The 62,682-nt window shown below is 44.5% G+C and overlaps 1 protein-coding gene across 1 annotated transcript; it reads right to left on the reverse strand.

The window, feature by feature from the left end:
• Positions 1 to 1,508: 1,508 nt before the first annotated feature.
• Positions 1,509 to 48,917, reverse strand: DCAF1 (DDB1 and CUL4 associated factor 1). The gene is made up of 24 exons (XM_050312865.1): positions 48,838 to 48,917; positions 44,448 to 44,565; positions 39,843 to 39,919; positions 39,535 to 39,608; positions 38,458 to 38,571; positions 36,550 to 36,687; positions 35,198 to 35,701; positions 33,938 to 34,039; positions 32,618 to 32,776; positions 32,086 to 32,265; positions 31,066 to 31,275; positions 29,717 to 29,886; positions 28,419 to 28,543; positions 26,045 to 27,305; positions 24,915 to 25,113; positions 24,195 to 24,277; positions 23,226 to 23,310; positions 21,841 to 22,074; positions 21,214 to 21,307; positions 20,652 to 20,756; positions 19,850 to 19,923; positions 18,749 to 18,853; positions 6,298 to 6,553; positions 1,509 to 2,497 (listed from the first exon to the last, which is right to left on the reverse strand). Exons 2-24 carry the CDS (start codon positions 44,555 to 44,557, stop codon positions 2,439 to 2,441), a joined length of 4,518 nt encoding a protein of 1,505 aa, XP_050168822.1. The 5' UTR covers positions 44,558 to 44,565; positions 48,838 to 48,917; the 3' UTR covers positions 1,509 to 2,438.
• Positions 48,918 to 62,682: the final 13,765 nt, after the last annotated feature.

A 62,682-nucleotide genomic window follows, 5' to 3' on the forward strand; every position in this document is an offset into this window, starting at 1 on the left:
GCTGTGAATTTAACTTCAGGGAGGCTGGGTCTGCCCAGAACAGGCAGCAGGGGCTGTGCTTCAGCAGGTTTCAGGGGGTGACCTGCAGGCTCTGCCTCCTCCACCCAAACAGTCCCTTTGGCTCTGTCCAGTGAAGCCAAGGCAGGTGTGGGAGGTGAGGGATGGCACATATACTTACAGCAGCCCGGGTTCAAGTCAAATGTACACACAGGAGCTCCATCCTTCGCGTTCTGTTTCTGTCTCGCAAAACTAGAGGCAAGTTTCTCAGAGCCAGCCAGGCCCAAACCAGCAGCAGATGCAGCCCATTACAGCTGGGGTACAATGCCAGAACAAGACACAGGCATCTGGCACAGCAGCTCCCTGGTAGTAGTAGCTGAGTACATGCTTTACTTTCTTTTTCCTCCTCCTGAGCAGCACATTTTCTATGGTGAAGTCAGATAAGATGGTTCCTGATAAGGCAGAGGCTGCTTCCACAGCTGTTGGGTGGCATATCCGATTTTCAATCCCCTCATTTAATCAGAATGCTGCTCCAACTGCCGGCCTTAAACGCTGTAGTAATTGCAACTCGTTGGTCTTTATCGACTCTGTAGGATACAATTATCCATTATAAGTTGCAGCAGAACCTTTCTTTTTAATTATTAACAAGCAGCCCTGGGTAAGTGCATTAAGTAGATGCAATGCCGGAGGGAAGAAAAACTATCCCTTCTCTCGGTTAAAAAGGAAATCCTTCCTCTTCCTGCAGGACCTTAAGCTTAGCTGAAATGCGCAGGTCACGGTGGAACACTGGCTGTAGTGTCGAGTGAGAAGCCTCCAGTTCCCTGTTCTGCTAAAACCCTATTCTGAAAGTGGCCAAAACAGAGAAAGGGTTACATGGTGAGTGGATGTTATCTGAACACCTGGGAATAAACAGCACAGGTAGTGGCCTTGTCCAGGCAAGCAGGGAGCACACTCACCTGCCAGCTCTGACCCACAGGACTGAGCCCTGCAGTGGGTGCTGCACTGTGAAACCAAACACTCCACTGCCAGCTCTGAGGACAGGGCCCTGCTAGTGCACCAACAGGAGCCCCTGATTTGCGTTCTGCCCAGACAGCCCCGGGGCAGCCTGGCAATGCCAGAGCCCAGGAGCAGGGCTGGTGCTGCTCCCAGCTCCCGACACACACCAGGGAGGGGGTGAATTCCCTGGCTGAGTCACACAGTGGACTCTCCACATCACCTTCCCACAGCACCACAGCCTGGCACCAAGCAGCACCTCCCAGCTCCCGCCTGGATGCCCACACTGAGAATTCCAGGCTGTCAGGCAACCCAAGTGATCAGACTGGAACCCACAGGGACCATGCAATGTCCATCCTAACAGAGCCTGCACCCCTTGTTTACTCTGCCCTTCCTTCCAGGCCACCAGCTACACCTGGCTGCTCTGCAGCCAAGCTCCACAGGCACAGGGAGCACCACTCTGCATGGCTGGCAGGGGAATGCATGGCTACAGTGCACAGCCATAAACAGACACGGGATTTGTATTTAATTTTTTAATAAATACACTTTACATTAAAGAAAAAGGCCTTCAATTTGCAGTTTCCACACAGAGGGCAAGAAGGGAAAAAAAACCAACAAAAAAACAAAAAAAGAAAGATTAAAAAACTTGAACCACAAAGGGCAGAGGGGAGAAAAAGGGCCCAAACTTCAATCCCAGATTCCCATGTCTTCAGGAATACCAGGCTCTGACTAGGCCCAGCCAGGATTTCAGCCTCCCACTACAGCTGGTATCACTATCTCCATTAGCAAACACTCCAGGGGCTCTTCCCTGGAGGACAAAAGCATCTGGAACACACTGGCGCATCAGCAGGTATAACACCTGTAGTTCTTTTCTTTTAAAAATAAAATCATATTTAAAATAAAAATATTCTCACTCCTCAACAATATTAGAAATCATGATCCTCTTATTTCACTTGGTAGTTGCATAAATTTTAATTTCATTTAATTTTAAACAATTTTTCTCCCCTGAACCTACCCCATGGTAACAAGGTACTACAGGAATACAAAGGTCATCCCCTCTTTACTAGAACACTTGCCTTTTTTTTTCCTTTTTTTTTTTTTTTTATAAAACTATTTCTGTTCTTTAGGAAAGAACTTTATACAAAGAAAATATATTGTGAAATATCTTCAGAAGTTTCCTTGAAGAGGAGAGTCATCTCAGCCTAAAATAAAAAATAAAAAAAAAAAAAGGCAGAGAGAAATGAGGCCTAACCCCAGGTCTCTTTATTGAGACTTAGCCCCGAGCCTCAAACTGACTCAAACCAACACGGCGGACCAGCAGGAGTTCCTCGGGTTTTCCCAGGAAAAGCAGGGCTGGGGTGCTCAGAACTGGTTTCCAATTTGGTCTCTGGTCTTCTGTTGGGAAGGGAGCATCTCCTCCTGCCCACACCCCGCCCGACAGCCGCTCCTCACTCATTCAGAGACAGGATGATGTCGTCCTCCAAGTCGGAGTTGTCGGAGCTGTCGGCTGGAAAGGAGACACGTGGGTTATGGTTGGTTTATGGCGGAGCACAGATGCTGGGCCAGCCCCTGCTCCAGGCCACAGCTCCTCAGCACTGACAGAGGCACCCAGGGCCATTAGTGCTCCAAATCACTCAGAAGCAGCCGGGAAATCTGCACCAGGGCTTTCCTTCCCTTCTTAAAGAGAAGCTCAAGGAGAGCAGCTTTAGCCAGTGCACTCCTATGAGCTGGCAGGTTTTCCCTCCTGACAAGGTGAGGGGGACACCAGCAGTGAGCTGCCTGCACAGCTCTCCATGCCAGGGGCTGGACAGATGTGGCAGCCACTCCTCACAGCTGGACAGTTCCACCAGCCTGATGTGGTGAAACAGGGCTGCTGTGTAATGTGCACAGGGTAATTCTTTATGCAGTGACATGGACCTGTCTGAGGGGGAATCAACCCATACATTCACAACCAGAACCTTCCTCTAGCAACCCGAATGTTTCGGTAATGAATTTAACTACATGGCACTCATTACAGGTGACCTGAAAACTGTGCTTTTGCTGGTTTTCTTCATTGTGGTACAGAATAAAGACATGAAAGGATTTGCCAGAAGCAGTCACACACACACACACACGCTTGCTTTTTATCTTAAAACATAAGTTCTCTACTCCCTCAGTTGTGCAAGAGGGGAGTGGTAGCAGCTCTGGCAGCAAGAGGGCTCCTGCCTTACCTTAGAGGTGATGTTGGCTCTTTTTCTTATGTGAATTCATTGGATGCAGCAGTAAACTAGGTATTAAAAATAGTTAAAAAGAAAAGAAAAAGACACCAAGATTTCCTCTTAGCCATCTCAGTTATAGTGGATCTGTAAAATGCCCGTCAAGGTAAGCAAGGCCCTCTGGAAGGTTCATCCCTTCCCACACACTGTCCTTAGGGAAAAATAAAAAAATCACAGGCAAGCAGAGAGGGAACAAACCCTTTCCCTCAACCCTCCTCCCTGAGGATCAGCCAGCTGCCCTTCCACTGTGACGAGCAAGGGATGCTCCATCTCAGCATCCCTCGGACTGAGCCTAAGCTGAGGGTCATCAGTGCTCCCAGAACAGCCACAGCCACCTCAGAGTAGCTGGAGAACATCAACCAGTGCTGCAGCTGCTGTGCAGAAAGAAGCACAAGCAAGATAACAATCCAGAAACTATGGGGGAAAAGAGAAGCTGGAAGAGTTGGGAGTTTTGGGGTTTTGTTGGTTTTTTTTAACACCAGAGGAAAGGTCACTATTCTCCAGTGCACCACACAACCTTCCAATTTTGAGCTCTATGTCTATAGGTAAATCTAACTGCAGTTAACTGCTTAGCAGTTAGTTTGCATAAACCTGTCTGGAATTTGCCATTTTGGATTACAGAGGAACAGGAATCAGAATCAAGAGTCAGCCATGCTGCTGGTGAGAATTCCATTCACTTCTTCCATCCCATGTGCATTTCAAAAAATTACACCCAGCTGGCCCAGGAACAAGATCTGCACAATAAATAAGCTGCTTTGACAAACAGAGCTAATGTCCCCAAGGTGGTGACAAAAGGGGAGGAACGGGAGGAAGACATTCATACTTAAAAAGTTCATCATGGACTACTCCCAAAAAGGAATCAGAACCTCTTCTAAAGCACAAGGAACCAAAGCCACTGCCACTGCCCTGTTTCAACTGTTCTTTGACTTACTTTGCTTTGAAACACACCCACTGTATGTTCACAGAATCACAGAATATGCTGAGTTGGAAGGGACCCATCAGGATCAGAGTCCAAGCCCTTGCCCTGCACAGGACCATCCCCTTGAGACACACCATGTGCCTGAGAGTACTGTCCAAATGCTTCTTGAGCTCTGTCAGCCTTGGGGCTGTGCCCACTGCCCTGGGGAGCCTGTTCAGTGCCCAACCACCCTCTGGGGGAAGAACCCATTTCTAAGATCCAACTGAAACCTCCCCTGACACAGCTCCGGGCCGTTCCCTGGGGTCCTGTCCTGTCCCTGGTCCCCACAGAGCAGAGCTCAGAGCCTGCCCCTCCTCTGCCCCTCCCAAGGGAGTTGTAACTGCAGTAAGGGCTCCCCTCAGCCTCTGCCCCAGCTGAACACACCAAGTGCCCTCAGACACTCCTCACAGGGCTCTTCACTCCCCCCCTCAAGACCCTTCCAGATCTTCCTTGCCCTCCTTTGGAGACTCTCTAATGGATTCATATCTGTGCTGGCTGTCACCAATTGACTGCGTTGTCATTCAGGTGTTTTCAATCCCTCCCAGAATAATCTCCATAACTTCACCAGGCACTGAAGTGAGACTGAGAGGCCTGGAGTTTCCCAGGTCCCCCTTGCCCTTCTTGAAAATTGGGACAACATTCAGCAGCCTCCAGTCAGCTGGGACCTCTCTGGATTCCTAAGACCACTTGGGAAAAAAAAAAAAAAAAATCATCGACAGAGGTTTTGTGATGACATCAGCAGCTCTTTGAGGATTCTGGGATGAATCCCATCAGGCCCCATATTTGTAGGGATCCAGCTGGAGCAGAAGATCCAGCACAATTTCAGGGTTGACTGGGAGTTGATCATTCTCAGTCTTGGTTTTCCAGCTCAGGGCACTGAGATCCCCCCCTTGGTCTGTCACCATTTTGAAGACAGAGGTAAAGAAAGCACAAACACCTCTGCCTTGTCTCTCTGTTTGTGAGGACACCATCCCCATGCTGGAACAATGATATTTCTATATTGCCTACTGCCATTAATGTATTTGAGGAGATTTTTTTAATTGCCCCTCCCCCCCCCTCCATTTCTGGCAGCTTCAACTCCATTTGAGCTTTGGCCACACAAGTTTTCTCCCTACCATGGCAAGCAGCATCTCTGCAGTCTTCCCAGGTCACTTGACTTTGCTTCCAGCCTCAGAAGAGGCACTCCTGGCAACCTGTGGCCTGGAGAGCTGCATCTGCCATCAGCAGGTCTGCCTGTCTGTCAGCCTCTGACAGCGCTGACACAGTGATTCCTACAGCTCCAAGGGATCGAGCTTCACAGCGTTTCAACACCACAACTGAGGGAGCTTAAACTAATATGCTAATAAGACTGGGCTGAAAGGATCTCTTTGCTCTTTCTTACCAGCTCCTGACTCTGCTGCCTCTCTTGGATACTCCTGGATGGTCAGAAATGAACCGTTCCTGCTCGCTCTGCCTGCACAAACTGCCATGCCCTGCCCTCCCTGCTGTGCCATGCCTATTTTCCCACTCCTCTTGGGCATGTTCCAGGCTACTCACGCACACACACACACACACACTCTTTAACTTTCTAAACCACTGCATTTGTGGAGTGCCAGAAAAAGAGAACAATTTAAATTGTATCCCAAAAGTAGCTTCAGAACAGTCTGATAAAGGAAGTGAGGTCAGAAATGCCATGTTGGATTTGCACTTTAAGCCATTAGAAGAGAGAAAGAACAGCACCAAGGACCGAAAATGTTTCTTGTCCTTACAGGTACAAATGAGGCAGAGGACAGGTGAGGTAACAGTTAAACCTGTGTCCCCTTGAAGGGCAGGACAGGCAAGCAATCAGACAAGGCTTCTTCACATGGAGTTTCTCGGCCTGCCAAGTTCTCTCACACACACACACACACCTGGGAGCACCTGAAGAAAGGAAATACCTCCTTTTCCAGAATGCACAGTTGTTCTCTCACATAAGAGCTGTTTTTACCAGATTACCTAGAGAGACCACAGGTGAACAAGGATGATGATCAGCTAAATCATTTCAGGGCAGATTTATGGCATGTTTGTCAGGACCTTAAGCAGAGGATAAGCTCACCAAGCTGGGCACACACTTACTATCTCCAAGAATCAGCTCGACTTCCTCATCAGCATCAGAATCCTCATCTTCACCCTCATCTCCCTCTTCCAGGAGGTTGGCAATCTCCTCATCATCGGAGGGAGAAAAGTCATTTTCTCCATCCTCACCAGCATTCTCGTTGTTCTCATCCTCCTCCAGCTCAGCCTCCAGCAGCTGGTCTGTATCTAGTTCATCAAGGTCATCTGTGTCATCATCATCTTCATCATCATCTTCTTCCTCCTGCTCCTCTTCCTCCTATAAAAACAGCAAGCATAGTCCATTGCAGACATTAGGACAAATGTAAAATGGAATAACTGAAGAAAACATACTATAGTTTTCACTTCTCCCCATATGCAGACATCCCACATTAGGAACACTCTCCCATCACCCATCTAGCACTCTCTCTCTCCACAGATACAGAACATCACATGTCAGATCACTTCCATGCCTGCCAAGTCCTATCTGCAAAGTGCTGGTGCAACACAGGTACCCTTGGCTCAAGCTCCACTCCAGTACTGGCCACCAACACGTGTCATCACAAGGCACTCTAGAGAAGGACATGCAGTAAGACCTGTTAATACGCAGCTTTCTTGCTAGTCTTCTGCAAACTGCTTTAGTTTCAGCTGGACCAAAACCTCTGCTCGTCATCAAACACCATGCATGTTCTGTCCCTGCCATTCCCATTTGGATGAGATGTAAAATGTAGGGAAGGATACCATCAGTCTAAAACAATCCCTGAAGCAGGTTCAGATGACAGAACTGTTTAAAGCAGCTCAGAGGTCTCATTTTTGGTATTTACCTGTGGATGAAGATCTTTCTCTATCAAACCATAAGAATTTGCATTCAGTAAAGCAACTGATTTCCTCATTGCACAGCTGAAATCCAGAAATCTGTGTGCAGCAGAGAAGATGGAATGGGAAGGAGCTGTTACAGTCCTACCCTTCTTCCAGACAACCTGCCAGCACAAAGCCAAGCTCCAGGAGGTCTCCAGGACTAAAAGGGTTCAATACACCTGCTCATCTCTGAGCCTCAGCCTGCTTCTCTAACAGAGTGCTCTCGTGTGGCAGGGAGGCAGCTCTCAACTCCTTCAGCCTTAATTGCCCCTTTGCTTCAGGAGGGAACACATTTTGCAAAATTAGGAAGCGATTAAGATAGATATCTGACAACCCACTTGAAGGGTTTGTTCAGTCCTCAAGCTCACCACATTCCCACTGTGCTATTTATTTAGACTGCTGCATTTTCAGATCTAAAAGGACAGAGGAAAGTCCTTTACTGTCATCTCCCCAACCTACTTTCTCTTCAGTCAGTGCTATAAAAAGCCCACCACACCCACACAAATCCAACATCTGTCACAGGCAAGAGAAACAAGGAATGCCAGGAAGCCTGACCAAACTGTATTGTTTCTTCACTTGGAGAAGGCAGCCAAGTCTCCTCTGCTGACCAGAAGTGCCGTGTTATTAAATGGAGATTACAGTCTGAAAGCACTGGTTTGCTATACACAGTTTTCTTTATGAAGGAGCTTATATTAAGTATAAAATTAAAGCCAAGCTGTATGAAAGCCTGTGCTTATTTTAGCCAATTATAAACTTTACTTTGAGTCAATGGGTCCTCAAACAAACAGACATTGCTTTTTGAATTGTATACAACACACTGGGAGAGGAAATACCTTGCTTGGACTTCACAGTTTTAAACTGCAGTGTCATACTAGGTATAATTTTCCATAAAATATACTAAATTGAGTATAAAAATTATTAAGGCCAAAGCTTTTATTTATTACTGTTCTATGCAGTATCTGCAGAAAGACCAATGTCTTAAAGCTTATCACTCTACTCAGAATTGAGAAACTGATTAAAAACTGACAAAGGCAGGAGAGTTTATTTTCCTTTTTCAGTCTCTAAACAACTTTGAAGCAGAAAAGAGATACCAGTTTATTCAAAAAGCTTGCAAAAATTAAGCCGAATTTCTCTGTATCTGGAGCTAGAGACATGCCTGTAGATGTCAGGAAAAAAGTATGTTGTCTACAAGATTCAGAGTCCATGCAGGTAAAACCTAAAGGATTCTGAAATGAGTTAGGTACCCTCTATGCTTCCACATTTGTGGAATTTCTGAAAGCATCTTTTTCCTAAATATCTAGCCCACAAGGATTCAAAATGTCAAAACTACTAAATATGATTGTTTCGCATGTAATGTATTTATTTGAGAAACTGAAATACTATTTCATCAACTTTTTCTTTCAAGCTTAAGGCAAGGCATATATAGCAATATCCTTCAAATACAGGATGAAATGAAATATAGTTGTATTAAGGTAAAAATTCCTTCTGGCTGACAAGAATAAGGGCCAAATTACACAGAAAGGTTGTATATTTTGCTGCAAATTAACTTTGAAGGATGTGATTATACTGACCAGTGAGGAAAAAAATGCTTTGTGAAAATACAAACAGCGCCAGAAGAACTGAGATGTTTCCACTTTTACAGTTTAAATTACTGAATCTGAAGTAGGTGATTAGAATCGGCCACACTCATTTAAAAACCACCTAAGAAGAGTAAGATGAGATCAAAATTATACCTGTCCTTGGTAAAGCAAGCACACCAGAAGGAGTCAGGTGTGCATGAGACAGTGTGACACACACAGGGATGTCCTTAGGGAGCTGAAGGGTGATTCATAACAGGGTTCAGCAGGAGCATCTTCATCCCTGAGAAAGCTGCACCTTACATTTTAGAGAACCCAGACAGGAAATTGGCCACTGTGATGCTTCTGCCAAGTAACAGGCAAATAAATTGGGCCTCAGCCTCTGAACCACCCCCGACCACAACCCTCTGCAGGCACAGCGCAGCATTCCCAGCTGGAATGCACGGCTCGCACACACATGGGGAGAGCTCTCCTGAGAAAGCTCCAGAATTTCTGCACCCAAACCCAATCCGTGGGAGGTGCAGCTCGGAAAGGTGTGAGGGAGTACCAGGTGTAGTCAAAACCATCCCATGGAAGTGATATCTGATCTGTTAGTGGGGATCCAGGATGAATCCTCGTCAGACACCACAACTGCCTCAGGTTAGGGATCCATCCATGGATAGAAAATGGCACACCTTCCACAGGGACTCAAACAAGCACTCTGAGGAAGAGCAGTGAAAAAAATCCTTCTGCCATGTCCCGAGGGAAGACAGGCAGAGCAGTTACTCCAAACCATATCTGTTTCTGTAGGAAAAACCTGCAAAAGCAAGTTCCTATCTACTCATCAAGTCGTTCCCAAGAGCTCTGGGCAATGACACGGGTACTGCTGGAAAACAGAACCAGCATGCACATCTAGGCAAAACATCCAGGCACCTGTGCCCATCTTCCTCACTGGAGTAAATGAGGACCAGCACACTCCAGAGAACTTAAATTGCTTCAGCCATCACTAACTCCTTTTGATGCCTGAAGATACTCTTCTATTTGGGCTGAAAATTTGCTTGGATCAGAATGTGAACTGTTCATGGAGTGTTCACAGTGCACCATGACTGCAGTGCAGCCAGACCAAACCCCTGTCTTCCCATGGAATTCATGGAAGATTACAAACAATCTCAACCTGAGGCTATGATGGGGGAAAAAAAAAAAAAAGAAAGAAAAAAACCTAATGGTGCCTCTTAAATAGAGCAGGCAACACTCAGAGGGATGTGATGGAGTTCAAGTTTCTGAATTAAGGATGTCACATTGCTCCCCATTTTAGTTACACTGGGATTCAGGTATATTAATTAGCTGTAGATACTTACACTTTGGATTAATTTAAAGAGTTTTACTTTCATATATGTCAAGAGTAGAGTAATTTTAAGTAGAGTACTCATTGACCCCTAATGAGACTCAAATTTGTAATTGGATATGACAGAGATATGTATTAATTTTATTAATTAATGGATGTGAATACTAGGGGGTTTCTGTGTTATCTTCCCAACACTGCACCAGTGTTACTGCAGTTCATGTCCAGCACACACAACGTCACCAATGCAGGTGACACTGTGCTATCAACATACCTGGATGGCCAACTCTCCCTGCTCATCAAAAACACAGTGTCACAATTACCATAAAGGAATTTACATCTTGGAAACACCCACCCTATTTCCTACCCAAAACGGCTTCCTGGCCCCACTCCCTGCAGAAACACTTACAGAGTATTTCACCCCAGCTAAAGCAAAGAGGTCAGGCAAAAGTAAAGTAATGAACAAAGACAAAGGTGACAATTTAAAGCAAACAAGAGAATAAACCACAGCCCAGTTCTAATTGTAAGGGGATAGTAAAGAAGGAGGTTGCAATTTTAGTGTGGAATAGCTACCCACAGGACAGGATGTCCACACAGGGACAGGCCTCAGTGTAACTCAGAAATTGTTTAACTCAACTATTAAAGATTAGTTTAGGCTGAAAAAGACCATCTGTACAAAAGGTTTGTGTCAGTTTAACTCAAATGGTCCTAAGAATATAAGTTAGTAAAGTGTAGTATCATCAGTTATATACTTTAGACAAGCATAAAGGATGCAGGAACTATCAGTTCTAGAATCAGACTGCAAAGTGGAACAATAATTTAAGTTTTTATCTTAAGTTAAATCACTCAACACTCACTAACTCACCCAAATTCACTAATTCATAAACACAGTAACAACTTCAACACACAGTCTATGACCCTGGAACTGCTTTGAGGATGATTAAGAGAGTAAAAGTGATTCCCATCACCTTTCTATCATGCCTGCACACAGGAAGATTTACAGAGATGTAGCAGTACAACAAAAGCTGGACATAAACTTACAGAGAAGTTGATTACACAGCAAGGATTATCTCAAGATCATCTCAAAGCAAATTACCGGTAACTTAACTCTACTACCAGTTTGCAATCTTACACAATGATTCAGAAAGCAGAGTAGCTTTGGTTCAATTAATTTATCATTTTTAACCACAAAAGAAAAAACTATTGACAACATCCCCTAAAGGAATGGCAAATACTGGGGTGGCTGCACTGGAACAAAAAAAATGCTTGACCTAATTCTTCATATTGCCAGTTTTTACAGCCCTTTCAGAGCTCAGTAAATACCCTTTGCACTTGTTCAAGAGTTATGTGTTTTCTGCCATATTGTTCTTTGATGCTTGTTTGCACAGCCTTCATCAGCTTTCATCATCATCATCACAGACTTTCTTAATGTTCCCCTTTACCCAATCATTTTGCACATACAAAATCCACAAAATTTGTCTTTTTAGGTAGTGCAGATTATTGATACTTAACGTATCCCCTGGGGTTCAGTTCTCAAAAATTATTCAAAGGCTCAGAAAACCCCCAGTATTTCACTTCTTCAAACTGATGCAAAACACGTTACCTAGGCAGAACTTTTAACTTTTTGATCTTAACATATTTCTGTAATGTATTCAAACACTAAATTAGTGTATGTACAAAGTGCTTCCAGGAAGTCTGACTTAAAGCACTGCAGAGCTGCAGTATATAAAAATAGACCAACCTACTTTTAAGCACTCTTGAGACTTTTTATAAGGTTTTTTTTACATTTCTTGAATCAAAAAAAAAAAAGCTATGACCACGTGATCAGAATTTGAGACTTCTCCACTGCAAATTACATAATCTCTCAAATTTATACCAGGCTGGCCTTTAACTGCCAAGAGAAGATCCCACAGGTCTTTTTTGACTGTTGATATTCAGGTTGGAAATTTTTATTCAGTTTTGAGATTTACAGGTCACTGTTTTGTTGCTTATCTGACGTGGCTTCAGCTGTTACAAAAAGCTTCATCTCACACCTCATTCACTTTTTCTTCCTCTCCCAGGAGCTGATTCACAGTGCAAAACAAAGCACTGCATCCACAGTTCTCTGCCCTGCTCCTGTGAACTGCTCACCTCCATCATCACCTCCAAGACAACACCTTTCACCTGCAGCTGCTTTCCAGCAACAGTCCCTTCCTCTGAAACAGTCTCTCTTGCACCTCTCAGTTTGAATCAAGCCATCTGGTACTGCTCTAACTATTCTTATTTTCCTCTATGAGGCTGCCTTTTCTCTACCTTCAAAGCACTTAATCCAGTGTCAGTGAAGCTTTTCCCACCATTTCAAATCTTTCAGCTCGTATTTAGTTCACTTCTGGATATTTGTGGCCAGGTTTAATCATCTGCTGGAAGATATCTGCTTCTCTAAGTTGCTTATTTCATCTAGGTTTGTTTTCTCTTTAGAGAAATTCATGATTCCCATAATCTCATCACTTCGGTCAATTTATTTGTTTACTTTTCCCCCTCTTTCACCCTCCTTTCCCAAGTTTCTCCTACAGCAAAGCAAGCTGATTTTCAATAATCTGATCCCCTCCATATTATCAGTATAATTTTAGTTACTTCCTATTTCCACCCTGGGAAGGGGCTTTGCTTTCATAAAGAAGAACATATGATTTTTGTTCAAATACAAGTTCCCTGAAGAATGTTTCACTCCAGAGGAATGAGTGTTTTAGCAATTTATCTTCCTCCACAGACAGTCCTCTTGTCACATCTCCCTGACAGCTGCTCCCTCTGCTCCCAAAGCAGCTGTGGGGCACATTGGTACTTTCTGAGCCTTTGCCATGCAGTTCTCAGGAGTGACCATGTCTGGTTTTCAGTCACTTAGAAGTTTCTACCCAATTCCTCCCCCAACCTCTTCTTAACACTCCCTGAACGAGGGGCAGTAGAAAAAGCTTAAATATGGCCAACAGACTCCCTGCTCAGGCATGTAAGGAATTTCACATCCCAGATGACCTGGTGTATATCCTTCCCTCAGCCACCAAACCCATGTCCTGTTACGTACCATTAAATTCATTCTAAGTATTCATTTCATCTCCCTCACACCACAGGGCTGCACCTGCTTTTACTTTCTTTGCTACTTTAGTGTTAGAATTTCTGCTTCTTCGTAGCCATTAATGAGATCACAGAGCTAAAAATGTAGAAGCCTGGGAATGTGCAGGAGTTACTACATGTAACAAGCAGGGAATCTTCTTACCATGGGCTTCTAGGCAGGTGTAGGTATGTGCAGATTTAACACAGGAAACAGCACACAGTGTGTCACAGAGGCAAAACATGGAGTGGAGAAATAAAAAGCAGTTAATCTCTTAGTCTATGTAAGTAGGTTTACCTTGTCTAAACTTACCTGTGCTGAATGAAAAAGCATCCACAATACAGACAAACAAGAGCTCTAAAGGGAACGGGAGGTTCAGCTGGGACTCTCGGGATCGAACTCTGGCTTTGCCTATGGAACGTTTCCATTTTACCTGACGATGATCAATCTGACTCCAGCCACTGCTCTCTCTGAGGCATGTGCAAGCCATCATTTCACTTGAGATAAATGTGTTCTAATGTGACTGTTGATTCTCTGTGCTGTAGGGCTCAGAGATAATATATGGGGTACAGAACTAGGAACAATTTCTCAGTTTGCTTCTCTTCCTTCCTCTCACTGATCTCACGCTCTCACTCACAAAAATATGCTCATTCCTTTAATTCCATGACAAAGAACAACAGTGCATAAAGGAATTTCAAAATTTGTCAGGTAAATGAACTCTCTCTCAGTGGGCAAGAATTTGTTCCTTTATTTTTTCAAGCTTCTGACTGGCATTTCTCATCACAGCTAAGGCAGCTTTTATTTTCTTGGATCTCAGTTATTCTGGGAATTCTAGAAAGATGTGTTAGGTGAGAGGAAGGACACCTTTGATTTCTGTCACTGAACAGGCAGAATACGCTTTTATCTCTGCTGAAGTTGTTTTACTCCATAATACTAAGTCTACCCTTCTGAAAACTCCCAATACTTCTCTAAGAATTTCCTCTGTTTGCACTGAAAGCTACTGAAAATATATTTTGAAACAGCAGGATAGCAGCCACAGCTATTTGCTACTCTCTAAAAAATGTGGTAAGAAGCACAGGTACTGAGAAATAATTTTCCTTTAAAAATGTGTTTTGGAGGATGCCTGTTCAAAAGATGTATCTGTTCTGTAAAAAGGTCTTTGATAAAAACCACTCTTTACTTGGGCTGCAACTAAACTAACTCAAAGATTCCTATTAAGGTGTGCAATAAACACATATTTATTATCGCTTGAGACATTTGTCTGAAAATACTTCCCAGCTATTACTCTGTAAACCACTTTATCTTGAGCAAGATTTCAAATCAAACCACATCTTTCAATGTTACAGGAACAGCTCCTGAAATGGACCCTTAATTAAGGGTCCCTGATGACATAAATCATTTGAGTCAGCTTGTAGTGGCAAAGCACCACCACGGTTTGATGGGTCCCAAATACTTGTGCCAACATGGATTAAGGTTTGTGGGGTCTTTCCCCCAGCAAATCAATATCCACATGAAAAAAACCCAAACCAACCATATAAAACAACAGCAATAAAAGTACAGATGAATTGCTGTTGCAGGCAGATAGAGGGGGAACCTTATTAAAAAAAAAAGTAGAAACTGGGATCACAAAGATATCATAGAAAGCTGAGGAAAACATTCCCCATCCTGGCTAAACCATATGTTAGAATAGTGATTGTCTTTCGAGTCTTTATTGCCTTGTCTCCAAAGCTCTCATTTCCCATCACCTAGAATTTTCTAAACCAATGCAAAAAGACAAATTACACACCTACCATCACCACTTGGATAGCCCAGAAGCACTGCAGGATAATTAACAGTTCTTCAGTTCTGGCAAAAGAAGTAGAACACACTTTATAGGACAGGGACAGCTAGGTGAAGCAATCTGCTGCTGAAGCCATAAATCTCCCTGAGCATGACAATAACTGAGAATGCTACCTGAGCCTCACAGATGTATCACCCACACGTAGCAGAGAGAGAAAAAACAGGCCTTAAACCACTAACATGGAAAGCAAAATGAAAACAGGGAAGTAAAAATGTACAGACTGAAAATCCCCAAACCCACTCAGAAGATCACGTTATCCGGAGCTCAGTTTTGAGTCTACTTTGTGTTCAGCCAGTTCCACTGGGTTTAGCTTTTCTGACCACTTCATATTTCTTGTCTCTTTTCTAGCCTCTGAAATCCCTGGACTGCCTCACTGCAGAAGACAGTAGATTACCAAGTGAAACAGGGGATCCTAGTCAGCCAAGAAAGAAAAATAGGTAAGAATAGAGCAAACTAAGAACCAAAAGATGGTCTAGGATCTGTACCAGTAGCTCAGACACACAACAGATTTTTGCTAAGTCTAACTCTGAAGGAGTGTATCAAAACAGTGGCAAATATAGGAGGAAGAAGAATTTGCTGCCAGACTGAAAAATAAGAAACCCTTATATATTTCACATAGACTGAATATAGTTTTGCAAACACTTGTGAGTGAGACTGTCAGTTGCTGATGGACCCAGCACCGAGATAATACACAAAACTCATGGAAGTTCAAGGGAGTAAAACACCCAACAAAAGAGCTTGCAAATGGACTCTTGCTAAGCACAAGACATCTTCACTTCCCCTCAGTTACCACAGCAAGTACAGACCACAGAATATCCACGCCCTTTAGCATTTGTTCTGTTCAACAGCTCTGGATTGCTGGCCATACCCAGGGAAAGGCAGCTTTCCTGACACCTCCCAGGAAAGGGCAGTACAACACCAGGGAAGAACCCAGCCACAGTGGTGCTGTTCTGCAGCACTGCCAATAAACCCACAAACATTTACTGCGGCAGCACCACACACAAACCAGCTGGGTCAGCCTGAGCATTCCATCTGAGGGCAATTTATGAAGAAGATCACTTGATCTTCCAAGATTTGGCTTGAGAAAGGAGAAGTAACAGAGTTTTGTTTCTTAAATTACAGAAGGAATTGAAAGATATCTGCAGACCAAATATCTCCACTAGGTTCATTTTAAGGATGCTCAGTCTCTTGCTTTTCAAAAACCTGTCACAGAGCTATCATCTGGCATTTGTCAGAACTGACATCATGAGGTATTACAATTTTAAGTAAAAAAAAACGCCAGGCAGGTATTTTTCTCCACAGTTCTTAACTTGTCTAGCACAATTTTTAAAGCAATTTTATTCTGGATACATGACTTCAGAGCTAGGCTTGCTCACCAGATATCCTTCTATCTGAGTACTCACTACCTTCTGTACAGGCAAAAAAAGGGCCTTCATGGACCCCAGTGGGTCAGATAGAAAAATACAAATATACACCAAGTCAAGGTGTGAATGCACAGAGATCAAACAGATTAGTATCTGCTCTAAAAACCCTGACCAAAAAGATACCACATTCATGTTGATTTGTATGGATTTCCCCCCACACCATTTTCAAGAAAAAGATCAGAAGGCATCTTCTTTCAGCCAGAAGTGGTTGTGGTTTTAAAATCCCTGTGAGAAGTCCCAAAAAGCTTCAAAGGTTATAACCAATTTTTCAAACTCTAAATCACAGACACTAACTAGACAAGTGGTGAACCCCTACATATGTGTGGTCTTATGTATACACAGAAAAATCCTTTCATCAGGAAACAAATTACTTTCGTTGGTCCCACCAGACAAGTGTGCCAGAGGGATTCCATCTTTCTTCTGGAAAACCTCTCCTCGTTCTAGCTCAATGCTGGATGTCTCTATGGAGACAAAAGCTGTATTTTGTAAGCCTAAAGGTAGAACAAACCTGAAGGAACAGCATGGAACAGCTACAGGACAGAGAGCAAAACATCAGTTTATGTTTTGCTAAATATACACAGATTGAATTGAGTTTGGGTTTATAAATGTTTATATTAACACCAAATCTCTTTTTAAAGAAACTTCATTGCAACCATCCCTAAAAGTTACTATCTACGAAACATCTACAGATCCCAGAAATAGAGACCATAAACCCCAGCAATTATGCAAGATCAATTAGTCACTCTTAGCTTGCAAATTGATCCCAGAGCAGCTTTGTTTGAACACTCCATCAACTTCACAGAAAACCTCTCAGAACATTTAAATTCTGCCCGGGGCCACCCCTATTTGTAAGACAGGAAGTGTCCCCAGTCACACCTGATGGGTGACAGACCCCTTATCTCTGCTGGGTACCCGGTGTTACAGCCTGGAACCATTGACTGCCTTACACAAACAAAGATCTCCCCTTGAGTCAACACTTACCAGTGATTTTGCAAAACAGTGCTGGTTAATCATTGCACAATGCAAAACCCATTTCTGCTACTATTTTTTTTTAAATTTTATAAAGAAAATATGAATTAGCTTACAAAAATATACAGAAAGTGGACAAAAATGTGGAAGCAGAGACAAAAACAGAAACGATTGCCTGAGGCAAGCACTGGCTGGCGAGGAAGTAGAAAGGAAGGAAGGAGGAGTAATCTCTCATCCCTTTTCGTTGCTTCCCAAGAAATTCTATTTTTCAAAAAAAATTTCACTCTTTTAATCCATCCAGTCTAGGGATAGAAACAATGACCAACGATTTCAAAAGAATGCCAAGACTTCAAATGCAACCTGGTAGCACATTCAGAGGCCAGGACACAAACTACACACCCAATCTTCAGAATTAAGAGTGAAATTGTAATAACAACAACCAACTGCAGAGAAAATTACTCTTTCCCGGGACCTGCAGTCTTCTGAACTAGCAAGTACAAGTTTTAACCTAGCAACGGGAAGATTCGGACACAGAAAGGGTATCAGAAATCCAGCTTTCCACAGAGTCTGGAAAAAAAAAGTATTACCTTCTGGCATTCTTTGGAAAAAGGTGAAGTCAGCTTTTCTCACAGGAGATACCAATGTATCATTTACTAGAATGCAGACAGCATAGAGCAAAGGATAATGCATTTGAAATCTTTAGGGAATAGAAGCACAAGGTCTTTGCCTTTCAAAAGAAAACCCACAAAACACCTGACACCCAAAAAGCTACAAATTTTAATTCTCACTATACTGTAGTAAGCACTCTGTGCTACTGTGTTTATAACTACCAGCTGCACCCGAGGGGCACTTACTGCAGTTCTTAGCTCTTTTGTCAAGTTGCCAGAGATCAAACAGCTGATCTGAGAAGGAAAACCAACACATCCCAGTGCAAACCTGTAGCCCTCTTGAAAATTCTTAAAACATTTTGCTGTGTACAAGTACTGTGCAGTTTTACTGCATTAGCCACAAGTTACATCTCATCCAGAAACCGGTGACAAGTTATGCCCAAATATGAGACTTGGAACTGAAGAAAGGAAAACCTCAAGCACTACTGTCTCTGCTGGGTGTCAAGATATTAAAAAAAAAAAAAAAAGGCAGAACAAACAGCAGAGCTTCTGACCAAGATTGAAATATCAAGGAAATTAATCAATAAACTATAATGATTGTGTTAGTTTACCGTGCACAAAGTTACTGTTCACACAGGCTCTGTGTAGGTAGCCTGAGTTTACACTGGCAGTAAAGTGATCTACTTCACATTAAGCGAGACCAAAGGAGGCCTCTGCACTTTCTGGGTAATAAATGAACACTTGTCAAGGCCTAACAGCTACCCTTGCACACCCAGGTTAGTGCTGTGCTTCTCACCTGATCTTCCTCTTCATCCTCTTCGTCTTCTGCCAGACGCTGCCGGCCCACTTCGTACAGCCTGCAAACCGTGTCCATGTTCATGGCATCCATGCTGCCCTGATTCTGGAGGGGAGATGCCCACACAGCAGTTAGCCCCAGGAATTAAACTCAGCTTTCATATTCAATGCTGCACCTGATCTCAATCACATCACCAAAATCCCTCTCTCCCATTTACCAGCAGCAGCACAATTAGCACTAAAACCGAGTCTTTTTGGTCTCAAGGAACCATGTGCACTGAGAGGATGCTACAAGCTGTCATATAGAGACAGTTCCAGAAGACAGCAGTGACACCCCAGCAACCACATTCCCTGTAATAGCATTTCCAATGACTCCCATAAAAGAAAATTTTCTTGGTCTGACAACATTGCCATTTCCAACTTTAGTAGTTAAACGTGAAGTTTGTCCTGCTACAGCTTCTTGACTCGCTCTTTTGGTCTGTAAGGATCAGTGGTTCAGAGTCTGAAGTCGACAGGATGTTAAATCAGTCACTACATATGTATAGTCAGGTGTCAAGAAACTGGGTCCTGACAACATATTACTGGGCAAAGAACTGGATCCCTAACAAGCCAAAAGTTTCACTCAGTAATCTTTCCTTCAAGCCTTAGCTTGTGGGATGTTGCTAGGAAGACAAATGTAAAAAGAGCATAAGAGTGATTCACAGAAAAGTTCCATGGGAAGCCCCACAAAGATTGCATTTCCCAGTTATTTGGCACAGTACACGTTTCAATTTGCAATAATAGGAAACTACTGCTATACATAGGAAAAACACATTTCTCTCTATGCTCCTGAGAAGGAAAACCTCTGCACATTATAAAGTGGGAAGAGTTTGAAAAAGAGAAGCAACTGTGTTTGGAAGTTTAAGGAATGAGAGGCAGCAAAATAGGACTGCAGTGGGTGGAAAACAAAAAACTAACAGCACCTTTATCATCATTAAAACACCACCACTGCTTAGAACATGAATTTAACAGCAGGAACTCCCCAAAAAAAAAAAAAAAACCAAACAAGCACTGCACTGAAACTACAGCTACAGAGGCCAGAGTTTATTGTTAGCTGCTTTACCTCAATGACAGCCAGATAGCAGTCCTTGCTGTCTGTGCACAAGTCAAAGATATTCCTCTTTACATCTATGGTGGCTGGAAAACATCACAAAAACTCAGTGGTTAACTGCAGGTTACTTAATTCTCAGTGAAAAAAAAAAAGGTGTAAAAGCAGATAATACAAGCTTGGGACAAGAAAGAACAGCTGAAATAGAAGTGAAATGAACATTTGTAACTAATTCAACCTTTAATAAAGAATAGAAATGTTGGAGAATATTGTGGAAAACAGCCATGTAAACTCTTAACCTGCTCTGCACAGAGCATCCTCCCTTGATAGTACATTTATTGGTTTCCCAAGCACAGCAAACAACAGATCATCTTTCAGAATAGGTGGCAAGCAGGGATTGAGTTGTGACCTGTGTCACAATAACCGAAAGACACAATTTCAATAACAAAAGCCATATTTGCTTATGTTCATAGCTGTAATTAGCACAGCTCCAGGAGCTGAAGAAAGGGCTCTTTCTGCAATAAGACCACTGCCATCCTGGTCAAATCTCCTATCTCAGATTATGCCTTACTTGGAAAGAAGAAAGGAAAATAAAGCCAGAGTTCCTAAACACTAGCAAATAAGACAATCAGACACTGAATGGGATATGATAACTGAAATTATTTCAGTGTTAAACCCAGCTCTTGTGCTTTAATCAGAACAGGCCACAGCAGTTTGTTTTCTAACAAGTGCAAAGGAGAGAAGAAGTGAATGTTACTGAGCAGAACTTGCAATAACCTTTCAACCCTCCAGACCAAGCTATTTGCTCCTCTCTTACCTATGGGTTTATAATCAGTTGCATTAAATGTCCTGAAAGAAGAGCCAAAGGGACTTCTCATTCTCTCCTCCAGAAGGTCATCCTCATCATCTGCCTGCAACATAGCTAATACAAGGAAAGATTATTCCACAAACCTGCCTTCTATTCGTCACTATCATTAATCAATTTAAGATCAGGTCAGACTCTGCCAGGAATTTTCTTCACATTTAATAGCTTGGCAAGACCCATTTAATATCTACTCTTCCAGAGCTGCCTTTATTGATACTACAGATTATCAAAACTAATACAGAGGCCAAAATTATTTTCTCAAGCATCATTAGATCTGCCATTATACAATAGGTTGCTTTTTAATCTCACAAATTAGTTGTGATATTGCTGATGCTACAGAAAACTGTCTTCGTCAGCAATACACGTAGCATGAATATCCTGGAAAAAATCCAGTTCACACATGCCAGTAAGGCCTGGGGTCAGACTCTGAAGCTTCCAATTTCACTGAATAAGCATTTACTTATCTCAAACAAGAGGGGACCAAGGAGAGTGATGTAATGCTGAGAAGCCCTACCTCCATACATCACTGTGCCAGTATAGTTGAAGACCACACGACACTGGTCCAGTGCAGGTACTGTGTGTAACAAATGGAAAGTCCGGAGGTCCCACTGAAAAAAACACAGGCTAAGGAGCAACAAACAAAGTTTACAAACCCTTTCCAACACAGTGGCAAAGACATGATTAACTGTGTTCAAGAAACTTCATCACCGCTTTCTTGCAAATATGATGGAAACAGAGTCGGATTCTGGCACCACAATTCCCTTCCATGTGTTCAAAATGAAAAAGCTCTTATTCAAAATGCCATTCCCAGTCACGAGAGGTTACTGCAGTAGCTTCAAGGTTGATCGTGGTAAGGGATGGGAAGAGAGAAGAGGTATGATGGAGTATATTAAAAAAAAAGTTCTCTCTTGCTCTCTCTCTCTCTCTCTCTCAAGTATTTTCCCTAGGCTGTATCAGAGGTAGAATGTAGATTTAAATTAGTAATCTGTCTGACAGTCCCTACTCCCTTGATTCAGAGATTCCAGTTACCACACATAACGTGTAACACAGACCATTAATACAAATTCTGCAAACAGCTACTTATTCATCTACCAGTTGCTTAGGTCCCAGCACCTCAGTTACCACAGTGGCCAAAGGATACAATTTCAGTGTTGACTATGACCTCCAGCCCATTGGGATGGAAAACACCACTGATAGTCATGTTGAATTTGTCAAACTTGTGGATGGCTTGTGCTGATCTGACATCCCAGAGGACACCATCATTTAGGACAAGATCATCAGTGGGGTTAAAGGTGGCACAGTTCTTCTTGTAGTTGTTGGCAAGATCTGGGTTAAACAGAGTCAACAGCTTGTTGCCAGTCTGAATATCATAGATCTTTTAGATTAAAAAAAAAAAAAAAAGATTAGTCACAATTTGCAATATATTTGTGTCTAAGATCACCCCATTCCCCCTTTCACAAGACAGCATTCCATAAATCACCCTTCCTACCAGCCCTTTCAGAGTTTTTCACAGCTGGAACTGAGTCTCCCAAGTTTTGGCCAGGACTCAGTGTACTGCAGGTTCACTGACAGGTTTACTACAATCAGGACGAGTTCCAAGGAAACTAACCCTGCTATGAGGAGTGGGCTGGGAAGCTGCAGTCACAAGGTACCACTTAGCCAAAAACTGTTTCAGAAATGGAACTGCTTTCAGAGCAGATGGTATTTACAAACATTAAAACTCCAAAGCACACGGTGAGGGGAGAAAAAAAAAACAAAAACAAAACAAAACTGTAGAAAAGGAATTAAAATTCCTGGCATCTATACAGAAAGGCAACTTTCTGAGCTCTGTCACAACAAACTGTTGGAATATAAAAAGGGTTTTAACTAGTAAAAAGGGTTTATGATCATCTCCTCAGATAAATTAGGTCTGTAAAAGCCTTCAGAGCCAAGCTCTTGTTCAAACTCTCTACAACTGGAAAACAAATCTATTTACCAGATAAACACAATACACAAACTGATCTGACTTTCAGCTAAATCCAAGTTAAAAACTGGGTAGGAGTGGAGAGTTTGCTTAAACAATCAGAGTAACATGTAAAATTATGAATAATTTGATTAAGTTATATTTCATTACTATTTTTTATGCAAATATTCTGAGAGACAGTGCCTACAACAAATGCAAATTAGCACTGAGAAGCAGCAGAACCTCTCTGCAGCCTGCAGCTGTCCAATCTGCAGGTATTCACACAAAAACCATAGCAGCATTCTCTGAAAATATAGTGGTAAAATTAAATTACTCAAAAACAAGCTGCAAATTTGGGAGGGCAAAAGAAGGATACTTAAAATAGGTCGTTTCCCACAGCTGTTGACTGAGCAACTGTTTACAGTAGAACTTTATTATTATTACTGAAAAATCATGCAAAGAAAGCAACTTCTGAGGAAAAAAACCCCTGCATGATCTCTCTCCAGTGAACAAACCAAAGCAGATTGTATGGAGGATTATATTCCTGTCACAGCCTCACAACCATGAGCTTTCCTGGTACTTACATGTGCAATGTCTCCCTTTGTGCCGATGACCCTGTCCTGAGAGTGCTTGCTGAACTCCACATAGTGGTCATCAGGGAAGGAATGCCTGGACACAGAGGCAGGAAAAAAGTCAAGGAACTGCAGATTCTACGTGAACCAAACACAACCCCGACACCTCCAGCACTGATTTCAACAACAGAGAAAACTGAACATGTAGAGAACACTCTCCTTTCCACTGACTGTGGAAATGACAGTGTTCAAATGCTCCAGCGGCATCTTCAGGGAAATCTCTTACAGACACAGCCTTTACAGCAGACCAGTGACAAAACCACAAGTAGCAAATTCACAGACTTGTCCTCAACAGGGTCTGCCATAAACACAACACTGTTTAGAGGACTGGGCAATGAATGGCATCATGAGTATTCAAACACACACGCAGGCCTGAGCCTCCTGTGGCCTTTTCTCTGAAGAATGGCCCCAAACAGGTCACACCAAAACAGCTGACTATAACAGTCAAACCTTTTAAAAATGAAGAGCCTTCCACCCATTTTTTTAATGGAAAGGAGCAATTGTAAATACCAAAACATATTTTAAATAGCTTTATCCAGGACTGAAATAGCTTGTGTCGGGTCTGAAAATGTCCCAATGCAAATCACCACTGCTAGTCAAATTCTGAACTGGTTACAGAAGGACTGTCAAGGTAATTTACAAACATGAGAATAAAAAGACAAACATATCTCTTTGCCTTCAGGAGCAACAGTGATTTTACTGATCTATTTTGCATTAAACAGGTAGTTAGAACTTAGTTAAAATTTACTCTATGTGTACACAATAAAATAGGGAAGATGCTAACACAAGAAAGGGAGCACATTTTACTTTTCACAAGAGACATTATGAGATCTGTGCTATTCTGTTTTTCAGAGTTTCTTGTTATATCAAGCTGTTGCTCTAACTGCAGCATATCCCACAGCTGAACCAGAGTACACCTACTTCATATCAAAGACAGACTTCATTCCCCACAGCGCAGACAGAGGTTGGCTCCACGTAGCAGATGTCAGCAATAAAGATCCATCCTGGATTTCCAGATTGGAGTGAAGGAGGAGAGAGGGAAAACTCAGGTTATAATTTTACCTCTATAAGATAAGTGTAGGAACTTTGTGCTTAATAAACTGCTCCTACAGGGATAAAAATCTAGGTATCTAATACCATATATAATATAAAGAGCTCTTGGCAGACAAAATAACACATTACAGATAACAATGGGAATATCTATGAAGTTAAAAGCAGACAAACACAGAATAATCCATGCCTGAATGTTAATGCCCTGTGAGTGGAGTCCATTCTGCTTATAAATCAGCATCTTATTTCTTCCTAGAATCATCCCCCAAAAGATTTCTTTCTCCAGCAAAGAGAAAACTCTGACACTTTATCTCATGCTTATCTTAAATAGTCAGTTTAAGCTTTTTTCCACTTGCAGACATACATATCACACAGCCACTGTGTATCTCCTCTATCATCTTGGAAAGAAAAATATTAATTGCAGAACTCACAAGAGAAAGAGCATGTAATTATCACAAGTACTTCAATGACAGGCATTGCAGGCCAGCCAGTAGGTGCATTTTCGATGTAAATGTCCAGATGGGCCCAAAACATGCCAGGGCTTTACTCAGTGAGAATTTTTAGAAATCAGAACAGGTTGGTATTCCTTACCCTGGATGGCTCAAGGTGCGTGATGGCAGAGTTGTGGCAGTTGTAACTGGCCTCTTCCTGTCCACTGAACACATTATAGAGTTTCAACTGCCCCGTGCAGGTACCCAGCATTAAGAATCGTTCTCTTGCAGAAAATGCACAACAGGTAAAGCCACTCTCATCCTCATTTGCTTCCCTGAACACAGAAATTGGACGGAACCTGGAGAAGGCAAAAATAAATGAGTCACCCAAAAGAGAGAAGAAAAGCAAAACTGAAGTGCTGTGATACTAAATCCAGCCCTTAAAAATCATGTAAGTAAAAGTTACAGCTTTCTTCTAGAGCAAGGTAAGTGTCAATTGTAAGATTAGTGCTCAAGTGAGTTGTTACAACAGTGTTTGGAACCTTTCAGGGTTTGTTTAGTACTATTTAGTACTTCTGTAAAAGCACATCATTAAGTTGAAGCACCTGGAGTCCATCTTCAAAGTTGGATTGATGGAAACCCTGTAATGCCATCACCTGGATAAGTACAGACAGCCAGCAAAAAAAAAAAATATCTACTAACTGTTCTGAAACACTCAATACAAGACGTGGCACATCAGCCAAACAACCTCCTGCCAGTGTAACTTCCCACAGTGACACTGGTTTCACTGGGAAGATGCTTTCATGAATGTGTCATCTTTATTTTTATAAATTTTACATCACCTTCCAATTTAACTTCAGAAAAGAAAGGCCACATAAAACAGCAACTTGCAGTGCTGAAGATTGAGCTGCGAGAGCAAAGTATGGGTTCCACTGTCCTGCTTATCTGTCAGCCAACCATCCTCAAGGCTCTGCTACACTCTCCTGGAAAACTGGTGTTACATACTTACCTTCCAAAGGAGAACAAAGAGCTTTGAGCTTCAGCAGTCAATGTTGCTCATGAATTAACATGATATTGAAAATGAAGTGTGCTTTATGTACTAAGGGTCAGTAGTAAGGACAAACAGAACAACTTCCAAACATGCTTTTCAAGGTTCTGTGAATCAAAACACTGTCACTGTGAATTAAAACACTTTTGTCTTCAAGGATACTCTGCTGTGGGTCTGCACAGCCTGAATCCAAGTAAGGCCTTTTGGCACATCCTGAGAGGGACCACGAAACATTTCCTTACCTGCTAAATATAAGGTGTCTATCAAAGCAGCCACCATCCACCCCTCCGTACTTCGGAAAGGCTGCCCTGCGGGTCAGCCGTGAGGTAAAGTTAGTTGGCGCCTGGCGCCTCTGTTTTGGCTCAGGACACTGGTGGGGAGTAAAGAGAGAGAAAGGGGGACAGGTGGCAACAGGGTTCTTGCAGCGGGCGTGCTGCTCCCTAAGGTACTCTGTGATTATACTGTCCAGCGTGGGTGGGGAAGGAAGGTGTCTGTCCAGCTGCTTTTTGATAGCTGGGCTCTGGCTGTAGGCGCCATGGTCCGATTTTTGTCGCAACACTCTGATTTTCCTGCCGTTGCAGGGAGACGGCCTCTCCCTCACAAAGCTAATCCTGCCAATCAGAGGAGAGTTGCTGGCATAAGAAGGGCCTGGGAGGGCGGGTGGACCCTGGGATGCCGACGGCCTTGCCTGAGCATGGACAGAGGTGGCGGCGGAACCTACAGCAGTGTGGCTACTCAAGCGGGCCGAGATGCCGTTGGCTATGCGGGGAGTGCGAGGCAGGGTCACGGGAGAGGCAGCGGCCGCCACGGGGGTGAAGGCAGACGAGTGAGACGCTGCAGTCATGGGCAGGTCAGCCTCCTTCGTGAGGACGGATGCCGTTTCTCCCAGGCCCTTAGAGATGAGATGGTTCCGAATCAGCAGCAGCAGCTCCTTCTCAGGAAACGTGATCCTTGACTGGGCCACCACGTCCGCCTTCTGCAGCCGAGCCAGAGAGACGTCGGTGCCGATGAGCAAGGGCTTCCCCGAGACGCGCTCGATCAGCTCCGCCGCGTACTTGCAGAACTTCACGTGCTCGCTGCGCTTGTCCTGCAGCACCGGCTCCTTCATCAGCTGCTGGATCTGACAGCTGCTGAACAGGGGGAGCTTGCTGATGATCTGCCGGACGGTGCTGCTGCGCGACAGCCCCACCAAGGCTTTGCAGGCCAGCGCCCGGATCTGGTCGGCGTCGGTGATCGGCATCTTCACAGACAGCAACGACAGCAGCACTTTGATGCCGTTGTTGGACTGCACCACGTTCCACATCTTGGCCAATGTGTGCTCGCTGCTCTTGGGGGCCTGAGGAAGCTTTCGCCGAGGAGTTCCAGAGATGAATTTCCCGATACTGGAGATCCGGTTATCTGGCCCACAGACACAATTGATGATGATCTGAAGGGCCGATTTCTGAATCTCGGCATCGTGGATGAAAAACTCACCCTCAGCAACTCCAAGGATGATACTAATACCTAGTGAGGGAAAGAAATAGTTTCTTTAGTACTTCAAAATGTATCCTACACAGTCGATCGGACAAGGAAGGGAGTCTTCCAATGAATTTGAAGGAAGTTGATAATTCTCTTCCTTCTAGAAATTTCTGAAGTTCCGCTAACTAGTCTGAGACATTCTTCTACCTCCCTGGCAAAATGTTTTTCTGCACTGCTGCTCCTCTGCTTTATCATCAGTAAGCAGAGAGTCAAACAATCTTTTAGAAGGGGTGATCAGGCATGGCCCAGGAGAGCAAAACCTCAGATATCTGGACCAGAGCGAGATGCACAGGCACACTCTGATTCTTACTGCACAGAGCAATTCTCTTGTGTAAACACAAGGTGAACATAGAGATGAAAAAAGAACACCATGGCACTGAGGGGGAAAAAAAAAAATCATATCACAACTTCTAAAAGGAGTCAGGCAAAAATGAAACTTTGGGTTTATTTTTTTTCCCCAAGTGTTCCTGCTAGTTTAACATCTGCTTCAGAAGATCAAAACCCTCAAAGAATTGGTATTTGTCTGCAGAAAGTTTTTGTGCAAAAGAAATTGTTTTTTGCCCACATCTAGTACTCTGCCAGCCTTTTTCCTTTTCTCAAAAAAAAAAAAAAAAAAAAAAAAAGAAAAGAAAAGAATAAAAATCAGGCTGCAGTTAATGCATAAGCCTTGGATCTGATCCAGGCACATGTCAGTGATTTACATACTGAACCTGCTAGGTAGCCAGTTACAGCATAACTCACACAGCAATAACTGTTACCCTCAAGTGCCATATCCCCAGGAGAACTAAATTTCTGGGAAACTGAGGAAACCTAATAGTCCCATTACAAAAGTATATTTGTTCCCACCTGTTAACAGGCTCTTGAAAACAAGTACAAGAGAAAGATGTATCGCCAGATTTGTAACCCAACACAGTGTTCATCATGACACAGTTTTAATCACAGTCCACTCTCCCATTAATTTGCATCCTTGGCAGTATTTCTGAGTATGTGAATTATTTTAACCCTTGTCTGACTGTAGGTGAGAAACAACCAGCCAAAAACCACATAGCAGAAATCAACTGATGAATGTGTAAGTCATCAGGACCATATTCAGCTTACCCACAGTGGAAACAGTAGATCCAGCTTCATCTAGCACATCCACAGGTTCTGCCAGTTGCAACTGGATTTTAGGAACCACAGTCAGGATGGCCAGTACGTCCAAAGCATATCGTACTGTGTCATTCCTGGAAGAGAACAACAGAAGAACTTCTTGGAGGTGCATGCACAGAGTTATTTCAGTAACATAAAACAGCATTCAATCTACTCTGCTCCAACAAATGGAATTAAAGCAGTCACATCTGCTGTATTTGATGGTGCCTTTTGATTTTAGCTTATTCCACTCCTAAAGGGCTGCTCTCCACAGAAGGCAGCACTCACATGTACACCATTGCCTGCAGTCTGCCAACATTTATCCCACACAGCCCACAGGCTCCTAAAAGCACTATAATATTGTATTTAAAAAAATAAGAATGTTAAGACTTATCCACAAAAGCATTCTAAATTAAGCTCCTAAATCTATTCTAACTCTGTATCTTAGCTGGGAAACGTTGCTGTCCAAAATACTCTGTCAGCAGTCAGCTAGGAAGGAAGCTGTTCTGAAGTCAAGGGAAACTGCTTAGCAGCAAAACAGACAACTGTGATAGGGAAAAAAGCACCAACTTAAGCTCCAGTTTAAGAGAGACACGGGTGTGTGGAAGATGAAAAGGGATGATCAGCAAAAGATGAGAGAGCAGAACATTTCAAGAAAAGAGGAGGAGGTCTGTCAGCCTGTATGGAAAGGCAGGAGTTAACCCAGGCAGCAATTAGGAAAGAGCTGCAGAAGGTAAGAAACAGGAGAACAGGAACTACCCAGGAGAGTGTAACCTGAGAGGGAGGGAGGGAATTACAGAAGCAAAACAAATTTCAAAGGCTTTCGGGTTGAGTTAGGCAAGGAGCTCCTACAGGCAGTAGAAATAAGGAGGGAGTCCTGGTCCACTTCATTCTATGATTAAGATATGTCTTGATTTCATCCCCTATCTGCAACATTTTCTAGCCTTTCTCTAACAAAAAGGTAAACAAATTTTGAGACAGATAAAAAGTGGCACAGAACTCTGTTTAAACTATGATGCTGCTTTCTCAGAAATCAAAGGCCTGAGGCATTTTGGCTCTTCAGAAATATCTTAACATCCCTCTCTCTACCTCAGAATTTTAGTTCTGCCTTCCACAGTGTTAACTTTCACACAGCACAGGCCCAAACAGCACTAACCAGGATGTGCCTGTTTTAAATGTTATCGGGGTAGAAAATCTAGAAATGCAATGTCCTGCCCAAGAGCCACAGCCTGCTGCACTCCAGTACAGCAGCACAGCAAACTGCTCACCTTGCATAGTACGTCTTCCAGTTGCAGGCTATGGAAATGAGCTGGAGCATGAGCTGGACACAAGAGAGTTTGAGAAAAACCTCTGCTGGCTCCCAGTAGAGCTGTGCTGGACCGTACTCAATCAGGAACTCCATCATCTCCACAATCTGCTCATGAGTATATGAACAGGCCTGCAGGGAAGGGAAAGCATGAGATCACAAGGGTTACAAACTCACACATCAAATCCCCCACTGCTGGGATTTAACTGAAAACTGCATTTACAAGATTAGACTACCACTGTCTCTTGCAGATTAAGTATTTACTTTCTGTTTTATTCCCCAGTTATTAAAGAATACAGCAACTGTCACTGTAATAAGCTTAAGGATAATATCCTTTAAGTTTCTTTACAGTTTTAGAAAGCTTAGGCCAATTTAAGAAGAAAAGCTACATTAAACTAAAATTCTACTCTGCTTTTAAACTACTAATGTAGTAGTCACTACACATCATTCAAAACACATTTTTGCTAAAATTAAAAAAGGTTGCTAAAAATATTCAATTACAGTCTTTAAGTTCTGACTACAAAACACACTGAAGAAAAAAAGAGAAATTCCCAACTATTTCTTGCCTTTCAATATTTTTTAATTACACAAGAAGACAACAGCTTATACACATTTCTTTAGTTACTGAAAATAGCTGATTTTTGCAGAAGCAAAAACATCCTTGTATCTCTCTTATCTCAATATTTCTAGAAAATCACCATAAATAAAACCAGAAATCACAGGTGAATGTGCTCCCTCAAAACAAGCAGCAATAAAATCCAGTTTAAAAAACAAAACAAATCAACAAAACCAGGAAAAATCAGGGAAAAAAAAATTCATGGCCGACACCATGGATTATAATCTATCTGGATCTCCCAGGTAATTTCTAAAAAGAATGGTGTCCAAAAGACACATTTCAGTTATCATTAATAAATCAAACGTATTTCCAAGTTTTTCAACATTATGTACCTCTCTACACACAGATTTTCGCCTTTCAGAGATTAAAAGAATAGAAAAAACTACAAGTAACAAAACAAAAACTACAAGTAACAAAAATACCCTTTAAGTTCTTGGGAAATGGAAAGGGAACCACAGCAGATGAGCAGGAACCCTAATCAAATGTAATTCAGATGAACCTCAAGGGCTTTCCTGTACTTTCCTACTGCAGTGTCCTTCCACAAGTCAGGGAAAAAGTACAAATAAAAAAATCCCTATAAATTGCACACTGCTTAGTTATTCCACTGGTTTCAAAAGACATCCACACACCTCCGCAGCCTGGGATTGCTTGAAAAATGCAACAACCACGTTAAAAGCTTGCACCACGCTCCTCACCTTGTAGGGGGGCTGTGGATGGACCAGGATGCCACCTTCAGTGCGCTGCAGAGACTGCTTCACCTGCTCCAGCTTGATGGCCAGGTGAGCCTCGAAGTACCTGCGCAAGGCCATGCAGGTGTGCTTGCCCGTCTGGCGGCTGGCAAAGATCTCATCGTCACTCAAGAGGGCTCCTTGGTCTTCCAGGTTTAGGATCTCCAGAGTGCTTATCTTCAGAAAGAGGTTGGGTGGGGGGAAAAAAAAAGGTTTCATCAGCTCAGTCTTCAGGGGAAAAAAAAACATCTACAACTCTCAGCGGCAGTTGTACTAAACCCAGACACACTGGGTTTACTGTACAGGACAAACAAGCCCGCCCACAGCTCACTAAGGCTGATTGAACACAAAAGGGTATCTGCTTGGGAAACAGTGAGCCCAAATTGAACCATTCCCTCTCCACTATCTGTGAAGAAAGAAATCCAGAGTTCCATCGGTGTAGGTCTGGAGGCAGGCATTATATGGCACAACACAGTGCGTGCTTACACCCTGCAGCACTGGCGTCCCCAAGTTAGACACAACCCAAGCAGCAGAACTGCACAGCAACACCCTGCAAATACTCCAGCCTTTGTACATGAACAGTGTAATTTGTGCCCATAAGGTACCGTGGTTACACAGCACACAAACAGTTGTACCTCTCCAGGAACAAGGCTGGATTTATCCACATCCAAAAGGGTGCATGGCAATGCTGCACCTGTATGTGGAATGGTGAGAAACATTTGGACTCCCACTGCTTAACCTTGCAGTTGCACCAAAAAGCTCCCAAAGGGTAGCAAGTCTCCAGACAATACTCATAATAATAAAAAAAAATAAAGATAAAGGGATCCACGTTCGTGTTGCTTAGAAAACTCACCCAACCTCTCCACCTCATCTGAACTGAGGAGGAAAAACCCCAAGCAAAACCAAACAGGAGAAAAGAACTCTGCACAGCTGCACTGCAAAGGAGGCAAACCCTGACTCTAAAACTCTGCTCCCCACAAGCCTCACCAGGTTAACCAGACGCCGAAGGCCATCGTGCCTGTCAAAGAGCTCCAGGACAGCACGGAAGGAGAAGCAAATGGAGAAGAACATGGTAGCGTGGCAGCAGCCCGAGGCATGGGAGCACTCCATCAGCCATAAGGTGTAGTTCACCACATCTGAAAGCACGTTATGGGGGTGCATGCACACCTAGAAAGCAAAAGAACATTCTTGAGGAGGACTTCAAACAGATTGCTGAAGAGAATTTTTCCGAGGAGAACGAGGGCTCTATGAGAAGCAAACAGAGGAAGAATATCAGTTATTCCCAGCTTGACTTGGGACATCTGAGACAGGAAACAAAAATTCCCATTTCCAGATCAGTGAAAAAAATCAAACAAACCCTGTGAGACTAACAGAGCCTATGATCTGGCAATGAAAGACTAGCATCATCCACACAGATTTGCTTTTTGGCTTCGGAGATGTTTATTCCCTGTTTGAACACAGGCAGAAACACTGAGAACCGATGGAATCACTGCAGTTACGGGACAAGGACGACTCTTACCCTCTCCATGGCATCCTGATTGTACGACAAGTAATACAAGCACATGGACACCCCCGTTGCTGCCATGGAAGGACGAGGAATCTCCAGCAACTTTTGCACTCCTCCATGAGCAACAAACTCCGTTGCAAACTTGTTGTGCAGCAGCAATGATGCCAGATGCTAAGGAAGGACAAAAGCGGACTGTAATTCTTCAAACTGTCATCAGTTCCACCTCCAACCCACAGAAGAACAGCAGAAAAAGCAAGTGCTCCATGCTTTGGCCACCTCATTTCCTCCTCCCATTCTATTTAACCCAGAATGTAGTATTTATCCCAATGACAAAAGCAAAAAAGGCACTAGCACTTCATTTTACACATCTTGAATAGAAGAGCAACTCAGATTATCCAACAAGCCACCTTAAGGTCTTCTTATTCTTTTCTAATTCACTCACTTTCTATTATCACTAAGACTTATTTAAATTCCCATTCACACATTGATTATTGTCACATTGCTGACAAGAAGAATTATACAAAATGAAGTGTAAAGGCAATTTAAGAGAAGTCTGCAGCTGCACTGAAGTGTACTGCACATTACTTTTCTATATTACCAGCACCTTCAGAGGAAACAGTAAGGACCACTGTAAACCCCACTCCACTCCCAACTGAGGTAATCTGTAGGAACACTGCCCCTTGGAAATAAATTCTCAAATGACAAAGCTACAGAGAGGAAGATGACACTGGAGGATCAGAGGCTGAGAAGTGACTGTGAAAGAGGGGAAAGAACACACAGAAAAGTTTAATTTGTGCTGCTGCACTGCAGGTTTGGCTTGATTATTTTATGTGGCTTTGTACCTTCGGGAAGCAACCTTAAAGACTACTCACACAAAACTACTGTATTTCAAACACTAAGCTCAGAAATGTCATACTGAGGCTTCTGGGAGTAAGATACTTGTGCTTCTTACCCCTCACAAAAGTCCCTTGAGATGGAAAGCAGTGGAACAACTCAGGAATACCATTAAGGGCAGCAGGAAAACAAGCAGTTGACAGAAGAAGGATTTTTTATCATCCTCAGATAAGCAGGTGAAATTAACGAGACTTCCTGCACAATTAAGATCTTTTCACTCCCTCTTCCCTGTTCTGTTTTTTCATTTTGAATACTTGGAAGTTCTAAGAACAAAACTGCAATGCATTCAAGTTGAGTGAAAACCAATTCCAATCCCAGGGAATGCTGCAAGACACGGGCCTAAAGAAGGTGAGCACTTGCCTTTGACATGTAGCAGGCACATACTGAATATTTTTACAACATTTATGATATATTTTATGTATTATGAAAGTAATTTACCTTAAGGGCTTCAAAAGTGAGCAGCACGTCGTTGGTTCTCTTCAAATCGATGTAGTACATCATCAGCTCCCTTGACCCCAGCTGCATAAAGATGGGTAAGAGCTGGGAAAATAAAAATGGGACACCAGCTGAATGTCTCACAGGAAGCACAAGGTCTCTTTTGGTTTATACTCTCTCAAACCCCCAGTTTCCCCCTATTAGCAGATACCTGTTATGAGAGGTCAGTGGTAACCAGCTCCATCCATAGGAAGCAATAAAGGTTAACAGACCTCTTGTAAAACATCTGCTGACTGCAGCAAGGTGCATGGCAGCTGCCACACGGAAATCTTAAGCCTCTCCTTCAAGTGCGGCTATGGAAGTCCACACAGATACCACCCTGGAGAGAGGTTCCACCTTCCATCTGTGCAAAGACAACTCCCCAACAACTGAACAGAAAAAACAGGAGAGCAGGGCAACAAACCAAAACCCTTTGCATAATTCTTTTGCAACAGCTTTATGCTATTAATTCCTATTTTTGTATCCTGTTATTGCTGGCACATGAAGCAATCCAGTCAGCATGCAGGGTGTTAGGGGGATAATGGTTTCTGGCTCTCACAGAAGCAAGGCACACATGTGCACACACGATGTATATCACAAAGCAACACTGTGTTGCTTTGTTCTGTTACAAATTAAGCTAAACCACCTCAAAAAAAAAAAAAAAGAAAAAAGGAAACATAGTTTGGTAAATCTGACATAGCCACGCTACTTTGCCCATTTAAGTAATATCAGTTCTCAAAAGCATCTGCATAACGTGGGCCCTGCCCTGTCACTTGTCATCAGAACTACTGCAGAGGTTACACAAACCACTTCATTTAGAATTTCAAGTTATTTCTCAGACTTTTAACTGCAGGAGTCCATCACATCCCCCATAGGAAATAGGAAAAAAATCTGTGTTTCAAACAAAGTGACTTGCCCTGTGTCATGTAAACAATCACCACATTTAACAGAAACATGGAATTAAATCCCTAGTGCCATGCTCCAACTACAGACCACACACCTGCTAGGTTCAAGTTTGAGTATTACCTACCAAGTAATACTCAAACTAATGACTTCATCAATCTGGAAGTCATCAGCCAGTCAGGAAAGGTTACCTATCTTAATCATAACAGGAAATATCAGAGAGCAACGTAACAATTGTGCAGATTTTTCCCCACAACACCACTCAGCTTTGTCAGGAGAACTGGAGCACATTGGTGCTTCCTCCCCCCCTCATCTGCTCACCTCTTGATACTCCCCTAAGGGAGTCAGGTACTGCAGAATCAGCCTCTGCTCTATGGCAGGAGTCAAGGGGTAAAGTGTGTAATTAGTGCCAATCACCCACGGGGACATTTCTGACCAGCTGCTGTTGGACAGTTCAACGAACATCCGCTCTGGTTCCGAGGTGGAAAAGCCCAGCTTTTGCTTGGCCTTCCGGAAGCCGTCTCTCTCGTGCTGTTTCCCTGATTTGCTTTTCCTCAGTGGCCCATCATCCAGCTTCGTAGCAGAGTTAACTCTGCTACTGGTCTTGTGACTTGAATCAAGATGAAAGGAGATATCCATATCACCAGAAACTTCCTCCTGCTCTCCATCTACTGTCACTTCCCCGTAATCCATATCCACAGCCTCTTCATCGAGAGGCAGCAGAGGATCCGATGGCACTTTCCGAGGGCTGGGCCGCTTGTTCTCCTGCTTTGTGGTCATTTCAGTGACCTGTAACTCCCGCAGCCGGCGAAGCACCAGAGCCACCTGTTTGAGAGAAGCAGCACTGGTGAGAACACGCTTCTTGCCTTGATCATGCAACTCACCTCAGCCGTGTTTTCTGTTATCAGCACGTAAAACCCACTCCACAGTATAAATTGCCAAGCATACTGTGGTGTACATTTGCCCAGAGAAATAACCACTTCAAAGTGAGTAAGAGAACTCAAACCCTTTTTGCTACAGCTACTTTGATTCTAAAATAGCAGCACACCAAGTCTCCTGCGTGAGAAGGAAGTGGCTTGAAAGCCACTAAGAGCAGATGAGCTATACTGGTGTTAACAGAACCACAGAGCAGCTTGCAGCCTCCTTCCATCATCTCTGCCTAGCCTGGAATAAAGGCAATATTCCCTTTCAAAGCAGCAGCTTTGGTAAATTGCAGGTCCCCGAAACCAAAGGTCATGCTTTTACTTTTAAAGATTAGAAGAGCAGTGAATGCATTTTCACCATAATAAGTCTCCATGTTGACTTACCTCTTATTTTAAAACCCTTGTCTGGTGGGTAAATCACAACATGCAAGATTTACAGACGTAAAGCTGCTGAAAATTTTTCTTTAAGGAAACTATGGATTATGAGTCTGATTAAAAAGTAAGGTGTTTGACTTCTTAGGTTCCCCAGTGGCAATTTTAACACAACTGGTACAAGAGAATGGTCAGGCCACATGCTCCAACCAGCAGATGCACCATCAGGGAAGGATGGAAACCATGAGCTACTAACTCTTACAGATATTATCACAACCACTGTTAAGACCCGTATATAAACTCATGAATGTGAGCTCCCCATAAATAAAAATTAAACAAAGGCCCTCTACAAAGGGGAAGTGATTGAGAGATGATTACCAGCTGTGAGTTCTCATCCCTGTAATTTGCAGCGATGTCCTGGTTTTCCATAGCTCCCCCCAGCAGCCCTGTTGCATAGGTCCTCAGTGGCTGATCAGCCTCCCGGGCCCACTTAAAGAGGTTTTCAACTATGCCCTCCTAGAAGGGAGAAAAAAACAGAAAGCAGTTCCAACAGTTACATTTCACCTTCAACTTCTCAGTCCCAGTTAAAGTACTGGTTGGGAACAATTCTCCCTACCTCTAGTAATGACCAGGCTGGGTTTCCTACCAATCGTGTAATGGATAAAAATATGCGGGACAAAGAAATTAAATAAACAAATCTAACACTTTAAGCTGCATGAAACTATTCCCAGGCATCAGGTATTTGGATTTGCACACCTGCAAAAGCCTTCTGAAGTGTCCAGTCAAAGTCCTTCCTAGGAAGCAGCAAAACACTACAGGCATGAACTGATTAGTCCAAACAAAGGAGCTCAAAGCTCCTGGTAGTCTCACTAATAGAAATCTCCAGCAATTTAGCAGATTTCAAAGAAGCCACATTGAACTTACATTAAGTAAAATGGAATTTGGCTAAATTTAAAACACCTATCTAAAAAGAAAATGGTTTAGGATGAAAGACTATTTTTTTCCTCTAAATCACTACTGGATTTTGAAACATCAAACAGGAACACATCATCACCACAATGGGAACCTTGCACATAATTTGAATCAGAGGTACAATACAATAAAAGATCAGAAAAAAAGTAATAATTAGTAAGACTCACATTTCAATGAGAACTCTCAGCTTATAGATTTTTAAAGACTTGCCTGTTATATATGTAAAGACAATTGCATTATTATTTAAATGCTCTTATGTAATTTAAAAAAATTCTAACTGATGAGATGTGAAATCCCTTGGTCGCTAGAGGGCCTCGTTGTGATCCCAACAGCACTCCCATGCAATGGATAGCCTGAAGTCTCCTATGTACAGGAGATCAAAGTGCCAGAACAGAGCTCTAGATATTCTCAAGTCAAAAGGAAAACAGTTCTTAAGTGCAAAACTTAATTTAATTTCAGCTTACAGAGAGCTTTAGTCTCTGGAAATAGCTATGCTCTCCAAAAATGGGGAGTTACTGTTCTGGGTTTAAATTTTTTTGGATTAAGGTCTCCCAGCCTTAGCTTTTGGACAGATCACAAAGAGCTCAAATTTAATTAAATCTTTTGCAAAGGGAGAAAATTATTATTTTATCACACTTTAGCATCCATGTCCATATTTTCAATAATAAAGAAATTAATTTAGAACTTTAATATAAAGCACTACTTGATTTGCAAACTTTAGAAAAACAAATTTTTACAGAAGAGGAAACTGTGGCTCAGAAGTGGAATTCACTTTCTCCTCACTTTCAACTCTCAGTGAATTCCTTCAGAACAACCCACTTGTCAACATCCAGAAGTCTGAGTCAGCTGTCCATCACAGTTCCAGATAATCCCCACAAAGCATGTGGATTTTAGACTGCTTAGTTAAAGTATGACTCGCTTATCACTCAGCTCTAGTCGCGCTATCGCTCTGCTGTAGCTGGGGATTACTGGGCAAGACTCCTACTCCAAGTCCTCCATGTTCTTTACAGCCTGCTCTATTCACAGGCCTGTCAAGTAACAATTCAAATTATAACATTTCCCAAAACATTACATTAGGTTCCAGCTCCTGTTTGAATCAGTCAGATTACACCTTAAAAAGCTGTAAAATACCCAAGATCTGATTAACTGGATATGGTAAAATTAGCAAGTCCCAAACCATTAGTAAGACCGAACAGACTGTCCTCCCAGGGACAGGATTTCAACAGGGCTTTTTACTCATTTCTCCTTCGGGAAGACTTGTTGGAGTACACAACACAGCAAGCTTGAAAACCAAGCCTTAGCACAAGGTGATACCTTTTCCTGAAAGACAACAGCAGTTTCCAGCCCCGGCATGATATCCAGCAGAAGTCGGCAGGCAGCAGTGTTCAGTGGAGGTTCTCTGCTTGTCATCACATAAGCATTCACTAGCTGGAGAAGATCAGGAACAGCATTGGTTTGAAATCAGACTCTGACCAAAAGCAGAGCCGTGAAAGCCGTACAGCTCCCCCAGCAGCAAAGCGATAAGGCAAGGAATGCCAGTCTGAGCCCTGGATCTTGACACAACCAGCCTTCAACGTGCTCCCTCACTGCCTCAGAAGTTGAAATTACTTCTCAGAGAAGCAATCAGAGAACCTCTGATCTGCTTTTCACTGACTAAATATTTATCTTGAACTCCTTTGTAAAAGGCAAATGCTTTAAAAAACTGTGACAGTAACAGTGTAAACATGAAAAGATAATCGCTACAAGAAATTAAAGTAAGAAACAGCACATTTTTAATTGTACCTATATTTGCTTATCACTTGCAGTTTAAAACCGAGCTACATGCAAGCAATCTGTCAGAATCCTTACAGCAATGTGTACTGACACAGGTGCTTGCAGGGATGCCAGGATAACAAGAAATCTAGCTATTAAGTCACGTTAAAGTATAGAAATGTAAGAGGAAAGCAAGACTCCTGCCTCCTAATTCTCTGCCTGAGTCTTCTAGAGCTAACACATACCACTCTGCTCCTACAGGCAGCCCAGCATTTCCATGTATTCAGAAACAGGGCACTAGAATTAGTGGTATTTTCATTACAAAAAGAAATTATGGTTTTGTACTTGTATTAGAAGACCTACATTTTCTTTAAAGAGATGGATAAACCTTGAAAAGAACAAATTTAATTGTTGCTACACACATTCCAATAGCTCATCAACTCCCTTTTCCTTCAGTGACTTTAACAGTGGCAAATGAGTTGCTCTTAAACCCATTTTAAAAACCACCGCTATGGAAGAGATGGTCCTGACACCACTAAAATAAATACTAAACAAGTACTGAGATAAACAGCACACAAGAGATAAAAGCCCTGAGGTGGTGCCAGGAACCGACAGATGCAGTTCTTGGAGCAAACCTACCGCGTTCATGAAATCATCGTTCTTGAAAAGTATCCTCAGTAAGTGCCCCAACATGCACTCCGGGTCCGCTCGGCCTGCGGGAGGAAGAGAGAAACACTCATCTACCTGCCTCAGGATGCCAGGATTAATACTCAGCTGCTATCCCCAAACTGACTGTGGAATGCTGTCAGCACCGCAGAGCATCATTACCCAGCACAAAGGCAGCATCAGACCTCGATCAGCAGTCAGCACATGTTTACTCTCAGTGTGAGTTACGAGGTATTCCCTGGGACAGAGCTGGTGCTGCCCAACCCGCTCAGGACTCTTACCCGGGTGCCGGTCATCAAACGGGTCGGGGTCCCCTTTGCGGTACTCCTCAGTCTCCTTCTCAATCAGCTCCGACATCCTGCAGGGGGAACGACACCCAGTGAACACAGCTCACACTCAGCCTGCTCCTACTGCTCCCCACATCAGCCTTTCTCACAAAGCACTCTAAACCAGCCCATCAGCTTTCACCTGAACAGCACTCAGTGCCACCAGAGGATTTCAGACCGTCCACAACAGAGGGCAGAGAAAAGAGCCTGCCCTCTACTATCTCATCCTCCCACTGTGCTCCAAAACCCACCAAACCCATATCAACACCCCAGAGTTGCACATACACTCTCTGGGGCCAACACCTTTTATTTACTCATGTTAAGAGTCCTGGTGGTGTAGAGAACTTGAGCAAATAAAGGCCTTGAGCAGTACTTTTCACCACCAGTGTCTTTCTTTTGCAGTAGAATCAGTCCTGAACAGGTGACTTAAGTCCCGTTCCCCATTCAGTGTGTGCAAGGGCAGCTGCTCAAACTGCCTACACAGTTTTCTGTTATTCTGCACATTACATGTCAATCATGTTGTATAATTATTAAATATTAAATACTTCCATGAAGTGTTGTATAATCTCTATTCAGCTATCAATGTTTTAGCATGTGTCAGCTACCAACAGGGGATAAGACAAGGAGAAACTCAGCCAGCTCCTCATTCATAGACCTTCTGTACCAGAAAAAAACAAACCCTGAGGGTTGTTTTGAAGCTGTGCCTTCTCCTAAACTGAGGAGCAGCCTCAGCAGATGCATGAAATCCTATGCTCCAATTCATTTAGAATGAGCAGTACGGGAATTAATTATTATTATTTTTATTTAAACAGAACCAAGACGAGGGAAATTATTCATGGTCAAGCAATAAATAATTCCATAGTTATTCACTGTCTTTCTCCATGAAGTGTTACAGCAGAAATATATGCAATTTTATGTGAAATAAAGAGCACTCAACTCAATTAAAAAAACATTAGCAAATTAAATCTTATTTCCTTGGTATAAAACATCATTCCCTCCCCTCTACTGAGGTCCAGAGTCTATGTACAGCACAGCATTTTAAAACAAGGTTTTAATACCTCAGTGTAGTAATCTAGACGGAGTTTATTATAGGGGAGGGAAAACTGCTGGAAGGCTGCAGTAATCCCTGGAAAAATATTTGTCTTTCACAGGGGATTTCCCTTACTGAACAGCACTGACTTCTACTCTATTCCTGTTACTTTCCAGAAAATATCTAGTGTTTCCAGGCACAATTAGAGGCAAAAATATACTTAGTCCTGCCTCTGAACTACCCTGACCAAGGATGATGCCTGCCAGATTGTAGGAACAGTAATTTAGCTCACTGGGAATGAGCAGAGAACTTTCCTGCTTGTCTCTGATCTGACAATTATCTTTCAACAAACTGTTGATGCTGTGGGGTTCCAATATTTACTTTTACAAGCCTGATTCTGAAGGGATGCAAACTGTGTCCCTTGTTAATAATAGGTGGCACAGCTTGAGCTCTCAAGGAATTCTGGCAAAAGCAAGTTACTTAAATACTCCTCTGCCAGCTCCTCATTTTTTCCATGAGAACTAATTGCTTGAGGGGCATCCGCTGACAAACAACTCAGACAAATGGGGAGTTGGGAAGCAGCACCCTCGACTTGTCAGGTCTTTTGAGGTGATAATTAGCATTTTGATTACATGCCAGAAAGGACAGACAAGCGGCACAGAAAGTGAGCACAACACTCTGGCCAGTGCATCCTTTCTGGGTAGGCAGCCAAACAGCGAGCCAGCTCCCAGTGGTTTCAGGGACAGCAACATTATCACAGGCTGGATGAAACAGGAACGTGAATCATTAATTATGGGGGTTTTTTTGAGGCAATTAGTCACAACTGTTTGAGCAAAATAAAAAAAATCAATGCCTCTTTAAAACTGACTCCAAAAAAAAGGGGGGGGGGGAGAATTAAAACCCAAGCTTCCTTACAATACCCTTCTTTTAACTAACACATACAAAGGTGATTTGTGACCTGGCTTGGATGAATCTATCCACATCAACAGCTTTGTCAATTCTAAATTGGAGCAACAGAAGAGTCAAATAACTAACAAAGCTCATTCCTGCCTTCTAACAATGGTACCTGGCACACAGGGATTTAACAAAACCACAGAGCTTCTATTCAGGTTTCAAGATTTCCTTCGCTCATTTGGCATTACATTGGTTCTCCTGTCACTTCGAAGTTTGCAGGTAAGATCTAGGATTTACAGGGAGGCAGGGATTCTTTCCCCTTACTTCTAACTTTTTTTTCCTTTTACAGCTGTCATTGGAAAGTCAGATCCTTACTGTCACTTGCCACAAACTGAGGTCACCTGGGCAGTGGGGCAGGAAGGGGCACTGCTATACAGAGAAGTTCCCAGTGATCCACATGGCATAACAAACCCATCCTAATCCATCCCTACATCATCACTTGGCATTACTGACCAGCCTGAGCCTTTACAGCAGATTGCAACTGCATAAGATGCTCCAGGATCCCATATCATAACACACTTGGTTTGTGGAGATCAAAGTTATGGTGTTAAACTGCTGATTTATCCCCTGATGAAAGAGGCTCCTGGGATGCAGCGAAGGATCTGGCTCCCAGGATTTGCCTGAATGGTTGAACATGACTCGCTTCCAGTCTATGAACTGACACTCTTGCAGGATCATTTCAATTTACAATATTTTGGAAAACCAAGTATATTTAATGTAGTTTGCTGACAGGTTTCCAAGCAATTTATCCAGTTCATACCTTCTAACACTCCAGAGTTTGTACATCCAAAAAAACAGCTTATCTGGAAGTGACAATTCAGCTGTGGCCTATAAATCTCACTGTTGCTGTCCTTGTCCTGTTACAGCTGAACCCCTCCCTACTGCACTCTCACATGTGCTGCCTCAGCATCACATTTAATGGACCCCCATCCACACAGGGAAGTTTTCATCCATTTTGCTCAGGAGGCTGAAGGAAGTAGAAAAGTAGCACTCAAGAACAAGTCTGACCACAACTTCCTCTGCCTGAAGACTAAAACAATATGTAAGGGCATTACTCTGCCTCAGAATGTTGGCAAATGCAATCTCCAGTCGGTGAGGATTCCTGGGGAGCCCCTCCACCAGAAAATTCTAAATATCTAAAACTCCCAACACACACACAGCTTTCATTGATACCTGAGGCACTGTAAATCCAATTCCTGACAGAGCCAGTAGATCCCTTTGCTATTTACCTTAAATAAATCTCTATTATCTCCACTAAAGCCAAAATACCCAAGCTTTCACCATTCATAACCACTCTGCCTGCTGCACAGAAACCCTGAGAATCAACAATCAGACTTGTCTGGGCATAAATAATGTAGGGAGCTCCAGGAGCTGAGTGGGAGCAAGAAGTGCCAGACTGCTATAAACACAAGAAAAGACATGTTTAATTCAAATGTCTTTAAATTTCTTAGAATACAGTAAAATTCTGGTTATGCCTACAAGAAGAAGTCTTGAAATAGCACATATGTTTCCTTCAGACAATACCCAAAGATGCACCAAAACATGTCTCACGATTTTCAAGAGACATACTAATTTTCAAGTGTTTAGGGTTGGCTTTCTGTTGCTCAACTCCCTCTTCTGAGCTGCTATTCTTAACAAGTAGTAAGAACAGCAAAAAAAGTTGTGCCCAGCAGGTGAGGCACAGCACAGACCTGAGCAAGAAGCTCCACCAGATTCCTGTCACTTCCACCCAGTGCCAGCTCAGACTCCATGAGCCGACTTGTCTGACCCCCCAACACAGGGCAGAGCAGAGCAGAAACCTGGATTGCTCCTGGAATCCAGAGCAGTTCAGTCCTGCACACACCAGGCAGGCCATGGGTCTGCCAGCAGAGGTGTGAGGAGGGATTGGGATGAATTTCTGTGAATCTCCTGTTAAATCAAGAGTAATGTCAGCCTATCCAACTGAGACCTGGCTTGGGAAGCCACAAATCCAGCTGATAATTCAAATGTTTCTCCTGTAACAGATGATGTCTTATAATTCATGGCATTACCTACACACCTCTTAAGAACAATTTATTGGTCCAGGGAATATGTTCCCCACACAAGCAATACAAGGCCAGTCAATCAACACGCAGTTTATAATAATCAACCAAGTTTCAAAATTTCACTTTAAACATGTTCTTTGAGCTTCAATAATACTAATCTTGTCCTTTCATTTAATCTAACCGATGTTACAGCAATCTCAAACCCCTCACACCACCAATGATGGAACAACATTCTCACAGATTCCCATCTTGATCAATGTTTCAGAAGCTTCACGTCAAGATAGCAGATTTATATCAACTTCTAATTATTTCTTCTGACTTCTATTATTTATGAGAATTAAATTCATGTTTTAGAGACAATCTGTGTGATTAAATATTAAATTTCTTACCAAAAATTTGTGTTAAAATACCACACTTCTAGTTCAACTTCCAGACCAAAGAAATGAATTACAGGTTATCAAGTATGTGAAAACCTCAAGCAAAAACATGGTAAAAGCTGCTGTCAAGTCACTTCAGACACTCAAATTTAGGAACTTGCTTAGCAGATCTTACCTGGTGAGAATAGGGACCATGTCTTGCCCACTGCCATGTTCTTTCTCCCATTGCTCAAGCAAAGTAGTGAGCTCAGCCTTGGAGTCCACATGCCCAGTTCCTGAAGTCATGGCTTAGCCTAAGGCAGAGGGAACAACCAGACAAAAAAGAAAGGGCATAAAAATGAGCAAGAAATCCCACCATGGCACTCTATTCATTAAAATAATCTAAACCAAAGGTTACAAATCATTTGAAAGAGGCAAATACTCAGCAACAAGGAGAGAGAAGATCAAGTGACAGAATTCTGCTTTCAAAGCTGAAAGTTTCTTTTTGGTCCTGTGCCTGAAGACTAAAGAGCACATGCACACTGCACACAAGTCCTGACTGGTGCAGGACAGCCCTGACCAGGACAGGAATGCACACCTCACCCCAGGGGTGCTGAACCTCCTAAAAGCTCCACTGCTCCCACTCCAGGAGCAGCCCTGAGTTGGCCCTTCCTGGTGATTTACTCCAGAACCAATCAAGCCAGGGCAGCAAGACTGTGATTCCCTCCAGACAGCGGTGAGAGTGCCAACAAACACATCAGGTACAGTGCCAGGCAGCAGCTGCGGGCAGTGGGAGCAGCTCCAGGACAGCGGTGGTTGGGAAAGAGCAGGGCACCACATAGCCACTTGGTCAAGGTTTCCAAGAACAGCCAGTGGATCCAGTAGATCCAAGGAAGAGTGATCACAGGAGGGAGCACTGGAGCAATTACTTCAGGTTTATCAGCCTTTACTTTCGTGACAGCAGCTGACAGAAGATTTATCTTCTCATCCCCAAAAGAGAATCCTTCTACAGAACTGAGTGACTTGTTAAGGTACCATTTAATGAAGAGAACTATCACTGTAAATTCAGTTTAAGCTTCTAAATTTCCAGGTGTCAGCTTTTATCAATCTGATAAATAAACTAGAACCAAATCTGCCTCAAAACACTGCTGTGCCCTTAGTTTCCAACCTGACAGACTGTGATTGCTGTGAAGAACTGTAACTTCTGGAGGAAGGAACACCCAACCCTAATTTATAAAATAACCTTGTACTGAAGGTGGGGGTGAGAAATCAAAGCAAGAGAGCTTCCCTCACATCCAAAACTGCACAGATTTCCAGCATTTCATTAGCCATAACATGGCCAATATCCATCTGCCCTGAGATTAAACACTCATTTGTCATAACTGACGTAGAGAAAGAACTTGCCAAAACAATATTAAATACAAATATTAAATACAACTCCTGAAATGCAGATTCAGGGATCAGTTAAATGACAGCCTATAAAGGCAGCCATAGGCCAGCACAGATTACATAAGCATTTATAGCCCAAGCTCTCTCTGGAAAACACCACCATGCTTAACTGAGTGTTGGACACCTCCTCGCTCAGGGAATGGATGAACAATCCTACAGTTCTGCTTCCTGTCTCATAGGTGCTTCTGAATTTAATGTACTGTGACTGTTGGTTAAACAGGAGACAAAAAGTGGAGATCACCTGGCTGATGATGAAACTGGGGCAAACTGCACAAAAATCATCACCCCAAGACTATGGAAAGATAAACCTGTGACTACAAGAACACCACTTGGATAAGGACTATGTGAAGTGAGCACATGCTAACAAAAAAAACTACCTAAGCATAAAGAAAGACGATGTTTTCTAAATCACAAGTAATTATGATTTTATCTAGGGCATTCATTATTCATTCATCTCAGAACTACACCAGGAAATTCGATGCAAATGCATAAATTGCTTAGGAAGAAACACTGCCTCGATGCAGGCAACAAACAAAACGAGATTGTACACACACACCCCCCGAAACACCTTTGAAAAGGAAAACTATTCTGAGCTCATAAAGCTCCATTTCCTTTTTCATTAACTGAACACCACTTGCCAGCAGCACTTCAGAGCTTTTAAATATCACAGATACACACCCAGACAAATCCACTCTGGGCCCCAGAACGCAAGTGCTGTAACTGAATCTGCACTCAACCATTTCCGACACCTCCACCTTCATCCCGTACCCAGGATGAGAAGAAGGGCCCTGTGAGCCCAGAGCTGGTACAGGGCCTGTTCAGGCTCTCCTGCAATCTTAAGAACACTTTACTTCCTCTAACAACCCTCAACTGCTGCTGCTAGGAAACGAGAAAGGGCCAGCAGTACCTGCAACAGGTCAACCAAGCTCCAGTCAGGAAGACCACAGGAACTGCTCACGCTGCCCTCTGGGACAGAGAAAACAGAAACATCCCAGCTGTCCCTAAAACCTGGAGTATTGCCCCAGTCAAGCACATTATCAGCCTAAGTACCTGATGCTGACACACAGCTATTTCCCACTGTTGTCAAAATACACTTTGAAATCAATAAACTGATATTAACAAAATGCAAAGCACTTACTCAAAGGGACTGACTCTGAAAGACAAATATTTGCAGCCTTAGCTGTGGCTGTGGACGCTGCCACTGCAAACCCACATGTGCCTGTTCCAGCACACCCAGCAAAGGCTTTAGGAGCGTTTCACTCTTCTGAAGTCAGAGGTAAAAACTTGACAGAAAAAGGGAAACCCAAAGAAATATTCCGATTCCTCGATGCACTCATATGTTTTTGAAACCTCAGACACTTTAGTGCTTGAGTCACCTCAGTGAGACACCTCTGAACAGCGAAGAAATCAAGTCCAGTGACCTCTAACCACACAAATCCTGACTCAGAGCACGGAACAGTCTGAGCAGCTCAGCTCCACCCTCCTGCCCATCGGCACACTGGGGTGTCACCAACTGCATCACCACCACAGGTCACTCCCTTACTGCTGCTGTGTCCAGGGAAAGGATTAGGAGGTTCTGAACACACTGACTCCACACAGACACACGTTTTAAACCACCAAAACTCTTAGGTGAATGTAAATCTACTTGTAAACTCTGAAAGCCATCAATGTGGTTATTTGGGAAATGAGCATGAAACCCCTGTCTTGGCAATTTAAATGGAAAATGAGAGAGCCAAAGGAACCTAAAAGTTGTACCTCAGGGGAAAAAACAAACAAACAAACAAACAAAAAAATCTCAATTTTAATTAACTTTGTAGAAAGATTCCACACTGAAATTGATGTGGACATTAATTAATGTGCACTTTAAATTCACAGACAAAAATTACATGAGGGTTTGTACATGCACATGTATAGAGGTAACTCAAATTCTAACTGCACTTTGACCCAGCTTAAATAAGGTTTTATATTGTTCCTAAACATGATTCTAAGTATGGTTGAACAGGAAACTAATATAGTAGTGTAACAACACTAATGAGTAAGCTGAGCAGTGCATCTGTAGGTTCTTCCACATTTATGATTTAACACAAAGAATTCCTCACTTTAAGAGGAAATAAAATGCTCCCTCTCATCACAAATATTCTTTAAACAGATGAGATACCCGACAGCAATTTGCCTGAACCTGTTGAGTCTGAAATAACCACGTGGAAGTTAAAGCTGAAGCACCACGAACTGTCAGCACTGGAGTTCACTTGTGGAAAAGTCCACAAAGAAATAAAATCCTCACAAGCTACAGAGCACAAAACCATGGTTTGTGGTAATACCCCGTCCTCATCTGTGCAACTTCCCTTTTTAACAGAGCTCCAATTTGGCTGTTACTACTGATCACATTCCTAATGCTGCTTTAAGTACCTGTTTAAATATTCATTAAATTAGTGTATTTTAAGGCCAGGAAAAACCACAAGGTTATTCAGTTTCCTGGAATTTCTGCTTTTACGAAACAAACTTGGAACTGCGTGACGACCTGGCAGGACAAGTCCAAAAAAAAGAGGAACAAACTCCTGCCGTCCACAAAATAAGGTTAAAAAAAAAAAAAAAAAGAAGGCAAAAAAACCCTCAAAACAAACAAAACAAAAAACCCAGCTCTCTGTTTCAACATCAATTCCCCTCCGCGCGGCCGGCCGGGGAACCACGCGGGCCGCCCCTCCCGGGGGCGGGGGCGGGCGGTGACAGCTCCCGCGGGGTCCCGCACCGCCCGGCCCGGCGGGACGCGCCGGCCACCCCGGCGTGTGAAGGTCGGCGGAGGCCGCGGCGGGGGCGGAGAGCTCCGGGCGAGCGGGCCCGGCGCAGGAGGCAGAGCGGGCGGAGGGGGCGGGCCGGGCCCCGGGGCGGAGCAGGCCCGGCCCCGCCGGACGGGCCGGGGACAGAGCGGGACGGGCCGGGCCCGCCGAGCCCCCGGCCCGAGGGCGCCTCCTGCCGGGGGCGGACCCGCCGCCGGCCCCGCGCCCCTCAGCGCCTGAGGCGCCCCCCGCCCCGCCGCCGATGCCGGCCCTGCCCCGCGCGGAGGCCGCGGCCGCCCGCTGTCCCGGCCGTGCTGCGCTCAGCTCGGCGGCTCGTCCCGGCCCGCCCGGCCCCGTTACCTGCGCGCTGCCCGCGGTGCCGCCCCGGCCCCTGCTCCGGCCCCGCGCTCCCCGCGGCGGCCGCGATCGCTGTGCCGGGCGCACGCTTTGCGCGTCACCGCGCTGCGTCACCGCGCGCGCGAGACGGGGGCGGAGCGCGGGGGGGGGCGCGCGCGCGGCCGGCCTGCCGGGAAACGGAGTTCGCGCGGGGCGCATGCGCCTGGGGTGGGTGATGGGGCGCGGGGGGCGCTGGGAGATGTAGTTCGTGACAGGCGCCGCCATTGCTTCCCTCCGTAGCCCAGCCCGCGTCTGCGGACGGAGGGGTCGGTGTTCTCCTGGGCGTGGGCTCTGCGCCTTCCAGGCTGGCACCGAGCAGCAGCTGCTGCTCGCGATACCCCGGGTGTCCGCCCCGATAGCGGCGCTGGGCGCGGGGCCATCCGCCCTGCGGGGCACGGCTGGCCGCGGCTGTGCTGCCTTCCCCTCCTCAGGCTGAACGTTGTGTTCTTTTGTCCATTTGTTCAGTGAACAACACGGTGCTGTCGACCTGTTTAAGGTCACCTCCAGGTAGACAGGGGGTGTTTCAGTGAGAGGGCGCCCTGAAGCACAGCTCAAGTGTTCGCTTAACTCCAACACAGAACATCGTCCTGTTTCTTGCCGGTTAAGCGAGGGCCGTTTTCGGCAGCTGTAGCCAACCCCCCCAGCGGTGCCGAACACCCCCTCCGCCTGCGCTCTGCGCCGTGCCCAACAGCGGGGAGAGAAGCCTGCGCTGGAGCTTGTCTCAGGCTCCCCTGGGTCTCTCAGGAAAACTCCTCTTCCCACGTTCCCACCCTTCCTCCCGCTGCTCCCGAGAGCTCATCCGCTCCCCATTCCTTCCCTCTGACACCCCAGGAGGAGCTCAGCACGTGCATGGGATGAGTGAGTACCTGTGTTCAGAGAAACCCTCTGGCGCTGCACATCCCCGTCCCTGTTTGCCTTCCACATGCGAAGTCTTCCATTCCTCTGGGACTGTTTCTCTGTGTCTGTCAGTTCTGCAGTGGGAATATCCCGACTCTTGTGTGCTTTTACAGTGCTAATAAACTGGTTTTGCTGCAGGTCAGCACTCCCACTCTTCATTGCCAACTTCAAAGGGCTGAGAGCAAAGTTAAGGTTTCCAGTTCCTGCCACATCTGTGGTGCACTGGAGAGGGGTTTCTTCTCAGAAAAAGTGGGATTCAGTCCCCAGGCTCACCTGAGCAGCTGAGGAGGCTTGGAGCCTGCTGCTCGTTGCCAGAGCCTGGCAGGCTGCTGACACAGGGCACGGGTTGCAGCTCTGCCACAGCCTCCTCTGAAAGCTGCCTGAAGTGCTCAGGCCTCCAGCTCCTGCATTTTCAGGGCTCTGGAGATATTTGGGAAAGATTCAAACACTCTTGTTCCCCACAGGGCAGGTGAGAGTCCTACTGGCTCACTTGGCAGGAACAAGACTGTGAGCTCTCCTTTAATTTGGCTTCTCTTTAAAAGCAATGAAATCCCAGCTTGTGCTGCAGTCCTCTAGTAATTACCCAGGTACTGCCAGAAGCTCTTCTCTTAGAAGAACAAATAAGAGTAAAACATTAGTAAATAAGGGGAAACAGGGTCCTCCCTCCCAAGGAAAAGCTTCATTAGCCCCATTCCCAGCTGAGATGCTTCCTGCCCAGCAGTGTCCACATTAATCCACTTTCTCGCACTGCAACTGCATAAACCCCTGCCCAAGGCAGCGTTTGGACAGGTACAAATTCCTCTACCACACTTACAACATTTGACTGTCAGTCTTGATTAACTCCAGCAGAGCGAGTGCAGCACTGGAGTCAGTGAGTAAAGCCCTGCCCTCACAGCAACACTTCGCTGTAATAGTGCAACTGAAGAGCAAAACCCAACAAAACAAACACAAAATACGGCTGTGGATTGCAGAGCAAGAAAAATCAGAAGCCAGCACCTCTTGCTCCGGGAGGTGGCAGAGAGGCCTGTGGTGTGCAAGGAGGGGAAGGTTGTCTCTGCATGTTCACCCCACACAGGCTCTCCAGCCAGAAGAACAACATATTCCATAGGATGGTCAGCTGCCAGTGACGATGACTTAAGGCTGAATCAAAGCTTGAGCTTCCTTGAGCAAAGAACCACTTCTCCCTGCTGTGGTCATATCCCAGATCACCTGTGGTTTACAAGGAGAGGATAAAGCCACTTCACCGAGCTTCTAGACTTAAGGACAATTAGCTGTGGGGCCAGAGGAGGAACAGCACTAGAAACAGAAGCCAAGCAGACACAAATTGTATTTACAGGGGGTGTCTCGAGTACAGCTGTGAGTGAAAGTATGTGGCTAGGGTGCTTCATCTCTCACAGCTGCTGACAAAGGCAGAGAGCCCCAGTCCCAGTCTCCAGGCAGCAGTGTCACCTTCATGCCTGCACAGGCATTTGCTCTGAGAATGAGAAAAAGTTTGTCATCAGGAAGCTCACAATATTCAGAGACTCCTCACCACGGCTGCCCTAGGAGAAGAGGAGGGATCCTTTAGGCTTTCAGGAGAGTTAATTGTTAACCTTGACCTCCAACACAGATCTGCACTGATACTTCATTAACTTCCTACACTTCACCTTTTATTAATTGCCCTGTCTGCTTGTAGGAGTCAGTTTGCTCCTCAACATGTTTCTCCTTGCAATTAAGTTTCTGCTGAAGGGCAGCTGTGACAGTGGTTACTGATTGAGCAGTACCAAGCTCTGCAGCATAATTTTGCTGCATGACTCACAGCAGGTGAGGAGTGAGTCCAGTAACAGAGCTCAGTCTCTTCCCAGCACTCGTGTATCACACTGCTGCTGCAGCTACACACAGCACCCAGCTGGATTTCCCGGCAGCGTCCGGGGAATGGTACAACGCCAGGACCTGAACCTTCGGGAGGGTCTGAACCTGCCCTGCTCAGGTGCTTGTGGGTTGAAGGTGTTTCTTTGCGCCGCCCATGCCCCGGGGGACTGCAGAACCGGGCGGGAGGTCAGACGTCTGGGGAGCTGCAGCTGGAGCACAGGACGTGTTCCAGGAGAGCAGGGGAGGTCAGCCCGCCTGTGCACCCGGTCAGCTGCGGTGCACTTCTCCATGGAGTGCATTCCAGTGTCCTGCATTCCCCTGGGACTCTGGGGAGTGAGCAGCGGGCACAAATCCCTGCTGGGAATGCCTCCGCTCCAGGCTCAGTTTGTTTGTTGATTGCTCTTCCAGCCTCGATCTGCCGGAATAACTGAGGAGTGGTTTTATGAGGTGAGGAGCAGTACCATGGCAGATAATATTTGCATTTATCCCTCAGACCTAAGGGGCTTTAAACACTGTCTACACTCCCCTACGGCACTTGTTTGACATGTATATAATGCTAAATTTTCCCGTGCTGTGCAAAAATATTGCCCGATGGATTAGATTGTGGCCGTGGGTGACCTGCAAGCTGGCAGTCAGCACATCACAAATGGTCTGCTCCCATTGCTTGCCCATATCAGAGAGAAGGCAGACACTTCAGGAGAAAGGTGGGAAAAAAGAGATAGAAAGTGGGAATAAGGAAGGAAAAACAGAGCAGAGGGAAGGGGCTGCAGCCATTGCCACAGTTTACCTGTGATCCAGGTGACTGTGGGCAAATGGGGCCAAAATGTGTGCACTCAGTGGCCACAACAAATGATGTGCGACAAGGGAGTAGTCCAATCACTAGGTGGCACACCGGCATCATCACACCGGACCAGCTTCCTCTCGGGAGGAGAGGAAAAAGCTCAAAATAGCCCAAAGCAAAAATTAACAAGCAATCATCGGGGATGAGGTGCTTAGAAAGAGCCATCTGTGTGCTCACACACACACACAGCAAAACAACTGGAGAGAGACATCAAATGTGAAAGTGCAAGAACAAAATGTGTTCATTTAATCGAATTCTCCCTGTGCTCCTCTGCTATTTCTGAGTGACAGTGGGAAAGGCAGGGGAGGTCCCCTCATGAGTGGAGCATAAAGAGGAAATAAATGCACAGAAGTGGACGGGTATCCAAGGAAAGTAGTTGCCACCTCTTCTGGGAGTTACACCTGCTCTTGTGTGTGGAGAGAGCTTTTGGGGTTTCCTTCCATCAGAAAAGGCCAAGCAAAGCTCAAAGAGAAGTTTCTCTCAGAGATAAAAAGACAGAGAGAGGGACAGTGGCAGGAGGCTGATGGCACCTACAGCAAAAGGAGTTCAAGGCTGGTTATTTGTGGGGAGAGAGAAGAGTGATATAAGAGTGAAAGCAACGCTTCTGGGGCAGGTTTTTCTCTGGGCTGGAGCTAACACAGCAACACAAGCTAAAACCAGCTAAAGTACTCGTGAGGAGGGGCCAGGGAGAGACCTGCATTTTGGCAGTGGCCGAGATACCACTGTGTATTGTTCTGCTACTGTAGATCAGTAGTAGCAGTTCACTCTTGAAAGCATCACGGACTGTAGCATGGCCAACTCCACTAAACTCTGCTGGATGCTCACAGGGTGTGCAGGACTTGCCATCAGGCAGCCTGCTCCCCAGCCTCTCCAAGGGTTTGCATGGATTCAGCAGTGCAGGCTCACCAGCCAGCTCTCCCTGAGCAATGGTTTTGACTGAGTGTTTAGCCCAGACTACAGAGAGAAGCCAGATCTATATCTGGGAACATAGAAATGCAGAAGAATGTAGTTCATCAGCTCAGATACTAATGAGAACATGAGCAGGCAAACAGCTTTTTTCCAAACAGGCCGTTGCCAAAACCCTCCGTTCAGACACTCGGTGCGATGCCAAGAGCACATAATTCTGCCTAACTGAGCATCTGAGTGACAGCACATCTGCGTTTGCAGGCTGAAAGTCAACAAAAAAGTTAAATAATACCAAGTGACCAGTGTTGCATCAAGTAGAGGTTCATACAGTGCCATACACCTCTGGCTTTCCAGCAGCACGGCACCCAAATCCTGCTGCAGCACCACTGGTACCAAAGAGTCTTGCTCAGAGCTTTGTGCTCAGCTTCTCACACACACTTAGCAGCTTCAAGCAGGTTTTCATACCTCTCCTCCCTCCCAAATCACTGAGAAGTGGGGTAATTGATGTTGTTCTGTAATACCCAGGTAATACAGGGGCTATGCATTTCCCAGGGGAATGCAGCCATGATCCAGCAATTGGGAAAGAGCCTTTGGGAGAGTGGAAGTGCATGATAAACCATGTATGGAGAATATACCAGGGAAAACATGAGAAAACTAGGGGACAGTAAGCACACAGAAAGTGTCATAGTGGTATCGAGACATGGTTTCCTGACTAAACTCATTTCTCTAACGGGGAGTGAGTTAAAAGTTCATTCCAGGCACTACACAAAATCCCTTGCTAGTTTTTGTGGTTTAACAAGGGTTTTCCTTTTTTATCTGTTTTGTTACTATAGGAAACAGCCACTCAACCAGCAAAGAAAACTCTCCATACAGGAGGAAGCAAGAAAAGATTATGCACAGCGTGCTGTCAAATGCCTGCAAGACACATACTGGGAATACAAACAAATTCTTCCTAATGTTTTTCACCAACAAGGATCTTAGGGATTACTTGTAACAACAACAGCTTTAAAAAACAAAGACTAAACAAAACCAGGAGAAGGTACAATTTTGAGACAACTATACTTTTAAAAATGAGGGAGGGGCTTGTTTTGAGGGAGGTTTGTTTTGGGACCTGGAGCACTGTAAATGGATCACTTGGCTCTCAATTACATTCAGACACACCTAGGAAGAAACTCTGAAGCTGCCTTAGCATACAGCATTCAACAGCTTCAACATGGGAAAAAATCCCCAGCTGAAATAGGTCATGTAAAGCTGAGGGAGTCTGTGATGGGATTTACCCAGGACTCTCTCCCTAAGGTTCCCTCTCCCATGGAACAGTTCAGGTCTTTTCACCCAGAAGGAATGACTTCCTCTCTTCGCACTGCCCTGACCCTGAACAGCCTCTGCAGCCCCAGAAACTCTCTGGGCCAGTGATCTTTGAGGGCAGCTTCTTGAAACACTGAGAACCTCCAAGCCCACATACCTTGGAACTCTGGTGGTCCTTGGGGCACGATGTTAATGGCACAGACCCAGATCCCCATCATCGTGGGTGACCTAATAAAGTGCTGGTTCTGCTGCTGAACTCAGTGCTATGTCAAGACACCAGCACCAGCCTGAGGGCTCTTCCCCTCCCTCTTCCACTTGTACCCTCACGTAGGTGACAGTGTCTTCTCTTCTTTAGAAGTGCTTCATAGCCCTGGTCAGTGGGGAGGGAATATAGCAAGAATGAAGCCTCATAAATTTCTTTGCACAAATAAATCAGAAGCACCTGGTGACAGGGCAGAAGGGGAAGGGAAAAGCACTGGATTTTTAGGAATTAAATTAGGTACCAACCCACAAAGGAGAAAAATCCCACTGTGTCCCAGGACACAGAATACTGTGTTAGGAACTGCAGAGACATACTCATGGGCTTTGCTCTCCAGGGAGCTTTGTGAACATTTCGTGGTACTTACAGGAGTGCAGGGTATTTTATAGAGCAGTCTATTCCTTTTGGGATGCAGATAAGTGCTAGAGCCTTATTCTAAAAGCAGCATTGGTAAATGATAACCAGAAGAATATCTGAATGCCCTCTCTGCTTCTGGAGCTGGGGTGAGGGGCAGCTCGGATGTGCAGTAGTGGCTGCAAGTGACAATAAAGGGGTGATGCCAAGCTCTGAATTACCATCCCAGCTGAAGGCCCGGCCTATTCTCTGTAACACATAAACCCCTTGCTTGGTAATGAAGAGATTTCTGAGAAAGACACATTTTTACCACTTCTGGACACAAAGGAACAGCAAACTCTGAAATACCAATTTTAGTAGTGATGATTTACATAGACGTATATGTAAGTCACGGACTGAGTACAGTTGAATCACAACAAACTGCACATTGCACTTGCATGGCAAACCTCAAACGTGGTAAACAATATCCTCTAAAAGGTGGTGCTTTTAGGTCTGGTACTCCAGGTCTAATTGCCATTTCTTAGGTGTCTGTATCTACCTGCTGCAATATGATTGTTAAATTGTGATAAAGAGCAACTAATTCTGAAAGAGGGACACTCTGCAAGGATAATTTTGGTGTTACCCACTGAGAAAAATTAATATTTTTTTTTTGAAAGAGGGGTTTTATCTTGAATCATTTTTCTTCAAGTATTCCCCAGAGAAAAAAGGTCCTTTTGAGTTATTGGACACACCAAATCACCAGTACAACTGGATAGGACTGACAGAAATTTTCCCTGTATTACCTTATTTCACAGTCTGTGTTAGATGTAACATTTGTATGCTTATCATAATACTACACTACCTTTAATGCAGTGCCTGGGCAGCAGTCTTCAGTGGAGTCTGGGAGCAAAACAATGCTGTAGCCCAAAGAGATGTTAAAAAGATGGGAGGACACGATGAGAGATGTTTATGGCTTTTACAGGCTGTTTGGACAGCAGAACTCACAGGAGACTTCAGCAACATGGATACAAAGCTTTGAGCCAGGAAGGGAGAGGGAGGCGTGTTTAGCCACTCTTCTAGTCTAGGATGCTATTTTCCTTAAATCCGAATTTTGCACGGTGGCTGAGAGTACCAAGATTTATTTCCCTTTGCCTTTGGACCGTGGGAGTAAAATGCTGGTCTCCTTGAAATCTGTGGGATGTTGGTGACTAAGATAATAAAGGCACTGGAGACATTTTGAATCCTTTTCCTCCCAGCCTCTCCCAGCAGGCTGGCTGGGTGATTCCCAGCCTGTTCTGTAGCAGACAGGTGTGTCAGGCCAGATGAGCTCTTCAGGATACACAGTCTCCTGCTACTCACTGTTAACTAGCGTTGTGTTCTCCTGGGCTGCAGAAAACTGCCACCAGCAATGAGAGAATCTCCTGGAAGATGGATCCCCAAGGGAGAGCTGCAGGGAACAACATTGCCTGCTGTGGGAAGTTTTACAAGCGGGCTGTGGTTACCCAGCACCCAGATGGTGAATATTCCATGTTTGCTTTAAAGCAGCATCTGCAGATCTAACCGTGCAACTCCCTTGTCTCAAAGAGCAAGCAGCTGAAAAGGGAGTGCTGAGGTCTCACAGCACCAGCTCTTCTGAACTAGTTCCCTCCTTGCCTGGACTTAATCAGTACCACTCTCCCAAGAGCCTGAAAAATGGGAGAAGGAAGAAAGTAGCTTTCTTGCAGGCAGGTTCACAAAACCTTTTGTCTTGCTGGAGAGGCTGCAGAGACTGCTCACACTTTTAGAGACGAATTTTTACTCCTATTCTCAAAGCCGTTTTTCTCTCTTGGTCCTCCTTATGGAGACTTTATTAATGGATCTTGTAATAAGTTATTAATGGATTTTGTAGCCAGTGGAGTTGTACCCCTTACCCTGTGCACGTAGGAGAACGTGTCACCCTATAGACACTATCAGACTCCAGAGCTTTTATCTTCCTTCCTAAGAAAACAGTGTCTAATGGTGGCAATTTGGCCAGTTAGGAATAATCCCCAGGAGGGATTCACAGCTGGCTGAGGAGGGTTGGCTGGAGGGGGGGCTGTAGCTCCTCTGTTTCCCCTTGTGAGTGTCAGATGCAGCATCGTCATCCCTGAGCTGTCTTTTTCTGGAAGGACTCTTAGACACCATCCCTGCAGTCACAGCGTCCATGTCTGCTGGTTCTGCTCTGTGCCTCTCATCCCATCTCTGATCACTTGATGCTGGGGAATTGCTGGGAGCACTTGTGCCCCAGATGTCTCTTGGGAATTCAGCAGTCTCCTTCCCATGCAGGCAGCAGCTGGCAGCAATCCATTCCTGCTCAGCCCTGCACCCAGACCATACACAAGCAGTTTTAAATCCATTGAGTGGAATAGCTGAAAATGACTAAGAAGATGAAAGATGACTAAGAAGAACAAGCTTTGTGTGCTGTGGAATACATCTCCAGCTTGAAACAGCTGAAGGGCTCTACAGTTCTCCTGCAAAGCCCTGAGAGGTGCACAGATCTGATAACAGTCAGGCATCCCAAGAGCCAGAGTCCCTGCCTCCAGCTCATCTCCCAGCAGAGCTGAAAGCACGGCACTCATGTGCTGAAACCTCTGTCTGCTGGTCTTCCTGGAGTCCCTATCAGTGGAAAAACCTGCTCTGCTCACTGCTTTCCACTCCTGTGGAGAAAGTGGTCTGTGCAAAGGAGGGATCAGGGCTGTCACCTCCCGCCTCTGCCTCTCTTCCTGTCCATTTGGGACTCCGTGTCAAAGCACAGCAGTGGAAGCTGTTGGTAGTTATACACAAACTTGTCTGGGTGAACTTCACTCCTATTACCTGACTGATTTCTAACCCTCCCCATCTACAGTTCCCATCATTCTTTGGCTTCTTCTGTCTCTTCCACTGTGGTTTTTCTTTAATTTTCCTCTAATACTTCACGTAATTCCGGTTGCTATGCAGTGTTTCCAGGCTCAGCCGCCTGTAACAACCCCCACCATGGGTGTGTGCAGCTTGGCTGCAGCGAGGACGCTTTGCTGATTAATTTGCCTTTTTTTTTTTGTTTAGTTATTTTGGCTGCTTGGAAATAAAATAAAACTGTTACTAATACCTTCTCCCTTCTCGTGCCAATTAACTTCAGCAAATGAATCTTTTTCAAAACCATCCTCTGTGTGCTCTAGAGCAGGGTGCAGACAGTAATATAACCTGTAGGGCTTCATTTACACTGTTGTTCTCACCAGGCCCATAAGGTGGGGAGAGGGGGCAAGGAAGCAGCCCAGTACAACTGCAAGTCAGAAGGGGCTCATTTGGACATGGCCATGGGTCCCATGCTGGGCCATCACACTGGGTGATGAGGAAAATCCCAGAGGCTCTTTCCTCTACCAGAAGCTGGAGAAAGGGAAGGATCTGAGTCTTGTTTCTCCACGTGCTGAACACACTCCCAGTCCCTGCACTATAAAAGAACTATCTGGTGGTTTCATAACCCTTTGGTAGTGCCTGGAAGGGAGCACAGTAGAGTTTCCAAAGCTCTTCCAAGAGGTGTGTTGTCGCCTTAACTGCTATTCTGATCTGTAAACAGTAATTTTTCAAAAACAATTGTCCAGCCTCTTGATTGCATTGTCCTCCCATCTCTCCTGCCAAAGGCCTACCTGGCAGGTCGTGTTGCATTTGAGCAAGGAAGGTCATTCACCTGCCCAGGCTCCAGCCATGCAGGTGAAGAAATTACATGTTAATGTTTCTTCCCATTTTATGCATGCTTGGAGATTACCTCCTTCATACATACAGTCCCATAATTTCCCTACTTAAATACCTCCACCAACAAAACTATCTAGTAAGTCATGCCCCACAGACTGAGCCTTGCAGGAATGAAAATGTGCTTTTGAAGCAGAGAAACTTCCTTGAGCTCCTGCACCTCAGAAACAATTGTACAACCAGAGGAGTCAATGAAAGGGAAAGATGCTGTTTAATTAAGTTTAAATGGTTGTTGTTCAGGGGATGTTTTTCATATGAGTGAATTCATCTATGGTGGAGGGAAAGCAGACCACAAGGATGTTTGCCTCCTCCAAAATTCACAGGCCACCCAGTGCAGGAGGGCAGACTGCAGAGAGCACTGAATTACACCAGTACATTCCCACCGAGTGAAGAAGCAGGAATAACAGCTGTGCAGAGCCCTTCCCAAAGACAAGAGATGCTGGGATGAACATCATAATGAATTGTGGCTTTTCAGCAGACCAATTTTTGCCCCTCTAGAACAACTGGCTCTGCATGGTGGATAGAGGACAATGCTTGCAAGGTTCCAAGTGGGAGCCAGCCTTGGATACCAGTGGAGTTAGGGAAAGGAGCAGCTCCTGGTGACACTAACACTTAATTGGCTGAACAGTCATGTGTGACCAGGGAGTCTCACATGGTACATTGTCTCAGAATGATGATACTAAAAAAGAAGCATTGCTGCTAATGAGTAAAAAGTGAGATCCACACCAATCCCTGCATATGGGCTGCTTAAAGAATTCACAGTGATTGCAGGTGTTCTAATAACCAAATTATTAGCTCTCAGACAAAGAACAAAAGAGAGTGGAAAGCCTACTGGACAGTGAAGAAAAAAGTTAGCTAACTTGTTTTATGGCTGCAGATTAATAGTAATCCCTGGATGAATCTACAGATGATGAAACAAATGTTTGTCTTATCAGCATTAACATGAGAAGTGCACTAAATTCTCTTCCCAAGACTTGATAATCCATTCCTAGCCTTTATACCTGTTGTATACCTGCTCAAACCTAAAAAGTCTTTTATTATTAGTCATTTAATTGCACATATCTTTCTCCTCTCCCCAAAAAGCCTCCTTACTTTGCCATCTTCATGTGTAAGAATAAATTCCAGTGTAATCAATTAAAAGAAAGTTGTGAAATGAGCAAACCAGGAAAATCTCAGTGTTTCTAGGTGATCTGTAGCCATCCTACCTGTCCCATCCCTCAGACACAGCCCATAGTCATGGTCGAGCCTCAGGATCTTCATCCACAGACAACCTAAGGGTAGAGGGCACCAGCTTTAACCATGGGGAGAACTGCAGGGGCTGAGTAGTCCCTCACTTGCCCATCCATAGCAAAAGTTGCTGCTCTTTAGAGGAACAAGAAACTAGGAGCCCAGGGGATCCTAGAACCAGCAGGACAGGGTCACCCCAACACCTGAGCCAGGCAGGCTGAGGGACAGCAGTCAGCACCACCAAGGATCCAGATCATCAGGCGAGCTCATGGTGACGAATCAGAGTCAAAGTTAAGGTGGGAAATAATTCCACAGACCAGATTCAGCAACACTAACCAGAACCAGGTATAAACCAAGACTAAGTGCCCTGGGCTGAGTTTAAATAGAGGCAAAGGGTCAGGGCATGTGAGTGAAAGTCCCAGGTAAGACTGATGAGGGTGATTAGGGCCTTTGCAGCCCAGCCCAGGGACAGTGTCATCACACAGGGCAAAAACCCCCTCGTAAGGAGTCTTATTAAAGTCAATTCTTCAGGAAAAGCTCATTGTAGCATGGGAAAACAGGTCTTGGCAGAGGACTGGCAGTGAAAACCTCTTCACGGTGGTCATGGATTGTGTCATCTTCCCTGCCCCACAGCTAAGGACAGAAAAGTAAAGCTGGCTATAGGCAAAAGCAAATTGACCAGCAGTCTCCTCCAGCTCTGTGGTACAGCTCTTCTCTTGGCAGAAGGAGATCACCTTGTCACTTTGGAGTGTCGTAGAAGCTGGTTGTGCCTCCAATAAGGAGCAGTCAAGAGCTGTCTAGCTGGAAAGACATAACTACTTGTAGCTTCGAAAGCACAGCTGGGAGCAGGCCAGTCCTGAGCAGCAGGTGGCTTTATTTTCCACTAAGGATGGTAGGGAGATGATTTTTTTTACCCTATACTCCCCTCTTGTCCTAGGGGAGTGAAATATCTTGGCATGCAGAAAGCCCCTGTTGGCCAGGAAAGGGTCAGTGCATTTCAGGGAGGGTGTGAGTACGGATGTTGTTGTGCTCACCTTGTTGCAGCTGCTGTAACCACCTGGCTGGGAAGGAGGGCTTAAAAGGAGCAGGCTGGACCTGGGGGGAGCATGAAGATGTCTGGTTTCTCAAGGTGGGCTTAAAAGTAAACAAGCTAATGCTTTACTGCAAGACTGCATTTTGCTTCTCAATTGCATCATGCTTTGTGGTTCTGGCAAAGCAGAGCAAGAAGAAAGCTATATCAAAATGGCTTTTACCTTGCTGTGAATTTCCTAACAGGCCTTCACAGGTAAGTCAGTGATGCACACGTGCTGGAGCTGTGGGTTTACTGCTGGCCTCACAGAACTCACCCTGGGAGTAGGTGACTAAGCAGAGTGAGCCCCACTTTAGCCAGGTACCCTGCTGTGGGGATTGCCAGGAGCAGCTGTGTGACCTTTTCTAATAACGTGTTTCCTTGTATTGGTTCTTAAACTTGTTACTTTTAATTCCTTAAATATCCCCCTGCCTCTCCTAGGAGCAAAGCACCCCGTCTGGCGCTGGCTCCCTGCTGTTACTTTGCATATCATCACATCTCTGCTATTTCCTTTCCTGACCTGGAACTCTAAAGCCTTCCAGCTTCCCCTAGAAGAGGTGGTGCCCTCTTTTAACTTTCCTGCTGCCTTCCCTGGGTGACTGCACCCAGTTCTATCCCCCAGTGTTTGAGAATGGGATGTTAAAGGCCGAAGAGTGTTCCGAGTGAGCAGCGCTGTGCCGAGTTATGCAATGGCATTACAGCATTTCAACACTGTAATCCTCCCCAAAGCAGCTCACCATAGGGTTAAGAAAACAGACTGCCAGCTTTTCAAGCAGAGGATCTCGCCTTGTAGTTACCCTGAACCTCTTCTGGATTGGGCTAGTGCAGAGCCTAACGTGCAGAGGAAGTGTTCGAGTTGTTTCATGTTTTGAGGCTTGCCTTAAACTTGTCCATAACGTCACTCACGTGTTTCTGCTCCGCTGGGTCTGGTTCTTAGCCCCTTCTAGCGGGGAAAGGAGGAAGGTGCAGGCCGAGTGTTGAGATGCAGGTGAAATCCAGCTTGGGTATCGTCATGCTGATTAAATGCCCGTGAAGCACCATAAACCTCCAGGTTATACTGAGTTGTAGCTCCCTGGTAACTCCTTGACCAACTCTTTCAGCACGAAGCTCAGTGTTACATTGTGATATTAGAAATCGTGTTAACTTCTGATTTCTCACTTCCCTCTGCATGACTGCTTGAGTCCTTCTCTCAGGATGGAAACAGCACCGTCAGGTTTCCCATCCTGCAGCTGGGATATGCTCCCTGTGAAGGACTGGCTGGAGTGGTGTTGACTGGCTGATGTGATGCTATGCCCTTTCTTTCACAGTGCAGCAGCAGGCAAAGGGAACAGTGAACAGCACCCAGAACAAGCACCAAACAGAGAAATGAGGAAAATC

Source organism: Myiozetetes cayanensis, unplaced genomic scaffold (genome assembly GCF_022539395.1).
Source record: "Myiozetetes cayanensis isolate MyiCay16 unplaced genomic scaffold, myiCay2020 scf18, whole genome shotgun sequence".
Taxonomy (NCBI): domain Eukaryota; kingdom Metazoa; phylum Chordata; class Aves; order Passeriformes; family Tyrannidae; genus Myiozetetes; species Myiozetetes cayanensis.

What these genes read in the sequence shown, in the direction of transcription:
- DCAF1 (XM_050312865.1), bottom strand. Translation starts at nt 44,557, where the DNA reads ATGACTTCAGGAACTGGGCATGTGGACTCCAAGGCTGAGCTCACTACT. An exon ending in GTTTGATGACCGGCACCCGG is followed by an intron (nt 39,609 to 39,842) that starts GTAAGAGTCCTG and finishes TTCCTCCCGCAG; the next exon opens with GCCGAGCGGACCCGGAGTGC. An exon ending in TCATAGTCAACACTGAAATT is followed by an intron (nt 21,308 to 21,840) that starts GTATCCTTTGGC and finishes TGTTTTTTTCAG; the next exon opens with TGGGACCTCCGGACTTTCCA.